The sequence below is a fragment of the Piliocolobus tephrosceles genome, chromosome 10 (genome assembly GCF_002776525.5).
Source record: "Piliocolobus tephrosceles isolate RC106 chromosome 10, ASM277652v3, whole genome shotgun sequence".
Taxonomy (NCBI): Eukaryota; Metazoa; Chordata; class Mammalia; order Primates; family Cercopithecidae; genus Piliocolobus; species Piliocolobus tephrosceles.
Window position 1 is genome coordinate 31,193,785 of NC_045443.1, and position 68,615 is coordinate 31,262,399.

At 50.6% G+C, this 68,615-nt stretch overlaps 1 protein-coding gene and 1 pseudogene across 2 annotated transcripts in view; both read left to right on the forward strand.

Annotated features, from left to right (window-relative positions):
- The window catches only part of TSPAN11 (tetraspanin 11), a 70,171-nt gene extending 55,725 nt beyond the window's left edge, over window positions 1–14,446 (forward strand). Inside the window, exons 4-8 of one of the 2 annotated variants that reach the window (XM_023208923.1) lie at window positions 803–877; window positions 1,812–1,916; window positions 4,779–4,937; window positions 5,310–5,396; window positions 14,015–14,312. In XM_023208923.1, the coding sequence (XP_023064691.1) occupies window positions 803–877; window positions 1,812–1,916; window positions 4,779–4,937; window positions 5,310–5,396; window positions 14,015–14,074 (486 nt within the window). In that variant the 3' untranslated portion in view covers window positions 14,075–14,312. Of the gene's footprint in view, window positions 1–802; window positions 878–1,811; window positions 1,917–4,778; window positions 4,938–5,309; window positions 5,397–14,014 lie in introns of both variants that reach the window. The other variant, XM_023208922.1, reaches the window with a different exon arrangement.
- Window positions 14,447–55,969: 41,523 nt separating this feature from the next.
- On the forward strand, window positions 55,970–56,209 carry LOC111540570 (annotated as a pseudogene).
- Window positions 56,210–68,615: the final 12,406 nt, after the last annotated feature.

Sequence of the window (68,615 nt, forward strand, 5' to 3'; positions counted from 1 at the left end):
GAGAAGGAAGCAGCACCCATGTCCTTCTACGGGTCACACTGAGCGCAGGGCCGGGAAGCCAGCAGCAGCAGCAGGCCTGCGAGGTGGGAAGAGCAGTGGTGAGGGGAATGAGAACCCCTGCAGGGCCATGAAGAACAGGAAATGGGCATCAGGGCTGAAAGACAGCGCAGGAATCGCCTTCCCCTGGATCTCTGATTTGGTTTTTCCTGAGCCTTGGTTGTCGCAGTCCACCCTGGTCCCTGCACTCCGACTACAAGGGTACTGTCCACTCCCTGAACACAAATGCCCCATGGCTTTTCACTTGTTCTCCCCTCTTTCTGGAATGTGCTTCCCTCCTTCACTTAGCAAATGCCTATTCAGTCCTTAAAGATGTTACTTAGGTGTCACCACCTCCAGGAAGCCTTCTCTGACTGCCCACCCTACCAGGAGCCTCCCACCATTTCTAGAGCTTACCCCATAGTTACATTTATAACACGGCATTGCAGTCATTCATCTGTCTTCCCACCATCAATAACTTTGAGAGCAATAGTTGTCTTACGCTACCTGGCATCTGGCATATAGCAGGTATTTAATACATATTGGATGGGTAGATGCATTACTGAATTGTCAGCAGACCAAGGAGGCAAGGAGTAAGTGGGGAACTTGGTACTGGCAGCCAGTGAGACTGGTATATCCAGGAGGAAGATGGTCTGGATGATAGGGGTCCCAGCAGGTATCTCTACCACCCCCACCACTGTGGGGAAATGTTTGTCATACCAGCATCCTGATCCCAGTGGTGACCGTCCTCTCTCCTTGCTCCTAGTATTTCTGCCTATTGCTCGTCATCTTCCTGGTTGAGCTGGTGGCGGGAGTCCTGGCCCATGTGTACTACCAGAGGGTGAGTGACGTTTCCTCCTCCTGCATCCTCTGTCAGTGCCCTGAAGAAGCAATGTGGGTAGGGAGGTTTGCATTGTGATGAGGGAAGCTGAGGCGGGTGCAGGGGTGGTCCTGTTTCCCAGGCCCTGGCAATCCCCCTACACATCTGTATCCCAGCTGCTGGTCCTGGCTCCAGCAATTCTGTGCTGCATGTGTGGATGCTGATGTCTTCCGTGTGGGAGCTGGGGACGGGGGTTTCCCGTGGGACATTGGGTCATCCCTCTTCCCCTCCAAGGATGGTCTAGAGGATGAATCCATCTGTCAGAGACATCCAAGAAAAAAGGTCTGGGCCAGGGTCACATGCCAGACCCTGAAACAGAATCAGGCCTTGCCTGCCTGCATTGAAAAAGGATGGAGTGAGTCCCAGAGTCAGTCCTATCCACTCCCGCCCTTGAGCTCGCTGAATCGGGAATTTGAGGTCATGACCAGGGTAATGTTTGGTTGGTAGAGACAGTATGACCCTGCTGGTTGTTTCAAGCCAGTGCTGATATGATGCCCAGAGGGTAACAAATTACAAATACTTTCAATATCACCTCATCATCACAGTTAAGATCAACAGAGATTTCAAAGCACCCTGTGTCTGGCCTCACCACCGCCTCCCACCAGCTTCTGGATGTGACTCTTTACCTGAGCTGTCTCCCCAGCCTCTCTCAGGTCTACCCATCACACCTCTGCCCTAAGTGGGGGCCCAGTTTTTGTATCTTCCTCTCCATAGCTGTCTTCTGCACGTCTCTGGCTGATGGTCCCTTACACTGCTGAGAAACCTCTGCATCACACCATCCACAGTCCAGTGTTCTAGAATTAGCTGGGGGGTGGGAGGGTTGTGAGTAGGCCTGGTGCCAGGGCGGGGATGGGGCTGGTCCTGCTGATGGCACCTTCCCTCTTACCCTCCTCAGCTGAGTGATGAACTGAAGCAGCACTTGAACCAGACTCTGGCTGAGAACTACGGGCAGCCTGGAGCCACGCAGATCACCACCTCAGTAGACCGGCTCCAGCAGGATGTAAGCCATGCCCCATACGGCCTTGAAGGCCAAGCCCACATGGGTTCAAACCCTAACTGTTCTTTCCTGTCTGGGTGAGCCTAGGCAAGTTACTTACCCTCTCTGAGCTTCAGATGTCACATCGTTAAAATGAAGCCTCTTTAGGGCATATGAGCATTAAACATGGTCACATCTGTAGATGTCCCCACTGCCATGAAAAGTACCTGCTGAAGCCTGATTCCTCTCCTATTCCGACCACCTCCTCCAGGCCCCACCCCTGCTGCCTTCCCATTCTGGGGCCTCTGTGGCCAGGAAGCCGGCTGTGCCAGGAGAACTCCATCTTCTGCCAGGATCCAGCCCAGGAAGCTCCTCTCCAGGCTGCTTCTATCCACGGGGCTGCCTTCCTCCTTCCCCGGGGGGCTGGCTACTGCGGCTCCGTAAGACTGAGCTGTAACGAGCAGAGCTATTTCAGTTAAGCTGCCACAAGAACCCTCCAGTGTGAGCCATCAGACAGAATGCTGGGGGACAGAAAGGTTTTCTCCTTTCCAAGAAGAGACGCAGCAAATCCCACACCCACCGGCCTGACCAGACATAAAGGATGGGCAAATGGACCTCAGAGCTGTCCTGTCCAGTAGGGCAGCCACCACCCACATGTGGCTGTTTCCAGCTCAATTAAATACAACATTCAATTCCTTAGTCACACCAACTGCATTTCTAGTGCTCATTAGCCCATGTGTCTAGTGACCTCCGATCAGACAGCACAGATGTAGGACGCTGCCTTCATTGCAGAAAGTTCTCCTGGACAGCGCTGCTCTAGAATCCGAATGTGTCCATGTCAGAAAATTCAAAGCAGTCCCGCCTGCCCACTCTGGTCCTTTTCTCTCTGCCACCCCACTCCCCACCCCCACCCCCTGGACCTGAGGCCTTGGTCTGGGCCCCAGGGAACATCAGGCAAGTAGAGGAAGTAGATGTGGGGAGCTCTGAGCCCCAGGGACGTCATGGATCAACTGGAAGGCCCCTCCCCATCTCTCCAAGACTCAGGACCAGCTCCCACTGGGTGCTGCAGAGAGGAGTCTCTTCTCTGAAATAGTGGCCTGGGACATGCATGTACACACAAGTACACACCCACAGGCACACTCGCACCCCATGGGCTTAGCTCAGGACCAGGAGGAGGCAGCACACACTGCTGGCCAACCCTGTGCAAAACTAAGTGTGCACTCCACTCACTGGGCCTCACCTGTGAGGAACTGTGCTAGACAAAGAGGAATAGGACAGGATCCCTGCCCTCAGGGAAGCTGGACACACAGCAGGCAATGTGCAGGCAGTGCAAGGCTGGGCCACCTTCAGAAGAGGCAGGAGCCTCAGAAGAGAGAGCAGCCGAGGTAGGGAGGGCTTCATGGGGCAGAGGCAGGGTTTGCTTAAGTGAAGAGGGTGGAAGCGGCAGGTCAGGGCCAGGGGCAGATAAGGAAAGGCACAGCTGAGAGCAAAGGCCGTGTTGCTGACAAAGACTTGCCGGGTGTCTGTGCGTGCGGACATGGCCCTCACACAAGCCGGGAACCCTTAGAACCCCAGGCCACGTCCCAGGCAGGAGACTGAGCCCAAGAAAGCAGTGGCTGCAGAGCCAGGGCCAGCACCCAGGCCAGCATCCACCACCACGTGGATGTAAATGACAGAGACACACGAAGCTGTATTCACACAAGCGTGATGGTGGAAGCAGGTGTGTCTCCTTCACCACTGACTCAGGGCCGGGCTCTCTTCTAGGTGCTTTATGTGGATCACCTCTTTCAGTCCTCACAACAGCATGGCATGGAGGTATTTTCGTTGTCCGCATTTTACAAATGACAGCCATCAGGCAGCACCAGCACAGACAGGCAGAGTCACGCGGAATGTGCAGTTCCCACGGGACTACTGCACGCTGTGCCAGTCCCTGCTCTGTCTATGTGCTGTCATGCTCTCCTCCACTCCTGGGGCCCCTGTTCATCCCTGTGGATTGTCCCTGGCCCTGGACAGAGCCTCTGTGCCTCACACAAGCTTCTATCATCTCCTACTACGCGACAGTAGATGCTAAGCTACCCAAGGGTAGGCCCCATGCCTTACTCAGGTTGCTTCACTCCAGGCACATAGTAGCTGCCTAGCAAACTCTTGTTAGCTGGACTAAACGTACCTCCACCCCCCAACTCCAGACACACACCAGCAACAGCCTCACAGCAGCCCTGTTCTCTGTCCTGTGTGGGAACTTTGAATCTCAGTGCCGTAACTGGGAAAGGCGAGAAGCAACCAACGTCCGCTGTCTTGGAATCATTTTATATCTGGGTGGGTGCTTTCCTGCCCTGGGGTGGTGCAGATGACCCCAGGTCTTAGCACTCATGACTGCCCGTCTGGTTGACACTGGTCTCCCAGTGCCATGGGCAGATCTGGGGCTCTGAGACTTCAAAGCCTGAATGGGGGCCTCGGAGCCTCTGGCCAGGCTAGATCCCTGTCCCCACATCCTGACCCCTGGATGACCAGGAAACTCCCCTGCCTTGTGGTTTTGTCCCCACCCTGGGCTCTGCCACCCAGTGGTCCACAGCCTCACTCTCTGGGGACCCACCTCGCAGACCCAGCCTGCCCCCAAGACACCTCGCATAGTCTCCTTCAAGGACTTGGGTGGCTAAAAAGCTGGGAAGCAGGTGTCCTGCAGGCAGTTCAGCACTGAGTCTGAGAAGGGCCCTGGAGCGACCAGCTCTCTTCTCAAAGCATGGGAAGGGAAAACACATTATACACATACTAACTAACCATGGTTCAGATAGACAAATAGGGGTTGGGTTAGTATTTGAATAATGTGTCCTGCAGCCTGGAACCCTACGCAGGCCTCTCACCTCCAGCCTCTGCCTCTGTCTCCAGTTCAAGTGCTGTGGAAGCAACAGCTCAGCCGACTGGCAGCACAGCACGTACATCCTGTCGCGGGAGGCCGAGGGCCGCCGGGTGCCCGACAGCTGCTGCAAGACAGTGGTGACGCACTGCGGCCAGCGGGCCCACCCCTCCAACATCTATAAGGTGGAGGTGAGCACCCAAGCTCAAGCTGGGGGTGAGGAGAGGGCCCCGGCCTGGCCGTTCAGGAGCCCCAGAAAGGCTGGATCAGGCAAGTGGGTGTGGGAAAGCAGGACACATGTGCTCCTTGGCCACGAGCCCACAGTGCCTGGGGCTTTCCAGGGTCTCTACAAAGCCCTGGGACAAGCAGCTCATACCGGAGAGTCTAGGGCACCACGGCATGCCCCTGGGTCCACTCAAGTAGCCTGTGGGCAGTTCAAGGCTGGATCCAGCCTGTGAGTCCTCTGGCCTGTCCTCAGCCTCTGCGGCAGTGACAGCCCGCCCTCCCTCCCTACCCGCGCCTGCTCCTGGGCCATGGCCGCGTCACCTGCCCTTCTCTTACAGGGAGGCTGCCTCACCAAGCTGGAGCAGTTCCTGGCCGACCACCTGCTGCTCATGGGGGCTGTGGGCACCGGGGTGGCCTGCCTGCAGGTGAGTTGCAGTGCAGGGACGGGCAGGGGTGGAAGGGCTCTGAACCCCTCTCGCATTGACACAGGTCTTCAGTAACCACCTGGGCTGAAATAACTGACCCTTTGCACACCCGCACCCTACCCTGCTCTCTTCTTCTCTCCCCTTCCCTCTGCAACCAAGGCTGAATCCCACGGTCAGTATCTCCCCCAGAGAACACGAAGGAAAATAGCTGGGGGACAACATGAACTTGTCGGGAACAGGGACCTGGGAGGAGTGTGAGTGTGGGCTCAGGTATGTGCATGCACCCCATGTGTGTGCACGGAGGGGCGAGTGTGCAAGCCATCCGTGGTACGTGTGTCTGCATGCTTCGGCGTCCATGTGGTTGGGGTTGTGTGCACGTATGTGTTTAGGGGTGCTTGTGCATGTGTGTGTGAGTGTGCATGTATCTGCATTCATTCTTTGTGCATGTGTGTGTGTGTGTGTATAGTCAGTCCTCCATGTCCATGGGTTCTGCATCCATGAATTCAACCAACTATAGATCAAAAATATTCCAAAAAATGGATGATTGCATCTGTACTGAACAAACCTTGGCACCATTCCCTGAATAATACAATATACCGACTATTTACATAGCATTTACACTGTATAAGGTGGTATAAGTAGTCTAGAGATGAGGTTCAGGTATTATATAGGGGAGAGTGTGCATAGGTTATATGCAAATATTGCACCATTTTATATCAGGAATTGAGCATCCATGGATTTTGGTGTCCAGGGTGGTGACTGTGTGTGTGTGTGTGTGTGTGTGTGTGCGCCCTCATCCAGCTGTCTCTCTTAGGATGAGCAATGTTCTTGGCTCCCATTTCTCCCTGTACCCTCTCCCCTAGCTGCTACCCAGGAAGTCAGGGTGACTCTCTCAGGTTGCTCTAGTCAAGGGTCCGAAGGAGGGGAGCCAGGAAGGCCTCCTCAGCAGCAAGGGCCCCTGCAGTCCCCACCTCATGTATGTGGCTGTTTCAGCTCAGCTGGAGCTGAGTGGGGGCTGTCCTTCTAGGAGTCCTGCTGTCCTGCGCAGCCCTTCCTACTCCAGGGTTAAGCACCGTCTAGAAAAGGGGAGGAGCAGAGGCTTTGGTCTCAGAAGGCCCGGGTCCAGTCCTGGTTTTGCTCCTAGATAACCTTGAGCTATTTAACTTCCCTGTCCATTGACTTCTTCATCTGCAAAATGTGGACCATTTCCCCAGCTCTTGAATGAGGTGATGCCTGTGACCCACTTACGAAGTACCTGGCACATAGGAAGGCCTCCAGAAGTGGAAACTGTCTTTCTCCAGTTTTCTGTAGACTTCAGAGGATTTCTGATACTTCCTCTCATTGGGCCCACACAACAGCCTGAGACTCAGGCCAGAAAAGGAGTAGTGTTCTTCACTTTTTTTTTTTTCTTTTTTTTTTTGCGACAGAGTCTCACTCTGTCACCCAGGCTGGAGTGCAGTGGTGCAATCTCAGCTCATTGCAACCTCCACCTCCCAGGTTCAAGCGATTCTCCTGCCTCAGCCTCCCAAGTAGCTGGGATTACAGGCGCACACCACCATGCCGGCTAGTTTTGTATTTTTAGTAGAGGCTGAGGTTTCATCATGTTGGCCAGGCTGGTCTCCAGCTCTTGACCTCAGGTGATCTGCCCGCCTCGGTCTCCCAAAGTGCTGGGATTACAGGCATGAGCCATGGCACCCAGCTGTTCTCCACATTTTACAGATCAGAAAGTTGAGGCCCAGAGAGGTGAGTTACCCAGGGCCTCACACCCTGAACCAGCACCCAGGTCTCCTGGCTTTGGTTCTTTGCTTTCCCGAACTCCCTACCATGACACAGAGGTCTGTGGGAAAGAGAGCAGGGGACAGTGGCCTTGACTGGCTTGGAGAGACTTCCAGTGCAGGGGTCCTTGGAGACCATGGCGCCACCTACCCACGTCATCTGTGGGCCTGGAGGGCCTAGCTGCAGCCTGACACACTGGGAGGAGGGTCCGTCGCCTCTGGAGGGACACCCATCTTGGTTCTGCCACCTACAACTATGTGACCTAGGGCCAGTTCTTTCATCTCTGAGCCTCAGTTACTCATTTGTAAAATGGGGCTAGTTAATACCTTATCTGCTGCCTGGTGGTGGGAATTAGCAATATCCATGTAAGTCACTCAGCTCGTGGCTGAGCAGATAGCAGGCGTTCAATAAATGATACCCATCATTTCTGTGATTTCTGCATAAGCACATCATCTCTCAAAAAAAGGCTCTTGTTGTTCCTTGGCCAGACCAGCCTGCTCCTCGTCATCCTCACTCAGCTGCAGGGCCAGGGAGCCCAGGTAGCGTGAGCATTGCCCCTCTACTGCACTTCCCCAGGGCAGGCCTTCTGTCCCCTGTGCTGAACCCCAGGGAAGTCGTCAGTGGGAACAGGGGAAGGGATGCTCAGCAGCACAGAGCAGCTGAACTTTCCAGAAACCTCTTAACTCCAGGTGTTGAGGGGTCCTGCTCTATATGGACACTGACCAGGCCTGGGCCACTCTGTCTATTTCTTCCTCACCTCTCTGGCCTCAAGAACCTGTAGAAGCTGCAGACGAGGTCAGTGAGGCCGAGGGCAGGGAGTGGGGCTACAGATGCCCAGAGCCGGCGGTCAAGGTAGACCATACTGGTGTAAGTCTGATGTTGAAGAGGTCAGCTTGTTGAGCAGTGGACCTGCAGGCCTGCCACGCCTCCTGCCCACTCACAACCCCCACTACGCAGCCCGTGTTCCTTCGCCGTCGCTGTGGAATGGCTTTGGGTGGCTCTCAACCTCTTGCCCAGTTTTCTCCACTGTGGCCCACTGAGCCAGCCCTGCAGCAGCCAAGCCTCGGGTTAGAGCTCCCTCTGCCAGCCGACGCTGGGCACTACACTGCTAAAGTCCCAGGTAGGTCATAAGCCTTGAGAAAGGGCTCATACCAGTCTCTTCCCCAGGGTCACAGTTTCCCTCCCAGTGAGCAGACACCAGGCATTTATCTCTCCTACATGCCCAGCCTGGCACTTCCAAGACCCCCAAGGCTCGGGAAATACCAGCCCAACATGGTGTCATAATGTTCCCCAGCCCCCAGCTACTGCAAGAAATCCTGCTTGGGAGTTACAAGGCCTGATTTCTAAACATAGCCCCACCTCTTGCTGTGTGACCTCAGGGAAATCTCATTCCCTCTCTGAACCCTTAGTGTCCTTACCTGTAAAATGGACAGATTGGATATTTGTGAGCCTTTTTAAAGCAGCAGCATCCTCTTTTCAATGGAAATCTCACATAGGAGCCCAGTACATAAACCATAGGAGGTGGAGCTGTTCCAGGCAGACACGAGCCTAGCATCATGACCTCCCCTCACAGCCCTTGGTGGCCCTGAGCTACGCAAGGGTTTCCAATACAGCTTGCAAGCTGGGGGTCTAGCCTATTTTGTGGGACCTTCTGGATCTAGCGTTTCTATGATTTTTCAGTGAGGTTCTCATCTTAGGAACCAGTGACCTTGAGACTGATGTCCTGCAATACCTGGAGTGTTAAAGCAGATGGTTTGTGAACACTGAAAACTAAACAGAATATTTAACGCAGGGAGCACACCTTGATTTCAGCCAGGTATTTGGCAGCGCATCACTTGTTGCCTTGTGGACATGTGGACCAGGCACTTGTCTGCTCAGGAGAAATCAGGGCAGGCTGACTGACCACGCTGAGAGAGGGAGATAAGAGAGTTCACGTCAGCTTGGCAAAAAGTCTCCAGGAGTGGGCTGTGGCCCTTCAGCCTCAGACCTGTCTCTTCATTTTTCTTGGTGACCTCAACAAAGACCCAGGAAGCATGCTAAACTATTTACCTAGCGTTTCTGGTCTGCTGTATGATCAAGCTAGTATTGAAAAAAGAGCTTGCTGGATGTAAAGATGTGCTGAAATGAAGGCTGAAACACTTAACAGAGTTAAAGTCCTTGCAGTTGAGCTTTGTTTTGTTTTGCATTTAAGCCTGTAACAGAGAGAGGGCATCTGCCTGAGTTACATGATAGGGTACTGCCCCCAAAGATGTGGCCTGGAACGGCACTGGTAGAAATCGTGGAGAGACCCAGGGTGTGGGCAGTGCCAGGTCAGGCCACCCTCCAGGTAGGAGCAGACCTCCACAGAGCCCCCAAGGCAGGGACCTCAACCTCGGCTGCACATTGGGATCACCTGACAAGCTTTAAAACTACCCCAGGCCTGTCATCCCAGCACTTTGGGGGCCGAGGCGGGCGGATCACAAAGTCAAGAGATCAAGACCATCCTGGCCAACATGGTGAAACCCCGTCTCTAGTAAAAATGCAAAAATTAGCCGGGCGTGGAGGCATGCACCTGTAATGCCAGCTTATTGGGAGACTGAGGCAGGAGAAATGCTTGAACCCAGGAGGCGGAGGTTGCAGTGAGCCAAGATCACGCCACTGCACTCTAGGGTGACAGACTCTGTCTCAAACAAAACAAAACAAAAACAAAACAAAACTACCCCAGGCCTGGGCTACCCGCAGCAAAATGAAACAAAATGGTCTGGGGCTGGCACCTGGGCATCAGTGTATTCGTGAAGCTCTCTAGTGATGCCACTGTGTGGCCAGATGCAGAGGGAGTGGCAAGGGGTGTGTGGGGCCCGGAAGTCAGGTGTGTGAGAGGTCAGGAGATGGGGAGCAGACGCAGCACCCTCGTGGTCTTGAAATGCCCAAGGCAGTCATGTGGGGAAGGCAGGGACTGTTCCTGGGAGATTCCAGAGGGCAGAAGGTGAACAGTAGGTGGAATTAGTTTCAAGGGGACACATTCAAGAACTTTTTAACAATTTGAATTGCTAAACAGTGGCCCTTGCAGAGTACTAAACTCCCTGTGGCTGCAGGTTGGGGCAGAGGCTGGGGGCAGGGATGCTGAAGGGAGGATCCCCTCCACACTGAGGTTCTGCATTCTGGGAGTGCACCTATCCCCTCAGCAGGGACCTCCCAGGCTTCTCACCCACGTCAGTCATGGAGCGGCACACCAGAGGCAGTCTCAGACCTGGACAGGATCATCACAGCGCTGAGGTACTCCCTGATCAGACTCTTCCGCCTGGAAAGGCCTCACGGACTACCTGGACCAGTGCCACCAGTCCTGGTTGCACGCTAGAATCGGGTGTTTAAATACCATTGCGGCCGGGCGCGGTGGCTCACGCCTGTAATCCCAGCACTTTGGGAGGCCGAGGCGGGCGGATCACAAGGTCAGGAGATCGAGACCATCCGGCTAACACGGTGAAACCCCGTCTCTACTAAAAATACAAAAAAATAGCTGGGCACGGTGGTATGCACCTGTAATCACAGCTACTCAGGAGCCTGAGGCAGGAGAATCCCTTGAACCAGGGAGACGGAGGTTGCAGTGAGCCAAGATTGTGCCACTACACTCCAGCCTGGGTGACAGAGCAAGACTCGGTCTAAAACAAAACAAAACAAAACACATTGCTCTGGCCGCCTTTCCACAGATTGGCTTGGATTGTCTGGGCTGGGGTCTGTGCACAGGTATTTTTAAGCCTCCCAGCTGCGTCAAACATGCATTTAGGGTTTAGAGTCCCTGGGCTCATCTCATTCATGCACGTGTGAAGACATCAAGCCTCACCAGAAAGTCACCTGCTGAAGGTGACAGCTGCTGTGGCAGAGCTGGCCAGGCCTCCAGCTCACAGGCCTGCTTCCTCTGCACCAGCTTCCCCTCTTGTGAGTAGACTCTGGAGGCACTCCACTTTGAGGTAATTTTAGAAGCTAATTTCTAGAATATTTTGGCTGGGGAACATTTCACTGAAAATGTCAGAGTAGCCCAGGCCTTTTCCTGCAGCCCTCCTCACATCAGCGTCCTAGGAGCCTCCGCCCAGGCAGCCGGCAGAGGAGGCTGTGTTTACTTTGGAACAGAGCTGCTGTGTGCCAGGAGCTGTGCCCAGTGCCCGGGCTCCACTGCAGGCAGGGTACCGTCCCTTCTTCCCGGGAGATTTTACTTGAAGCAAGGGGACAGATAAGTGTGTGGCAGTCACAGTGCAGTGCTAAGTGCTGTGTTAGCAGGAGCCCTGGGGTTTAGGAAGCAAACATCAGTGGCCCTAACCAGTCACGGGAGGTCAGGGAAGGCTTCCTGGAGGAAGTGATATCTCATTAAATCCTGAAGAAGCCCGATAGAGGGGAAAGAGCCAGGGTGAGGGAATAGCATGTGCAAAGCCCTGGCTTGCAGGTGGGGAGCAGGGGTCTTTACCCTGCCTGGCCTCTCAAAGGACTGGGGTGTTGGAAGGACTGGGTGTTGTGCTGTTGGTTTCTGTTATTCTAGTTTTTAAAGAATCTCGCCAGGGAAGACCCTAAACCAGTGTACAGACTGGATATTTTCCTATTGGCAGAGGGGGATTTGAGGCTCAGAGAAGGAGGTAACTGTACCCAAGATGACACAGGCCACTGGTGTAGCCTCGAGTAGAACCTAGCCCACCTCCAACATGCTCACCTTGCAAATGGAAACGTGTCTCAGAGCATAGAAAACTCACAAGACAGTCAAGACTGGGATCTGCAGGTCATTAAAAGGGAAACCGAACGATCATTTCGGAATGACTTCCTGGACGCTCCCTGGCCCTTCCTTCATGCTCTCTGCTGACAGCCAGGTGCTGACTCAGAAGCCTCAGAGGAAGCTGAAGGCAGGACGGCCTCCCTGTTAAAAATGTCCCATGTGTGGCCAAGTGTCACACACAGGCAGCTGCCAGAAGACAGCACCAGGCACCATGCGGCTGGGCCTCCAAGCTGGGCCCGACCCCATCTGCCACCTCCAGCACCTGCGGTTAGCTGGTCTTGTGTTGTCTCTGCGTGCCCCCTGCTGGCTGCTGGAGCCATCCGTGATGGTTTCTCAGTGTCCTCTGTCAGGAGGGAGATGGCAGTGCTTATTCAGGAACCAGACTGAGTGGCATCCTGTACCCCTCCACCTGCTTCAGCGTGGTGTGCACGTGTGTGTGTGTGCATGTGAACGCAGTGATGAGAGTCTGGCCCACACACCGCTGCCCCTTACTGTGCCTGTCCTGGGAGGCTCCCTGGGAACACCCAGCTCATGCATTCCCTGTCTGCCGGGGAGCACAGCCCTTCTAGCCCTCCCCCAGCAGGAGACATACACTGCAGGCAATGCAGACATGGTTTCCAGCACAAATCCGTGCCAGCCAAACAGCTCCCTTCTGGCCTCCCTCTTAGCACAGATAAGAAAGATCCAGAAAACCCCACAGGAAAATCATCAAACCATGAGGTAGGGACACCTGCATGGGTGGAACAGCATGACAGCTGCCTGCGTAAAGCTAGCGGGAGATGAGATAACCTCCTAAGCCACCTTTCGGCCTGAGGCCTCAGGTGGATTAACACCAAGCCTGCAGGCTGAAAGCAGTGTCCTCCAGGTTGGGAGGGATGGAGAGGAGGAAGGAAGGAAAGGAGATGGACCCCTTCCATACTATCTCCCCCAGCTAGCCTGTCAGAGACTGCGTACGGGACGCGCACATCTCCACCAGACTCCCGCTGGATAGAGCTCCACCTGCGTCCAGGTTTGCACCAGCAAGGTCAGGGCAGCAGCAGCTGCTAGCAAAGTCAGGACACTGTTTCAATACTTAGGGAAGCCACCTTCACCCCAGGTACCATGGGACAGTCATGGGGCTGCTGTAGTCCAGTGCCGCCTCCTGTGTGCGGACAGCCGAGATCCAGCAACATGCCATCGTCACTATCAGGATCATAATCACATTACCCTCAATGCGTCCTTGGGTGGGAGGGAGGAGAGGAAGAGGAGGAAGAAGGCAGAGGGGGGCCATGAAGAGCAAGGAGGGAGAATAAAGCTCCTCTGCATTCTGGAAGTGGGAGAAGTGAGAAGGGATGTGCAGGGTGATCCTCGCAGGCCTGTGTCTTCTTTGGACCAGATGATCCAGCCCCTTCTTGTCTAGCCTGTGGATACCGACAGAAGGGCTGGCAGACAGGACTCCCGGGGCCTGGGCTTGGTGCTGCATTCTACACTGATTGACAGGGTGAGCTCACCAGATCTTGTCATTTTATGCTGACTGACAGGGTGACAGCTCAGCGGGCTCCTCCCAGAGTCTCAGTTTCCCCCATGGTTCCTGTACACCAGCCAGAGCATCGAAGATGGACCTGAGTTTTGCTCTGGAGTCCAAAGACAGCAAAACATAGGCAGACTCTTTCCTAGAGAGACAGTCCACTTCAGACAGTTCTGATGAAGGAGTGGAAACGTTACTCTCAGGGCCCAATTAAATCAGGCCGTCTCTGGAGATCTAGGACCACAGACCAGCAGCATCAACTGGGAGCTTGCTAGGAATGCAGACCCTCAGGCTGCCACCAGGCCTGCAGAATTGTAATAAGGAGGTCCTCAGATGATTCATGCCCATTGAAGTGTGCAAAGCCCTGCTCTTGGATAGTAGATGGCAGAATGTGATTCCCCCATGCACACCGCCATCACCTGGGAGCTTGTCGGAAATGCAGACTCTCAGGCCCCACCCTGACCTTTTGAGCAGGAATCTGCCCTTTGTCCAGGCCCCAGGAGATTCCAGTGAGCAGCACTGCTCCAGGGCCCTGGGGGCCAGCAGCTTCCATGAGTTCTGATTTCTCTTTGCCCCTCTGCTCTCTCCACCTGGCAGATCTGCGGGATGGTTCTCACCTGCTGCTTGCACCGGAGGCTCCAGCGGCATTTTTACTAATGGCCAACCACCTCCTCTTCCAACTGCCCCTCAGGACGACAGGTGGCCACATGCCATCTGCAAGGCCTGCAGAGTTAGCACCAGCTCCACTAGGGCCATAGATGCCCCCTCTTTTGTGCCCAGCTCCTGCAAATCCACCAAGTGCCTGAGACCATAGCTTCCACTGTGCCCACCCAGGCAGGGACCCTCGGCCCCCTCTCCTCCATTTTCAGCCCCCATGGCCAGATCCTGGGCAGGGAAATGACCCTTTCAGGAGACAACCAGAGCCCCTCACCAGGCACAGGGGAGCCCGTGGACTACGGCATGGTGGCAGTTGGGTTCTCTGCTCCCTCCCAGCCCCTGAACCTGGAACAATTGGCAGAAAACCCAGGAACCCCGGCACTCCTGCATTCAGCAGGGGCTTCCCCCACCCATGCTCAGAAGCCCTGACCTTGTTGTTTCTGAAAAATGCATGGGTGGGGCAGGGAGGGCTGACTTTCCCCGCTGCCCCCCGCCCCCGAAGACCTTGCCCTTTGACCTGCCCGCTCTCCACACTGCCTCACCTGGCAAGCCATGTCCTGCTGGCCTCACTCCTTCCTGCAGGGCCTGGGAGTGGGGAGGCCTGGGTGGGGCAGCCACAGGCTGGGTAGAGCCGCCCTGGCAGGAAGCAGGGGGTAAGGTGGTCACACCAGCACGTGCTGCACTAGGAGCAGAGCCCTGCACCTGCCTAGCAGCCTTCCCAGGAGAAACCCCCTGGGAGACCATGGCCCCAAGCTCTGGCCTCTAGTGATATGCCCCCCAGGGATCTCCTGTTCCGGGGCCTGATTCTCAGGAGCACCAGGTTTGCAGACCATCTTCAGTTCCTAATGTTGGTGGGTGTGTCAAACATCTGGAGTGGACCAACTCGCAACCCTGCAAAGTCGGAGCCGCTGAGAAGCGGCAGCTCTGAATAGAGGGGCATCTGCCTGAACCTCACTATTCCTGGGGCCCTCTCCCTGACCCTGTGGCCACCGCACTGCTTCCAGGGGGTCCTGCTCTGCTTCCCTTCCCACCCATCCTAGGGTGGACAGAGTTTTTCCCCAGGTTCTCTCTTGCATCACTAAATTCAGCAGGGAATTTTCAGGAAGAACTTTCCCCAGTAATAAGGGAGAACGGAAAGAAAATCCTAGAAAATACAGAGTATCCATGCTGGCAGCTTTTTGTACAACACCCATAGGGACCCCCCAAATGGCTATTACAAGGGGGCAGCCCATTCACTACACAAGAACACCATACCTGGCTTCCACCCTCCCCAGGTCCTGCACTTCTCCCCAGAGCGGGACCCTCTTCCCCTCTACGAAGCGGGGGCACCTTGTGCTAAGGCCAAGGCTGAGAGAGGTCCCAGCTCGCCTCCCTGCTTGATCCAAATTGCACCGTGATGAGCACATTGCTGACCTAGGCCAGTCCTGGGGCAGGGGTGCTCTCTGTCCCATACATAGGAGTGGCCTCAAGGCCACGCAGTGCTGACCCCAACAGAGCCCTGAACTGTCCAGAAGCTGCATCCTCAGCACAGGAAGTACCCACATGGACAGAGGGAAACCCAGCCTTGGGGCCGGTTGCCTCCTCTTCTCTGGGTGTTCTCCAGTGGCTTCTTGGAGCCTAGGCTGGTTTATCTCCCCTGCCTAAAAGGCCCTGGAGTTGCCAATGCAAATTCATTAAAAGGAAGACCAGATATCCCAGACTGCACAGAGGCAGAGAGAAATGGTGTAGTGCATGATTCGCGCTGCTCTCCAACCTCCTGGAATTCGTGCAGATAATCGAAAACTGACTGTGACTCCCAGGCTCCCTGAAGGATGAGATCACAACTGACAAATCTTAGTACAGAGGGAGAGTGGAGAGAGAGGGGGGGTACTGGGCTAGAGCCATGTTCCTCCTGCCGGGGTGCCCAGGGGAGGCGGCAGTGGGCACGGGGTGCTGGGGCCTTACCTGTCTGCCCTAGTGGGGATGAAAGACAGGTGGCAGGCAGGTGCCCTGTGCGCAGCCTTGTCACTGAAGGCAGGCCCAGGAGAGCCTGCCCCATCTGCCCCAGCCCCATGGGATAGTTGGTCCAGCCTTCCTGGGGCAGGATTAGCTGTGATTCCTGCCCTGTGTGTCGTCCAGCCAGACTGCCTCTTAGAGAATGGCTTGTCCAAGCTGCAGACAGTGGTAGAACAACCCAGGGCCTGGAAATCTGACCTCCTTGTCCATGCCAGCAGCCTGGGAGATCAGACAGGGTTAGAGGAAACGGAGGCCCAGGATAGGCAGAACCTGCCCGGGAGTGTACAGTGGCTGGAATCCAGAGCCAGCCATGTGGTCCCCAGTGGGTGTGCCCTTCCTGCTGACCAGGGTACAGCTCTGGGTCCAGTTCAGTTCCTCCCGGGCCCCTGTTTGGAAGCTGGTACAGCCTTGAGTTCCTTGGAGAGAGAGGACATGCCTGTGGAATGTCACCATCAGTCCTGTGTGGGCAAAAGGCCCCTGCACGCCAGGGCCCCAGGAAAGCAGTATCAGGAGCTGGGATCCCACCCAGCTGGCCCGGGCACATCCTTGCCCTGCACACACCATGCTGCCCTTCCCTAAGCTTGCAGGGGCAGACAGCAAGGGAGAAGGGCGCGTCCCCGAGTCCCCCGGGTGACCTGTGTCAGGACAGCCGGCAAGAATGAAACGTGGCCTTGGCTGAGGGGGTGGACTGCTTGTGCCCATTCTTCTCTTTCTCCCTCCCGCTTCCGTAGCCCTAGCCCCATGTCCAGGACCCCTCAGGCAGAGTACGTGAGGCGTGTGTCCAGGCATGTTTTTGTGTTTACCAAGGTCCTGCCGTGCACTTAGAATCTGTCACCATAAATACTTATCCTGCAGCTACCCCAGTAAGAGGGTGTTATTTCCCCCATTTTATAAATGAGGAAATTAAGGCTGGGCAAAGTTAAGACTTGTTTGTCAGTGGTCATGGCTGTTGTCTTGCCAGCCCCAGCCAGGGAGAAGGAAGGAAAGCTGGGCCGGGAACCCCTCTCCTCAGTGTCCCCCAGTTCTCCATCTCCATAATGAGCCATGAGGCTGTCAGTAAGGAACGGAGTGTCACTCAGGGGACACTGTCACAAAGCAGCACCCACGGCACATGTGCCGGAGATGCGGAAACCTGGCTCATTTCAGGCTGACAGCTGGGCCCTCCGGGTACAGGGGCTCAGGCAGCAGCCAGGAGCCCAAAGGGCCAAGGCTCATGACGACTACCCAGCCTGTCACCCCAAGTACCAACACTAACCCCAAAGCAAGAGCAGGGACTGTCCCTCAGCCCTCAGGGCCTTCATGCAGTGTGCGGAATCTCATGTCCACATGGAGGTCACCCCTCAGGTCACACCCACTCCCAGAGCCACCCTGGGCAGGCAGGGAGGGGCACTCTGGGGGTGCGTTGACCACCTCCCCTTCAGGTGAGGCCCTTTTCTGCCTTCTTTCTAGCCCCCTGCATGGAGCATCTGCTGTTGCTGGGGCTCTGGGGTGGACCCTGTGTGGTTTCTCGCAGGGAGCCTGTGCTGTGCACGGCCCGAGGTGTTCACATCCAGAAGGGCCCAGCACGGCCCTGGGGTATGGGGGGACGTGGTAGATCACCGTGATGTGCCTCGGGGCCCTCCTGCCCTGGAGCCAGCTTTGGTTTCAGAATCTGCTACTCGGGCCCTCTTCAGGGTTTTGAGGCTGGAGAAGTGAGTTGGAACAGTCACTGTCATCACCGCCCACCCTGTCACCCACCTGGAAAACATTCTGAGGTACTGGCCACTCTGGGGCTGAGGAGGGAATGCCAGTCTTTTGCATGGCTGCTGGGCCAGGCTCACATCCACTGAGGGTATGGTGACCAAGCGTCTAACTCAGTCGTTCTCAAACTTCAGTGAGTATCAGCATCACCCGGAAGGCCTTTTCCAAACAGATTGCTGGCCCCACCCCCAGAATTTCTCATGGAGGGGGCAAGACCAATCCTTTGCATTTCTGACAAGTTCCCAGGAGCTGCAGCTGCTGGCCCTGGAACCACACTTTGAGAACGACTGCTTTAGACCAAACCCTAAAGGAAGATGCAGCCACCCTCCTTTATATGTCACAATGCTCAGGGTTCACGAGTACCTCAGGCTGTCCAGCGGAGCTCCACCTGCAGCAGCCGAGATTCCCGACTCGCTCCACCACTGGGGGCTGGGAGTGAAGCATGTCACCATGGTCAGCTCGTGGCCAGCCGGGAAAGCCTCTCTGCCGCGCGTCTGTGCAGTGCTTGCTCTTCCCTGGAGGACTCTTGGATGGCCTGTAATCTTGGCCAGGAGACCAGGTGCCTGGGTCCCTTCCTGGAAGGGGACAAGTTACACACCCCAGCCCCATTTTCCCACCAACTTCTACGTGCCTTGGGAGAACCTGCTACATTCTGGCTGCTCCCTTCCCCTATTTCAGCAGGGCCCAGCCCTGCTTATAAACCTGAGGCTTGCTCCCCACGCCCTGCCCTGTGCAAGTGCCAGCCATTATTCCAGACAGCCCAATGTTGGTGAGGCCCGATGGACTCCTGGAACCAGCTGGCCCAAGGATGTGGGTCATCACAGTATTCTAGAAACAGATGTTTTAACTTAGTGTGTATAGAGAAATTGTTCTCGTTGTAAACATACCCCTGTTCTTACCTGAACTCGGTGGAAGCCCAGCTTCGTGTGCTAGGGGGCATGATAATGATAATAAAGGAATTGTATCTAGGACTACCTTCTGTTGGTTGTTTTTCTCCTCTGCAAGGAAGCCCCAGGCCATCAGTTCGTCAAATGTACTGTGACCCACTGCTACATCGTGAAGCTGCTATGTTAGCCACGGCTCCCCTATGAGTAAACCATTGGCCACGTTGGATCGGGTCCTGCTTACCCTTCTTCTGTCAGCCCTCATCACTGCTGTGTTTGAACTGACTTCTCCTGCTCACAAGTATCATTAGCTCCTGGCTGCAACAGAGAGCCAGGCTCAAACACATGTACTTAAATTGTATTCCTCCTCAGGCTTCCTCGCTTCCGTCAGTCACGTTATCATACCATTTACCATGACGCACAACCAGCGTCTGTTCATGAACCTGCAGTGAGCTCCTTTCACTGCAGGCGGCACCCTCTGCTTGGCTGCAGCAGATGCAGAGTGTGGCAAAAAGTCAGGAGCAAGGGGGCTTGGTCTGGTGAGACACACACTCCTACTGCAAGCCGCACCCCCAGACCAACTCACTCCACTGTGACAGGGTTTCTCCACCATTGACCAACTGATTTGTCCTCATCCCCACACCGAGAGTTGGACACGTTTTCATTGCAAATGCAGAAAGATGAATTTTTTCTGAGGGGACTAATAGCTGCCTAGTCCAGCGCTAAAAGAAAGTACATGTTTTTGTCTTCTATGACATAAAATGGTCATATTATTTCATTCACTATTCTATCTAGAAAACTTGCTTGAGAGGTGGTGTATTCATCTGTATTCACACTGCTAAAAAGAACTACCTAAGAGTGGGTAATTTATAAAGGGAAGAGGTTTAATTGAGTCACAGTTTCACAGGCTTGCCAGGAAGCATGGCTGGGAGGCCTCAGGAAACTTACAATCATGACAGAAGGCAAAGACGAAGGGGACGCGGGCACCTTCTTCACGTGGTGGCAGGAGAGGGAGAGTGAGGGGATAGGTACCACACGCTTTTAAATAACCAGATCTCATGGGAACTCACCATCACGAGAACAACAAGGGGGAATCCGCCCCCATGATCCAATCACCTCCCACCAGGCCCCTCCCCCAACATTGAGAATTACAATTTGACATGAGATTTGGGGGACACAGAGCCAAACCATATCAGGCGGTGAGGAACCTGAAGAGTACCCAGGTAGTCTGGGCTCAGGGGGATCCCCAGACAAAGGGATGGGGGTGGTCAGGGAGGCAGCTGAGAACCCAACAGGGCCCTGCCACTTGCGGTGTAAACACATTGATCCACCCGGGGAGGTCCCCAGGCAGGGACCCACTTTGCAGGGGAACTCCAGTCGCTCTCCTGTGTCTGCAGGGCCTCTTTGGTCAAGGTCCAGTTGTTCACTGAGCGGTCATAGCAGTGGCCTCCTGACTGTTCAGATGTTGAGCAGGGGAGTGGAGCCAGCCTAGGGCATGCTCACGGTCATCTGTCCCACTGGAGTGAGTTGCCTGCTCCCCTCCACCATCACTATGAGTGTGTGCATGTGTGTGTGCAAATCATCCAGCGCGAATGTACTAAGGAGGGACAGGTGCCCTCCAGGCTCCTTCCTGCTGCAAGTAGGCAGCGCTGTTACTGGCTTTCAACTGCTGCCTACACAGCCCCAACAGCCAACCAGAGCCATGTCAGCCAGGCAAGCAGCATGATGCCATTGCTGAAGCTGTGCTTTTGGTGGCTGCTGGCTGGCCTGCCACCTTCTGGCTTCTGTCGCTAGCTGAAACCCTGTCTGGCAGTGACTTGAGCAGAAAGGGGAGGATCCTTCCAGGAACCTGGTGGGAGCCTTTGCATCAGGCCAGAGGACAAGAGGGAAAGAGTGAAACAGGAATCCAGCCCTTTCCATCAGCAAGGTATAAACAATGTCACTGCACTAAGGGCATAACAAAGCCAGCCAGAGGCAAGAACATTAATCTTCCCATGATGGGGACAAGGAGCAACTTCCACTGGGCTTTTAAAACACACCGTAGTTCACGAAGCCTAAATTCTACTTTAGAGAACCCTGAGTTAGGGCCCAGAGGTCAAATTCAACATCCTCTCCCCAAGTTACCCATTGGTAAATAAGAAGGTTGGGTCATTTTAGGAACTGGGGTCTCTCGCCAGAGAAAAGAAATAGATTGAGAATATACAGATGCTCCTCAACATATGATGGGGCTACATCTTGATAAATACATTGTAAGTTAAAAATATTGTAACTAAGTTAGGTGTGGTGGCTCACATCTGTAATCCCAACACTTTGGGAAGCTGAGGTGGGAGGATTGCTTGAGTCCAGGAGTTCTAGCCTGAGCAACATATGGAGACCCTGCCTCTACAAAAAAATAAACAAAATTGGCTGGGCATGGTGGCACACACCTGTGGTCCCAGCTGCTATGGAGGCTGAGGTAGGATTGCTCGAGCCCAGGAGTTCAAGGCTGCAGTGAGCCATGGTTGCACCACTGTACTTCAGTCTGGATGACAGAGCAAGACCCTGTCAACCAAGAAAAAGGAAAAAGAAAAAGAAAGAAAGAAAAAGAGGAAAGAAAGGAAAGAAAAGAAAAGAAAAGAAAGAAAGGAGAAAAGAAAACATCAAGAAAGAAAAGTAAAAAATGCATGTTAAATACACCCAACCTACCAAACATCTTAGCTTAGCCTGGCCTACCTTAAACGTGCCCAGAACACTTAAATTAGCCTACGTTTCAGCAAAGTCATCTAACACAAAGCCTGTTTTATAACAAAGTGTTGAATGTCTCATGTAATTTATTAAATATTAGTTTGAAAGTGAAAAACAGAAATGGTTTTCGTATGGGTACTGAAAGTACGGTTTCTACTGAATGTATGTGGCTTTCACACCATCATAAAGTCGAAAAAATCACAATTTGAACCATCATTAATAGGGGACCATCTGTCTTGGGATTCCAGAAATTTGCCCACTGGTGGATTGGCTCTGCTCTGGATGTTGGACATGGGTAAGTTCCAGAATTTGGTAACCAGAAGAAACATTTCTAGGCAACAGGTACTAACCTGCACTAACTGTGCAGCCTTCCTCTACCAGTTCACCTCTCTCCTCTCACAGGGCCAAGAGAAACTAGTGTCCAGGTCCGTCCCCGCTGGTTCTCAGCTATCTGATGGTCTCTGGGGCCACAAAACGGAGGTCCCAAATAGCAGCATCAGTCAGGAGAACTTGGCTCAAGTATGCCCTGTGGAGTGTTGTTACTCTTTCTGTTAGCTTGAGGAGACAATAGGCTGTCTCATGGCTGTCATTAAACTCAGCAAAAGCAAGATGGCTAAATCAATAGCCTCCCAATTGATGAATGCTTTAAGAAGGGGCCATCCCAATGCCAATATCTTTGAGTCCAAAATGACACTTATTTAATCTGGCTTCCCTCTTGCTTCTGTGGAATATTGAGTGCTGCTGCTGAGCTAACCCAGAGCAAACTGAGGCATGGAGAAGCTTGTTCCCTGAGCTCCTGCAGGCAGCAGCTCACCCACCTTGATACACCAACTCCCCTTCCCCGACCACCCCCTTCCCACACCGTTCTCCTGTATCCCCGGCTTTTGGCCTGGAGGATGCTCTTCCTTGAAGACCTGACTTTAATTTTTTAGGGACTCATGTCCAACCAATTTCTTGCCAAGCTCCTATCCTGGTCTAGGAACAAGCTGGATGCCTCTAGACACATGCTTTCATTTAATCCCCACAGCAGCTCTGTAAAACAGGCATTATTCGCATTTTGCGGATGACAAAACCAAGACAAGTTCAATGACTGCCCAAGGTTCACATGGACACCAAATGCAGCGTGAGAATTTAACCCAGGGTCTCCAACTCCCAAACCATCTGCGCCACAGTACATGTCTAATGGTGAAAGTTCAAGTGTGGTGATGGCTGATAAGATAGTTTTGGTCTGGAGGAACCTTGATAATGTTTTGCAGGCTATGAAGCTCAATACACACAAAAGAAGAGGTTTAATTACACCATGCTGGTCTCTGCCCTCTCCTGCACAGGAGCACCGAGCCCAGAAAATCCGTTCATCCGTCCATTTGTATGAACAATAAGTCATCTTCCCATTTATGCTGGGTGAATGGCAAAAATGCTCCCTCTCCCACCAATAAATCTAGTTAACCACAAAGGCTGTGCATCTCTCAGATCTGCTGGCTTTGTCTCCACCCCACTGCCCTTCCCTGCAGCTCTATCATCTCTCACCTAAATCACTGCAGTGCCTGTGCCTGATCTCCCTGCAGCCTCCCCTGTCCCTCTGACCACTCTTCACACTGTAGCTTCAGCCAACTTTCTAAAGGCCAGATCTGAGCCCATCACATTTGGGCTGAAAGCCTTTCCATGGCTCGCATTGCTCTCAGCCTAAACATCAAGCTCCTTGACCAGGTTTTCAAGATTGTGATCTGGCAGTGTCTCCAGACTGTCCACCTTCACCCTCTGTGCTTCAACTCTGTGGACCACATCCATCAACAGGACACATCTCCTTCCACTCCTTGCCAGGTTAACTAACACATCCTATCTTCAGCTCTTAGCATCAACATCACCTCCTCTGGAGGGCCTCCTTCTCCTCAGGTTGGGTCACTGCCTCTCCCACATGGCCAGCCAGTATCCTGTGAATATAACCATCAGCGCTGACCTGCAATCACGTTCACTCTTCTGGGTCCCCACTGGCCGGTTGGCCCTGCAAGCACAGGGACTGTGTCTGTATCTTCCTTGACTGTTGTCTAGGTGCTTGGCATGAGTTACTTGAGTATTCAGTAAGTCTGAGCCAATAGACATTTGTGTGTGCAGGCACCAGTGTTAGCCACATGAAGGGCTGGCAGGGTTCTGCTGCAGCTCGTAAGCCGCCCTTTCTCAACTGTGCTTTGCTGAGCACCAATGGGGAGGCAGTTCCCCCACCACATCGCACAACAGTGAGAGGGCTCCCAGTCATCCCAGTCACTCCCATGGACCCATCCCAGACGTCCCCAGGGAAGGAAGATGACCCTCATATACAGCCAGGGCAGCCTGCCTTCCGCGGCTCTGCTTGTGTGACTGGGGCCCAGTGCTAAGAGAGAGGCCAGTCCGTTCCACTGCCCTGTGAGCCACAAGCACACAAGTGGGTCCACAGACCTGGGGGCAGGAGCCAGAGCAAGAACAAGCAGAGACAAGGTGGCTTCCACCAAAATTGCCATGACTTGGTTGGTCCTCCACAGATGATGGGGGTCACCTGCCCCTCTGCCATGACCAATCCACATCCAGCAGCCACTGAGTCTCTCTCAGTAAATCCCCTGGGGAGGCTCTCAGGGACCCTGCTCCAGCTAGGCCTGTGTCAGAGGGTCCCCTCAGACACAGAGTGGTCTCTGCAGGCTTTGGGACACGGCAGCTGCCGGATGAGGCCCTGGAGGCTGATGCCTTGGGACAATTCCATGTGGACCTGGCCACCTCCTTGAGGAGAGAAGGCGGTAGAGCTCCATCTGCAGGGGGGTTTCAAGATGCCCACCTCCAACTGCTGTCAGACCCATGGGCACACTCGTTCTCTGTGCCTGCCTCCTCTCCGGGGACATGTGGTTCAGCAATGACCCAGGGCAAGGGGAATTCTCAGCTGCTGTCATCTACCATGTGTCACTGTGACTGTGACAGCCAAGGAAACCCTATACACCAGGACCCAACCAAGACCACTGCGAGACTTCTACTGCAGTAGGACAGTGGGATGCCTCTCAGGTCCCGCCTCTTCAGAGTGCCCATTTGGAGCAGGAACCCATCCTGGACTACTGCCTCACTGCAGCAGAGGGGCACACCGGACTCTGAGGGTCTGCAGGACAAAGAATGGACCCCACGCAACTGGCACCCAGCTCCCATCCTGTGCCATGTCGCTGCTGGTTAGCATCTCCACCTATATAGGGGCCGGAGAGGAAGGGACAGTCACTTCCATCCACTTGAACTGCTCTTTGGCCACCAGAACCTGGAGGGATGGCCATCTAGTTTCAAGTCAAACCAGAACATCTACAAGAGGTTCTAGGGCAGGGCAGCAACGTCTCCAGAGAGCCCAAGATGCAGGCCCATGTTAGAAGGACAGAGGGTGACACCACTCCAGCTGGGGGCTGCAGGGAAGAGACTTGCACCCTGACACCCACTGCCAGCCGCCCGGAGGCAGTTCTCACCCCCTGCATGCTCACCCCCTCTGTGAGATGACTGCAAAGAAAAGCTGAGTCCACATCAGACATGCCCCTGTAATCATCTACAAACTCACAGGGACTTTCTGAGACAAGTCTGTAAATTGGTTGCATCAGACCTGATTGAACTAACTCTGATGTTGGCAAGGGGAGCAGAGAGTGAGGGAATTCACTCAGGGGAATTCTGCCCCCGTGAGATCATAGTCAGGAGACACTGAGGAGGGACACTGAGCCACCTTCACTGGCTTCACAGGATGTGGCCCTCTGGGAGGTGTGGGGACCGCTCCACAGGACCGGCAGGGGGCTTGGAGGAACATCTACTGTATGCATGGAGACTTCCACCAAATGTAGACTCGGCCAAATGATGAAACGGCCAAGCACCGGGTGAGCCAAGAAGGCAGTTTGAGGACCTGTGAACGAGGCTCTGCAAACAGACAGATGAGGTGGGGGGTGGCCGGGGGAGCAGACACTGCAGCAAAGGCTCCAGGGCCAGAGGATGCCCCTAAAGCACTCCAGAGACAAGATTTTCAGGGAGGGCACACGTCTCCCAATGCACTGGACTGTTGCTGTTGATTAACAACAGCTAAAAATGGCATAAACAAACCTACCCCCCCAACACCCACATCAGAAACACATGATGCTCCAGGTCCCACTGGGTGACTTGAGCACTTGTTTGGTGAGCATCTGCCTACAAGAGCATGTTTGCTCTGGAATCTGCACTTTGGGGTTCCCAGGGAGGAATCCTGACCAGGAAGACCGGCCAGAGGACTAGGGAAGGGTAGTTTTGCCCAAATGTGTGCCTCTCTCGTATTGCATCGGCACCATGGCTCCTGTCTCAGAGAAGCTGTCTTTACCCCATCCAGCACCCTAAGACCAGCCTACTCTCCACTCCCACCTGCCAAAAATATGAATCCTGAACACATCAAAAGTTATATCCTCCTGGTCCCAATTTATGTATTACTTAAAGATGAACAGAGGAGTGACAAGAAGCTGGGTGGCCGTGACTCAGCGCTGAGAGCAGACAGGCAGGTGGAGGATGGAGAAGAGACCTCGTCTGCCTGGGAAACCAGGGTAAGGAGCCAAACTGTAGGACGAAGGGCAGCCACCCACCAAGTTCCCACCCAGTGACATGCAGTGGATCCTGGCTAGTGGATGACCTTTGCACCCTGAGTCCCATAGATTCTTGACTTTTTCTTAACTGCAACACATTACACTAGACCAGCCTCAGTTCTGAGGGGTGCATCCTGCCATTGAATACCCAACCCTGTCTGTTCATCTCACACATCCGGGTGTGTGCATGCCATGACTCCAGCTCTTTCTTTCTGGGGCTATGGTACCCTAGGGCCAGTCTGATCTCTCTTGGGCTTTCTGTATTTCTTCTCTTTGAGGTCACAGAGGATGTGATTGTCACCCACCCACTGCTGATGTCAATGAGTCCTGGGAAGGAGATAGGGATCCTAGGACCAAACTGGACATCTTTCCCCCCCTCCCAGCAAGGCAACCTGTGGCTGGGTGAAGCTCGCAGGATCAGGGGCGCCACTCCCACTTGCCCCCATGATGGGTCCTCTGTCGCTGTCTGAGTAGTAAAACTTAAGGACAGTTTCCCCACCCAGAAGCAAGGGGAGAAAGTGAGTAGCATCCACACTAGAGAGAAATTTGAAAGGTGTGCGGAGCCTGTCTCGAGAAGGCCCGCATGTGGTGGAAGGGGTGGCCTCCCACGCCAGTGGAGGGCAGGAGGAAGGAAGAAGGAAAAACCCAACAACTGCTCCTCAGTGAAAAGCATAGGGACCCTGTCAGCGTTGCTGCGTTTCTGGCAAAGTGCTTCACCAGCCCCCAGGGGACCCCCACTGCTATGGCATCTGAGCTGTGTTAGCAAACACCATCACCCTGTGATTAGTTGCCTCCAGCCTCCTTCCCACTCCTCTCTCCACCTGCCTCTCCCAGGCTCCTGTCTGCAGATGCCAGGCCTGGCAGGACCCCGGGTCCTCTCCGTGCATTCTGAGCAAAGGCTAGTGAGTCTCATCAGAGAGCCTTGTGGGGGTTGCACAGTGACTTGGCCTGACTGAGACTGAACGGGGGCCCTGTCTTCCCACCCATCCCCCACACTTAGGGAAAAAAGAAATTAAGCCATTAAAGAAATCAACACAGTAAAAAGTTATCAATCAGAAAGCTAACCCGTAACTTACCTCAGAGGTAGTATTCCTGAACAATTAATCACAATAAAGTAAAGTTAACAAATTACACTGTAAGGTAGAAAAAGCCCGGTGAGGTGCTCCAAGGATCTTGTCCGGTGGCAGGCAGACGCCGCCCCGCCAACTCCCCCATGGCGGCCACGGATGGCAGCAGCCTCCGCAGGGGTAGTCTCTCCGCAGGTGGAAGCACTGTGCTCCCTGCCCCATGGGGGGACAAAGTGTCAGTGTGAGGAAAAGCAGGGGACAGACACCCATCAGTGGGGGTGGTTCCTCCAGAGCACACCCCCCACCCACCTCATCATCTCTGGCAAATATGCAGACACAGATGCAGGCATCCAGGTGCCCCATGCCCCAGGTCTCCACGTGCTCACACCTCCTCCCCGCCCCTCCACCACTGAGAAGGCTGAGGCGGAGGCAGGGGTGGGTGGGCGCAGGGGTCATATCTGGAGAGTGTAGGCCAGTGACACAAAACTCAAATCCTCTCCCTGCACAGAGCATCCAGTAGAGGAGTGGGGAGTGGGGACACTCCAGCCAGCCCACACACACATCCTACTTCTTACCAGTCCAGTGGATGTGCTGGGCAGTGGTTATGGAGAAGGCCGTGCCCAGGATCTGAAAGACACACGGAAGGGCCTTCGACAGGAGCTTCAGCGCTCTGGGTCTGACCTCCGCCCCACGAGTCGGGGGTCACAGGGCTCCTAGTGCATGTGGGGATAGACACTGGTGTGGTGGAAAAACGTCCCTGGAATGGAGATGATGGCGAGCAGAGTCACCCTGGGTGTGGCAGGAAGGGAGAGGGAGGAACAGGGCATGAGGACGCCCAGTACAGGAAGGAGGCAAGGCCTGTGGTAGCACAGCCAAAGCTCACAGCCAGAGAGCTGAGCTGGTGGCATTCGGGAAAATTCCCTTTCAAAACCACAGAGTTGTCTCAGTGGACATGGCCAAAGCTATCATCTCGTCCACAGCAGGAGAATCTAGGGCGAGGCAGGGTGACTCAGAGGATCAGGCCCCAGCCAATGTCAGCACCAACCAGCCAGAAGTCACCAACCGTCCCAGTGTGGTCCAGGCCTGATCAGTGCCCGTCTACAAGCAGGGGCAGGCCTAGGGGCCAGCCTGAGTATCAAGCCTCCCCTGCCGCCTTCACCAGCTGAGAGCATTTCAAACTAACTTTAATTCCGGGCTCCAAATAAACCCACGTTGAAATTTGAGAAGATGAACTCTCACCCTTGCATTTGCCAATGGCCGCCTCAAGGGCCAGGATTTGGGTCTGTTGTGCTTGTGGTTAAATCCCCAGACTGGGGCCTCACCCTTGGCAATTCCTTTGGGTCCTCCTCCTAGGGTGATCCTGTCTGGGCCCTGCCCTGACTCCGCAGGAGGGAGAAAGTGCAGACCCCTGGCATAGAGTGGAGTCCTGAGCCAATGGGCATCCCAGGTCTCCCTCATCACCACAGGCCCATTCAACACATGCACAGCAGGTAAACTGAGGCCAGTCAGGCTATGACTGTATAGTGAGCCCGTGCTTCAGACTCCTCATTTATTAATTCTTTTAATTAGCCCAATATCCCTATGGCATTTTTTTCTTCTTTTGTTTGAACCATATGGACTTGTAGTTTTAACATATGTTTCTGCCATATGTATACATCATGCAGACATCCCATTTCTCTGGGGGTGGGGCCCACAACTTCCCCTCAAGCTGCCCTCCCTCCTGAGCTTCTACCCTCACTTGCACGCTGCTTAGGACCCATGGACAACCACTGCCCATAGCCGTTCACAGCTGCCACCAGTCTCCCATTGGTGTAGGGGTGGCCCCTCCCCAGGGGTGACCTCTTGTGCTGGGGCTGGGCCCAGAGCAGCACATTAGGGACCCTCCTAGGCTTCTGTGTAGACTCGTTGCCCACCTTCTCTAAAAACAAGAGCATTTCCAAGAGCTGGGTTCATATCTTACCCATTTTTTTTCCCCACTGTAAGGTCTAGAACATGCCTGGAATACCAGATAAATATTTGCTTGAGGAATGAATAAATGAATGATGGGGACAAGTGGGGGTTCCTGAGCAGACCACAGCCCAGGAACAGGGCCACACCCAGACCCACAAACCCAGAGAAAGCCCTCTGTGCACCCTACCTTCCCCACTCCCAGAAACCCCAGGGCCCCCAAATTACTCCCCTTTCAGTCACCCTTAGCTCCTCACTGACCTGGGGTAGGTCGCCTGCCCTACCTGCCCCAGCCCCCATCACAGCCCATCGCATCCCCTGGCTACTTTAATCCCCACTGCCTCATGCCTCTCTGCAGAGACACCCAGTCTGGTGTCTCTGGTGGCCCCCACCCCGACCCCTCGGCCCCTCTGCCACCCTCATCCCCTCTTTGCTTCCAGGAGATTTTCAAATGCTGGGGCTCAGCACTCCCCGATGCTTTCTGTGAGCTAGGGCCAGGCTCAACATTTAATAACATTTAGTAAATTCGTGGATGGGAAGACTTTTGTTTTAAAGGCTTTAATTTCACAGCCTGACATGCCTGCTAGTAATGAACCTGCCTGCCCCTGGGAGAAGAAAACCTGCCAAGAACTTCGTCTCAGGCAGCAGGGACAACATGTCAGTTTCAGGAGTGCCCCTGCTTTGTATTTCAGCACCCCTTGCCTCCAGGGACTCCGCGGCTCCGTCATTCTCACAGCCGTAGAGGCAGGGGCCAGGGAGGAGGGAGACCTGGAAGGTGCTTCCACTTCTGCATGGAGGGACATGGAGAGACATGGAGGGACATGGAGGGACATGGAGGGACATGGAGGGGCCGAGACATCTTGGTCGAAGTTACCCAGTAGGCAGAAGGGCCACAGCTCCCTAGAACCACAGAGCGGGAGGCGGCCACACAGAGTCTCCCAGGATCTGAGTGTTCACCCTCCAACGACTTATTCCGTTTCTTTTTTTTGCTTAACTTTAGTCAAGAATTCTTTCTTATTAACTTAAGAATCTACTTCCCTGTGGCTAACACACATCAGTCCTAGTTTTGCTCAAGAAATCTACCAAGAACAAGTAAAACAGGCCTTTAAATATTTGAAGCTATGCATGGAACAATTCAGGTTTCTCTGCTGAAAGCTGCCTGTCCACAGTTTCCCCAGAGAAACATGTCCAAGGTCACGGAGCTCCTCGTAGGACAGTCCTGCCTGCTCCCAGCACGCAGAGCCCCTTCCCTGTCCTTCCTCCTTGGTGCTGTGCTGCTGTGGATGGTGCCTGCAGCCCCAGGCTAAGGAGACCAGGCTGAAGCAGGGCAGCCATGAGTCAGGAGCTGGTAGTGGAGAGAAGTGAGGAGGTCCTGCCACTGCCTCAGCTGCTCCGGCCCCAGCCCGCCCATGAGGGGGCCGCTCTGCTGGCCTCCCGGAGCCCCATCCGCCCAGGACCAGCAGCAGCGTCTGGCTAGACAGGCTCTCCTCCCTCCACCATCCTCCTGGGAGGCAGCCTGCTTTTCCAATTTGCAGGCATGTTTTCTTTTGGCAGAGAGCTGCTGCCATCTGTGCTCTGGACTGTGAAACAAGTTCTCATCAATAAATTAAGACAGTGACTGAGATGGGAAGTCACTCTGCAACACAGAAGGGGCCAATGCGAATCTAAAGCAAGATTGGGTTCCCACTCACTTCCCTGAGTTTCCTGTGCGCCATTCGACCCAGGCTTCTAAGAGAAGGAGAGACTCGGAAGGTCACCTGCCTCCTTCTGGCCCCAGGACATCCTTGAGGTGGGTAAGCCAAGGGTCACAGTGACAGGTAAGCCAGGCTTTCAGCAATGCTCTGAGCCAAAATAATGACCCCAATCACTGTGTCAGACGAGCTAAGTCACTCAGACACTGCCCGCCCAATGACTAACACTGTAAAACCTCCGCGCAAATCAAAATGCTTTCCCCCGGAGCCTCCTCGCTCTTCAGCATGAACCCTGGTTCTCGCAAATGTGCCTTCCACACCTCTGCCTCCAGACCCTGCTCACAGCACGTCTTCTCACCCAGAAAGCCTTCCTTGTCTTCTCTGCCCTGTTCTCAATCCAATCCAGGGCCTTCAAGGCCAGCTGAAGCTCCACCTCCTCCTCTAGACCTGCCGACCCCCCATTGCTCCGCAGTGGCTGTACCCTTCATCAGCCTTAGAGCCTTCTCCCGCCCTGTGAGCACTGACCTTTTGCCGGGTGCCTATTCCGGCTACAAATGGCTGCACGAGGACAGGAGCCTCTGTTAGCAGACTTCTCTGTGCAGTGTCCTAGCATCAAGCACAATGCTGGGCACAGAGGGAATCTCGTTCATAAACAGTCAGATATGGGCTGTGTGAGCCACGCAGGAGGGAAGCAGCAAACAAGACATGTTTTCAGCCCAGCAACAGAAGTGCCTCCCCACCTTGGTGCGATGATACATGACCTCCTTCAGCCCGGCTTGTACAGGCCAGAGCAGATGGCAGGAGAGGGGCCATCTGTCCATCCACCACCACACACAGAGAGGTGAGCCTCTCTGCATATGCTTATGAGTTAACAGACAAGTAGGCCTTTAGATGAAGCAGTGTCATGAGGCCAAACAGCACAGCACCCTGACCTCATGCTGCTAACGGGATGTGTCATCCTGGGCATCATTCACTCCTCTCAGCCTCGGTTTTTCCATCTATAAAACAAAAACTTGAAACTAATACTATCCAAAGCCCTTTCCAGCCCTAAGAGCCTATGACTGCTCTTCTGTTTAGTCCTCCCTCTAGCTGTATGAGATACGTAAGACAACTGCTATTAGTTTATTTACAGATGAGCAGGCTGAGGCCTCTGAGGCTAAGTGACTTGCCCACAGAGCTAGGAGCTGGAACCAGGCACCTCTGCCTCCGTGAGAGTGGCCCCACTTCTCTCAGGGAAGAGTGCAGGAAAGAAATGATGTCCACCAAGTGCTATGTGAGCTGGGCCTGAGAAGTGCTGTTACTTGCCCCTCATCCCCTTGTGAAACGACATCATGATCCAAATCCCCTGGTGCAGGAAACCAAGGCTCAGAGATGTGACTTGCTCAGGGACCCCGGGGTCAAGGTCTGGTGCCAATTCCCCACCCTACCTTGGGAGCTGGTGGTCATAAACCAGAGAGAGAAATGTCCACATGAAACTGTGTGCTGCATGCTGGCCGTCACTCATGGATCACTAATGAAAACCGACTTGGAATCACTATTTTAAGGACAGGATGGCGAGGAGGCATGCTTGTAAACAGACTTGCTTTAAATACACACAAACAGAGAGGGAGAAGATGGCAAAGTTTCAGGCCACATGACGTTAAATCACAACTGCTAATTATACCCCAACCTGGCTATAAATCAGAATCAATTACTTCTGAGTTCAGGCACTTCCCATATGTAGAGCGCACAGAGTCATGTGAGGCCTTTGGTCAAGTGTAGGCTGGGGTAGGCTCAGGATGGGCAGCTTTAAAGCAGATCTCTGGCTGGGCACGGTGGCTCACACCTATAATCTCAGCACTTTAGGAGGCTGAGGCAGGAGGATCACTTGAGTTCAGGTGTTTGAAACCAGGCTGGGCAACATAGTGAGACCCCATCTCTAAAAAGAAATTTTTTAAAAAATTTACTGGGTGTGGTGACACGTGCCTGTAGTCTCAGCTACATGAGAGGCTGAGGTGAAAGGCATTTAAGCCTGAGAGGTCGAGGTTGCAATGAGCCATGATTGTGCCAATGCACTCCAGCCTGGGTGGCAGAGTGAGACCCTGTCTCAAAAAAATAAATAAAATCGAAGTAGATCCCAACAGGCCCTCCCTCCACTCCTCCAACTCTTCATGATAAAGATAAGCACTCCCACCACCAAGACCTGGCGGTGGGAAACAAGGTCGTGTTAGCAAGATGAACAGAGGGGTCAGGAGGGCACCTATGTCAAGGTGTGAGCTGGCAAGAGGAGCTAAGAACAAAGTTCAACAAACACAACAGAAACAGATTGAGAACAGCAAAAAGAAACACTGTGCATTTTCGTATGAGATCGGAGCAAAAAATTTGTTATTGCTCTTGTTTATTCAACAGGCCAGGTGTGGTGTGGCTCACAACCAGGCCAGGTGTGCTGTGGCTCACCGCTGTAATGCCAGCACTTTGGGAGGATGAGGAGGGCAGATCACGTGAGGTCAGGAGTTTGAGACCAGCCTGGCCAACATGGTGAAACCCCGTCTCTACTGAAAATACAAAAATTAGCCAGGTGTGGTGATGCATGCCTGTCATCCCAGCCACTCAGGAGGCTGTCTTTTTAGCAACGCGGAATAGTCATAACTTAGGGGTTTTTCTGTAGTCCCTCTGAAAGACTTAACCTGGCCTCCAAAGTCAAGATCAGGGGTGCCACTGGGGAGCTTCTCTGACCTCCTGAAGGAATTAGAATCCAACTCAAGAAATGCCAATCAGCCAATGAGGCCACATTTAACCCAGCCCTAGCCAAGACACTCCCAAAATCAGCAATTACACTGGAGACAACTCTCACTGCAGCCCTGCATTAACTACTTACAACCCACTCGCCTCCCGCGGGAACCCGACACCTCCCATCACAGCACGTGCCAGGCACCAGGCCTATGGCCTTGGCCTCAGGGACTCTGTCACGCTGCCCACACCTGCACAGGACCCCTGTGCCACCAAAAAAAAAAAAAAAAAGGAAACCCCATTGGTGATTCCATGAAACTAACACAGGCCCCTGTGCTGCCCTCCCTATACCAGCTTACAAAGGCCACATGCCTTTGGGGTGGCACAGGGACAATCTCAGGTATGCGGTGGCAAAGGCTTGAGAGGGAAGAAAGTACTAGAGAAAAGTTTAACAGAGCTGAGTTGGGCTGCTTTTTCAGTTGCCCTGAGCAGTTTCTCCCATTACTTGATGTGGGCCGTGGGCAGGGCCAGTCAGCTGCTGGGGAGATTCAAACCCAGGTCGGCCCAGGGTCCCCGTCTCCTTAGACCACCTCTGCGAAGGGTCAGCACGCCATAGTCAGATGAGGTCCATGCACAGCTCACTCCAGGCTCACCTAACGCAGCCTCTTTATAAAAAGCCTGGAGCTGGCAGGACAGACAGAGCCAGGCTGGAGGGCCCAAGACTGACTGTTCCTGCACCATCAGCCCTCCAGCCCAGCCACATGCCTTGCTCCTCATTGTCTCTCCTGACTGTGCACCACTATTTTGGCCTCTGGAGGACAAAGGGGAGCTGAAGACTGTAGCAGGAAACCCCTAGGAGGGGGAGGCTGGCGCCAGAACAGCTCTCCTGGTGGCGGGACAGCTGCTGCCCTCCATCCAGCCTCTCCTCTGTCCCCTGGAAAGCAACAAATACATTTCACTCAACAGTCAACACACATGGTGCATGATGCATCCACCCCGTGCAGTGGTCATAAACCAGAGAGAGAAATGTCCACATGAAACTATGTGCTGCATGCTGGCCATCACTCATGGATCACTAATGACAACTGACTTGGAATCACTATTTTAAGGACAGGATGGTGGGGAGGCATGCTTGTAAACAGAGCCCTTGGTGACTCAAAGTTCACCTGCAACTCATTTTTCTTATATTGTTAAATATATCCCTTCAAGATCATTGCAAAGAAAAATTAAGTTAACATAAGAAACAGTGCCTGGTGGCTAGTGAACATTCTACAGGTGTTGGATGCTGTTGTCATCATTGTCATCATTATCAAAATGGACAAGACAGAACCCCACAGTCACTCATTTCAGCTCACTTTTTGGTGAAGAAATGTGTAGAGCATTTAGCCGGAAACCGGGCACTCAGGCACAAGGTTGGTGTAGAAGGCACCAGCAGGCCTGACCCAGGGGGCAAGGCTAGGCACTCTTGTCCAGTTCTCTGCTGACGTATAGGCAGTTCTCCCTGACTGCTCCTCACCTCCAGAATAAGCAGACTCCCTCAGCTTTGAGGATGTGGGAAGAGCAGGGGTGAGGGTAAGGAAGAGAGCTTCTGAGCATTGAAAGGGCTGGGAAAGGAGGCTGGAGCCCTGGAGGCAGTCAGCACCTGCTCCCAAGAATGCAAGGCTGGGCCTAGCAGAGAAGCAGGCCCCTGCCCAGCCTGCACTTCAAAGGGAATGACATGACTCCCACTACTGCCCTTTCCAGAACCAGGCCTGGGCTCTAGGCTCTGCGCTGGGTGCTCCCAGTGCTCTATTCCATTTAACCTCACACCAGTGGCTCACACAGGTGGTCGCTGCTGTCCAAGACCCATGCTCAAACAGGAGGGTTCTGTTTCTGGTTGCACACCATGAGATGCTGGACGAGGGATGCGTCCCAAATCAGCAGCTGCCTCCAGCCATGGTGACAAGAAGATCCTGCACGAGTCGGTCACGACCCAGTTGGTGGCAGGCTCTCCACAGGTGTACAGCATGAGGGCTCTGTCCCCACCCCCAGAGCTCTGGGAGGGCAGGAATGGCTAGATAAGGGCATAGGGCTGGGGGAGCCCAGGGGCTGGGATTTCTCCCTGGCCCCAGGGTAAGCCCCTGCTCACACAGGCCTGTGCATACACCTGCCACAGATGAACGGCCATTCCTGCGCCATTCTCTGGCCTGGAATGAGCTTCCCTATCTCACTGCCTTCACCATGCCCTCCGAACGCCATTTCAGTCTCACCTACTCCACAAAGCCTGGCTACCGGCTTCACCTCTCTCTGGCTGCACCAGCATCCAGGCGTGTGGAAATCATATTCCCCACAGGAACTGGGTGGGAACTAGAGGTGCCTGGCCTGAGAGGGATTTGGCAAGGAACGCAGAAGAATGCAGAGTTTTAAGTGTGAGAGGATGGCCAGGTTTACAGTGTCTGGGCTTACTCCATGAGGCTCTGGGGGGGCAGAACAGGGACCAAGTGCTAGAAACTACAAGGTAAAAACCTATCCCTCAACCTCGCTCACCCAGGGACCCAGAGGGGGCTAACATGATGGCTGAGCAGTGAGGTCCCTGCCATGAGAAGTCTGGGTGGAAACCGCCTGGCCCCCTGCCAGACCTCTGCTCTGGGAAGGGTTGTCCTGTGAGCTTCGGTCCCAGCCTTGTCTCACTGCTTGCTCCCACATTGCACTAGGAGCTCCCGGAGCAGGGTCCCCTTTCCAGGTTGGCCTCCCCTCCCAGCTCTGAGTTCAAGCGTGGCGCTGATGGGCTGCCCAGTCTCCAGGGGTGGACAGCTGGTACTGACTGTCAGAGGGAGGAAGGCTAAGAACCCAGCATTCTCTGTGTAAAGTAAAGGTGTCCTTTATGCTAAAGGTGCAATGAAAGAACTTCCTCCCCCACAAGCCTAGGAAACTCAACAAAAGATAAACACTGGTTACCCCGGATGATGGCATTGTAAGTGGTTTTAATTCATGTAATTTTCATGCCTCGCTGTTCTTTCATGTACTCTCTGATGACTATATGCTAGTTTTATAATCAAATAAGCTTTTTTTTTTTGAGATGGAGTCTCACTGTTGTTGCCCAGGCTGGAGTGCAAAGGCATGATCTCAGCTCACCGCAACCTCCACCTCCTGGGTTAAAGTGATTCTCCTACTGCAGCCTCCCAAGTAGCTGGGATTACAGGTGCTCGCCACCATGCCAGGCTAATTTTTGTATTTTTAGTAGAGATGGGGTTTCACCATGTTGGCCAGGCTGGTCTTGAACTCCTGATCTCAAGTGATCCACATGCCTTGGCCTCCCAAAGTGCTGGGGTTGTAGGCATGAGCCCCCATGCCCTGTACAAATAAACTTTATTTTTAAAAACCAACTCCCTTCTCTCCTCTCAGACACATCCATCATCTGTCAAGATCAGCCACTCAGAGCCCTCGACCTTGCCCCCTCCTCCTTCAGACCCCGTGGTACAGTCACACCAGGGAGGGTGTCACAGCGCAGGGGTTTCATCTCCAGGGCAGCTCATTGCTGGGAAGGCCACAGCACCCAGCTCCCTGTGCTGCCAGATTCCAGGCCCTGTAGACAGCGTGTGTCACACAGCAGGTGCACACTGACTGTCATCTCCCTTCCTTAGTCCTGGAGGTGGTCTCTGCTGTGGCTCTGCATGCCACCAGTGCTCTCTGACCATCTCTAAAGACAGCTTTTGATCTCAAAAATGCCCCAGCCTCTAAGTAACCCGTGGCAGTATGAAGCCAACAATGAGGAATTTCTTCCGAGCTCCCCCCTGGAGATGGTGTGGCAGGAGGGCATGCCTGCCACTGAGATAACTCCCAAAGCACAGCGGGAAAGGAAGAGGAGAACGATGAGGAAGAAAGGGAGCTGAGAAGGGAAGGGAGGCAGACAGGAGATGAGGCGGTACATGGAAGAGAGCCCGGTGCCACCCCCATAGGCCGCCCTATCACCTCAGTCCCTCCCAGCATCCTAGGCCCTTCTTCAGGGCTGCTATGCCTATCACGGCTACTAACCTGGCTGCTCCCTGAGCCTGGCAGCCAACCATCACACAGAAGTCCAAGAGCCCAGCCCTGCACACCTCCATCGCTCCTGCCACAGCAGCGGGAAAGGGTTCTGGTGTCACGGACGTGGCGCTTTGAGTCAACCTGGGATGGTCAATGTCTGTGGCCACTGAGAAGCTGACCTCAGCGTGGTCCGGCTGGGACTAGCATGGGAGCAGAGACGGGGCTGCTCGAGTCTATCTGTGCGGTTGAGAAGGTCTTCCTGTATGTGTGGCTATGGGCGGATCTAGAAAGGGGGGATAATGGCCCTGCCTTCAGGGCACCCCAACTCTACTGAGGAGATTCGCTCTGACACATGAAACACACCAGACACCCAAGAGGCATATGAAATGGTGAGGCATGACAGGTGAATACTAAAAAGCCAGGAACTCCATTCTGGAAAAAAGGACTGATGGCATTGAATCAAGTCTGCAAAATCACAGAGGACAATAAAGAGAACTGACACAGACCTGTCTAAGATCCTGAAACAGGACCCCAGGCATCCCTTGAAGTTCAAAAGAATGATCTGAAGACAAATAAAGGGCAGTTGAGTTTTACACAATGGGCAAAGGCAAGGAGCTCCTTACCATGCAGGTGACACAGGATAAAACATGACTGAGACCAGGAGAGCTCAGACAAACTCATGGGAGAACCACAATGTGCTGTGGAGGGGAGCAGACACACGGGGGCGCTCCTGACCTCCACAGACGGCCCATACCACCAGGGCCCGATGGAGCTGCCTACCTAGCGTGGGTAGGCCTCATTCCTTCAGAGAAATGAAAGAAATTTTAATTTCTTTAAAATAAAATGCTTTAATTTTAAGAGACTTAAAATGAAAACCTTTAAGCCAGCCCTGCCCTTGTGTGTGCTGAGTTCCAGAACCAGGGGCTGCCAGCGAGCCGCAGAGGCAACGGCCTAGGCTGGAGGGGAGCAGGGCCGGGGACGCGGGTGCTGGAGGGGAGCAGGGCCGGGGGCGCGGGTGGTGTTTCCTATTCTTCCCAGGATCGCTGAGCACCTAGGTGAGCTGAGCTACCAGAATCCTTGGAAAGACCCAGTGCCCATCTTCTTAGGGTCAAGAAGTAAGGCACAGAGAGGGAGAGCGGCTGGGCAAAAGAGGCCCCTAAGCTCCCACGGCAGACTGCTGGATGCTGAGAGATGAGGCCAGGTCAACTGCCCTAGGAGGGGAAGGGTTGGGAGAGCCCTGGCAAGGAAGCCCCCGAGGCTCCTGACTCCGCAGGAATGAGCCTGGCTGGGGTGGTGCGAACCTAGTGAACCACACGCCCTCCTTTCTCTGCTACTCCAGCAGGAACTGGCCCCTGTGAACCCTCTTCCCGCATTACTCGGCTCTCACACTGTAACTAAAGAGACCAGCCACCACACAGTCCCGGTTACAGGGGCGGCTGGGGCCTCGCCCTCTGGAAGGACCTGCTGCCACTGGCGCTCGCTATCTGTGAGCACAAGGTCTGGTGGGCAGCAGGTGACTGGAAGGCATGTTTTCCCAAGGCAGAGCTCGCCAGGCCACTTCCCAGAGTTCCCAGCCCACACCACCAGCTGCCTCCCCTCCTCCCATCTGTGCACCTCGTGCCGTCGAGGGAGGACTGGGACCCAGCTGCAGGGCTGTGGCTGGCAGAGAATGACCTGGCCTCCTGCCCACTGGGACAGAGAGGTAGTGGGTGGGGCTTCTACCTTCCTCACCTCCCGAGATGTCCACAGGCTTTGAGGAAATGGTTGAGGGGCTTTGAAAGTTCAGGGAAAGAAAAGGAGGCCCAGGAGGAGGATAAGGCCAGCCTGGACTTGTTCACCCGCAGGGACCAGGGTCCATGTAGCCGATAGTCTCCTGGGGAGGGGACAGGAGTCTGGGGCAGAAGGCTAAGTCCCACACATAGTCATCTCCCTGCCTCTGCACAGACCGTTGGGGTCAAAAACAGCATCGTGTAAGCACCCTCCCCTTGGAGTGCACTGTTTGGGGCAAGGTGCCCCCAGACAGGCCCTGTAACACTTACACCCAGCTGTCCCAATGGGCAAGCTGAAAGGACAGCCTCACCCCAGTGCCCGCACCAGAGAGCTATAACTGACAGCCAAGGCTGACTGGTGAGCCCTTGGTTCCCAGCGAGAGGGCCTGTGAGCACAGTGGAGCCTCAGGACAGCACTATTAGAGCTGGCTTCTCAAAGGCGGTGCCCTTGAGCTCAGTCACCTCTCGCCCCTCTGCCGCCCATCACTGGCACCCAGCTCAGGCTCTCCGTCTGCCCAACAAGCTCGTTTCAGAGGAAACAGGAAACCAATGGGGACTTCACTGCCCTCCTCAGCCAAAGCCGGGCAAGACCAGCCCATGGAAAGGGAGCCAGGAAGGGTGACAATGGAGGGGCAGAGGCCTGGCTGCTTCTGCTGTGATCTGGGTGCACACTAAGCTGCTTAGCCAACAGCTCTCTCTCCTGGGCTCAGGGCTCAGCCATGTGAGGACGAAGGGATCAATGCAGCCCTGAGGGAAGAGTGAGGGCCTCAGCCAGAGCTGGTGCCCCGCAAACTGCTGTGAAACCTGAGCAAGTTACTCCACTTCTCTGAGCCCTCTTATGTGCAAAATAGGAACAGCAAACAGGAGCCCCCCCCTCCTGGGGTTTTACCGGAAATTTAGTGAGGTAGTAAAGCACCCCGCTCCACGCCTGGCCTATGAGGGATGCTCCACAAACGGGAACTGCCATGGCAGTGGGGTCATCAGCACATGATGGCTGAGCCCAGCAGACAAGACGTGGAAATCAACCCCAGTGCAGTCACTCACAACAAGGAAGAAGGTGGAAAAGCTCATGAGAAACAAGCATCCTTATGACAGGCTTGCAGGGATGCCTCTGTATTCAGTTATTTTTTTCTGCTTTGATTTTTTTGTTTGTTTGTTTGTTTGCTTTTCTGAGACGGAGTTTCCCTCTTGTTGCCCAGGCTGGAGTGCAGTGGCGCAATCTCAGCTCACCACAACCTCCGCCTCCCAGGTTCAAGCCATTCTCCTGCCTCAGCCTCCCGAGTAGCTGGGGTTACAGGCACATGCCACCACACCCGACTAATTTTGTATTTTTAGTAGAGATGGGGTTTCTCCATGTTGGTCAGGCTGGTCTCGAACTCCTGACCTCAGGTGATCCGCCTGCCTCAGCCTCCCAAAATGCTAGGGTTATAGGTGTGAGCCAACGTGCCCGCCCTCTGCTTTGGTTTTTAAGGCTCATCAATGATAGCCTCCTTCATACACCACCCACACCCCAGCTTTCTCAGGCTGATTCAGAGGCTGTGCAAGGAGGCCTCTGGGGACCCAGTTCTCCCCCAGAACTCCTGGCTGAATGCCCTGCCTCATGGTCCCTCTAGGACAGGCCCACACTTCACTTCTGCGCAATTGGGAATGTGTGTGAGGTAAGGGTGTAGCCACCATAGAAGGAAGGGCCCTAGGCCTGGGTCAAGCCCGGTGACTGCTGGAGCTCGTTGTTCGTCTGTTACATCCTCTGCTGGTAGGCAAAAGGGAAAGAAAACTCCTGGCCATCAGGACACCCAGATTCTACTCAGGGCTCTTTCCAGAACTGGCCATGGGAGCTTGGGCAGGCTGTGTTGCATGTCTAGGCTGTGGCTCCTTATCTGCAGAATGGGAGCCATGCTCACTGGTGGATGGAGGAGGGGACAGCGGGCAGGCCGGGTGGCATCCCAGGGCTCCAGGCATTGGACAGAAGGCATGTCCAGGGCCTGGGTCATGCCCACAACAACCTAGAGCAGGCATTGGACAGAAGGCATGTCCAGGGCCTGGGTCATGCCCACAATAACCTAGAGCCGGGCAAGCAGCCTTCCCGGGCTGCTGGCAGGGGCATCCTCGCCCTAAAGCAGCCCATCCCCATCCCACCCCAGCTAGCGACTTTGAAAGAGCAGCTTCTAGATGCTTAGCCAACTACACACGAAGGCTTCTCCCTGCTGGGAACAAAGTAAGAATAACGCCACCCTTATGGGGCCAACGAAGCTCTGAGAGGCGATCCATGAAGCCGGCCTCGGGAACCAGAGGAGGCAGGGGGGCAGCAAGAGGACTGGGCAACAGACTGTTCGCTCCCCTGATTAGCCGACCCCACCTAGAAGAAGAGGGAGGATTCTAGTTCTCTAGGGGAACTGGTAGACTTCTGTAGGAGCCCCCTGCCTCCCGGAGCCCCAGCTCTGAAGCAGCTGCCTGGCAGAGATGGTGAGGAGGGTACAGGGAGAGGACTTCGCCCTCCACTGCTCTCCAGCCAGGACACAGCCCCGGCTGGCAGCCTGTCATTCTATACTGAGCCAAGGGACACACACCAGAGCCCCAGGCTGGCCATGCCCCACCGCCTCTCCAGCCCCACTGGGCACACTGGCAAGTCTGGGGCCTCTGCCCATAGTCAGGACCTGTCGTGGCCTGGAGCCCACACCCACCACACTGATTACAGCAGGACTGAGGGCACTCATGCTATCTCAGGGAAAAAAACAGGCCCAGAAGGAAAATGTTTGTTTAAAAATTTGCACGCCATTTCTCCAGGGCCACTAAGCCAGGCCCACTTACTTTGATCACTCTTTAGTGCTCTCCTTCCAGCCATATGAAGAAAACATGTATGTTTTCAAAACTTAGGAACATACTGTATTCTATTTTTCCTCACTTGAAATTACATTGACACACCTGCAACCGTATGTATTTTTTAAAACTCCAAGAACTGAACACCAAAAAGAGCAAACTTAAAGCTGGGAGTTGTGGCTCACGCCTATAATCCCAGCACTTTGGGAGGCTGAGGTGGGTGAGTCGCTTAAGCCCAGGAGTCTGAGATAAGCCTGGACAACATGAAGAAACCTGTCTCTACAAAAAACACAAAAATTAGCTAGGTGTGGTGGTGCGCACCTGTAATCCCAGCTACTGGGGAGGCTGAAGCTTGAGCCCAGGAGATTGAGGCTGCAGTGAGCCAAGATGGAGCCACTGCACTACAGCCCAGGCAACAGAGCCAGACCCTGTCTCAATCAATCAATCAATCAATAAAAAGAGCAAACTGTAAGGCATGTATGTTGGTAATACATAACCTAATTATGCATATATATACACAGTATGTAAACTTCACAGTGCATCAAGAACATTTTCCCTGTATCATTGAATAGTTTCCCAAACCCACTCATCCATGCACATACTATATTTAAAATGTTCCCCTAATGGGCCAGGTGCGGTGGCTCATGCCTGTAATCCCAGCACTTTGGGAGGCCAAGGTTGATGGATCACGTGGTCAGGAGTTCAAGACCAGCCTGGCCAACATGGTGAAACCCCATCCCTACTAAAAATACAAAAATTAGCTGGGCATGCTTTCATGCACATATAATCCCAGCTACTCAAGAGGCTGAGACAGGAGAATTGCTTGAACCTGGGAGGCAGAGGTTGCAGTGAGCTGAGATCACACCATTGCACTTTAGCCTGGGCAACATAGTGAGACTCTGTCCCAAAAAATAAAAAGTAAATGAATAAATAAAATGTTCCCCTAATGTAAGATATTTAAATTGTTTTAAATTTTCCTTTATTATAAATTACTCCTTAATGAGCACTCTAACACATAAGATATTTGATAGCTTTTCTTATTATTTTCTTCATATGGAGTTTTAGAAATGCAGTTACTGGTCCGAGGATAGGCCTTTAGTACCCTTAGCCTTAGTTCTTTAGGCTTTACGCTTTTAGTACCCTCTGCATTGTGCCCTTGGTTAATCGAGAATGGAGAATGGCAAAATGTAAACATTTTGCTAACAAGGCACATCCTGCACAGCCCCAGATCCCTTAAATCTTGATTTTCCTGAAAGCTTTTGACAAGCTATACTCCACCAGTGCTGGAGTAGAGGGCTGCATCATATTAGCAGTTATCAGCTTAAAAATCCGTGCGCATTTGGAAGGCGAGATGGTGTGCACCTATAGTCCCAGCTACTAGGGAGGCTGAGGCAGAAGAATCACTTGAGGCCAGGAATTTGAGCCTGCGGTAGCTGTGATTGCACCACTGCACTCCAGCCTGAGCAACAAGGTTGAAGGGGGCCAGCCCCTCCACACCTGTGGGTATTTCTCGTCTGGTGGGACGAGAGACTGAGAAAAGAAATAAGACACAGAGACAAAGTATAGAAAAAGAACAGTAGGCCCAGGGGACTGGCGCTCAGCATACAGAGGACCCGCACCAACACCAGTCTCTGAATTCCCTCAGTATTTATTGATTACCATTTTCACTATCTCAGCAAGGGGAATGTGGCAGGAGAACAGGGTGATAGTGGGGAGAAGGTCAGCAAGAAAACATGTGAGCAAAGGAATCTGTGTCACAAATAAGTTCAAGGGAAGGTACTATGCCTGAATGTGCACGTAGGCCAGATTTATGCTTCTCTCCACCCAAACATTTCAGTGCAGTAAAGAGTAATATAGCAGCATTGCTGCCAGCATGTCTCGCCTCCGGCCACAGGGCAGTTTTCTCTTACCTCTGAATAGAACGAATGTACAATCGGGTTTTATACTGAGACATTCCGTTCCCAGGGGCACGCAGGAGACAGAGGCCTTCCTCTTTTCTCAACCGCAAGGGGCCTTCCTCTTTTACTAGTTCTCCTCAGCACAGACCCTTCATGGGTGTCGGGCTGGGGGACAGTCAGGTCTTTCCCATCCCACAAGGCCATATCTCAGGCTGTCTCAGTGGGGAGAAACTTTGGACAATACTCGGCTTTCCTGGGCAGAGGTCCCTGCAGCTTTCCACAGCGCACTGTGCCCCTGGTTAATCGAGAATGGAGAATGGCAATGACTTTTACGAAGCATACCGCCTGTAAACATTTTGTTAACAAGGCACATCCTGCACAGCCCTAGATCCCTTAAATCTTGATTCCATACAACACATGTTTCTGTGAGCACAAGGTTGGGGCTAAAGTTACAGATTAACAGCATCTCAAGGCAAAACATTTGTTCAGGGTACAGATCAAAATGGAGTTTCTTATGTCTTCCTTTTCCACACAGACACAGTAACAGTCTGATCTCTCTTTCTTTTCCCTACACAAGGTGAGATCCTATCTCTATAAAAAATAATAATAATAAAGAAAAAAGAAAGGCAAAAACAGCATGCTATGATTGCCGTCGAGTATACTTTACAGGGGGCCTCATCCTCTGAGGGCTGACCATGGGAAGGCAGGGAACTGGACCCAAAGACCCTGGCTCTTCCTCCCCAGGAGACCAGGGATACGCTCAGCATCCCCCTTTGCCGAAGGCTGTCTAACGCCCCTCCTGCTTTGTAAAAGGTTCCATCCTAATGCAGAGCTGGGGAAAGGAGAGATGCTGGGAGGGATTAGCATGCCCCACCAGGGAAAAGGCTGGTGCTCTCAGTGGTGGCTGGCTCTGGCTGCAGCTAGGGGACTGAGAGAAGAAAGTCATTCAGAGTAATTCCAAAACACAGAGAGCAGCTTCGTGGCTTAGATCCTTCTTGCTTCCCTTCTCCGAGGGCTGGCAGTGGGGAGTGTATATTCCTCTGAAAACGAGAGCTGGCTAATACCAGCTGTGGTGTCGTGCCCGTAATCCCAGCTACTTGGGAGACTGAGACACAAGAATCACTTGAACCCAGGAGGTGGAAGTGGCAGTGAGCTGAGATCGCACTACTGCACTCCAAACTGGGAAACAGAATGAGCTCATCTCCATGAGCTCAGCTCAAATAAATAAAATGCCCCCGGAGGGAAAAAGGAGTGAGAGTAGATGGAATAAAGTCACAGTAGAATGTGGCAGCCAGGTGAGGGCGACAAAAGGGTTCACTACGTTATTCACCGTATTTTTGTGCGTGTTTAAAAATTCCCACAAAAAAACAAAAGGTAAGAGGAAAAAGGGAAGTAATAGAAACAGGGGGACTACATAAGATCACGATGCCTGTCCCTCTTTGTCAAACTTCTCTGTACCTCTCATCTTGGCGATGCCCTCCCTGTTCCTGCCCTATAGTCACATTCTTTTGCCTTTATTCCATTTGAAAATTTCCACACCCTTGGCTGTTTTCCTCACCCCCACTCAGCTCCTTGCTTATCTCCTTCTTCCTCACCCTCCCTGTCAAAACCCTGTCAGAAGCTCTGATAACCCTCCAAGAAGACCAAGTCCAGAAGAGCAGACCAGGAACCAGGACTCCTGGGTTTCAGCCCCAGCGACGCCACTGTCTGCACCTATGCAACTAACCCCTACCCAGTACTCATCACATGAAAGCCAAGCAGAGCCAGGAAAGAGATGTTCAGAAGCCACTGCTGCTACTACTTCTACAAGGCAAAAAGGGAGAGCCCCCGTCCCTCAGAACCTGTTTGCTGGGATCCACCTCAGGTAGCAGAGCGGGGACATGGTGGCCTGGCAGGGCACCACGGAGGGCTGGGGACATGGGAATATAGATGCCGTCATGATTATATTAATGAGGGTAAAAATTAGGACCAACAGGGGATGTCCCCTCTGCACATGTGTACAAGTGTGTGCCTTTCACAGACAATAGAGGCTGAAGTCAGGAAGGCAGCATGCACAGGCAGGCCTGGCTCAGACAGGGGCCACGTCCCAGCCAGACGGTCTCCCGCCCCGCGTTCCCAGCAAGGATGTGAAAACAGCCCTGCCACTCTCTTTCCACCCGCACCCCTCCATGCCTTGCCTTTCTCCCTCTTTTTCATGAGGGAGGAGAGTGTGCTCGCCCTCTTCTCTCCCAGGATGACAGAGTCAGGCCTGGAAAACAGAAGGCAGGATCAAGGGACAAATCAATGTGCCCTCAGGTCTAATGCCAGCCATATCCTGCCATACTGGGTGCCTGCGGAATCCGCTACCCCTCTCCAGGCTGAGAAGACGGCCACCTGACCTCCTTTGGGAGGTCATTCCTTTGGGGCAGTCATGTTTTGGGGGAAACCAGAGAGAACCTGAAGTGAGGAAACAGCTTGGGGATGAAGGTGCTGTACAGACACCGGGCCAGTTCCGCCAGTCACTCATGTTTACTATGCACAGCCAGCATGCCCGTGGGTGAAAGGCGTTCGGCGGCCCCTGCTCCCTAACAGCTAAGCACTAAACAGTGCATCCGCTGCTGCTCTCAGATGACCCAATGGACCTCCCAATGGACCTCACGCTGCCCCACTAGGGACTGGGATTTGAAGAGGTAACCTTTACCTCCATTCTTGAGTGAGGAAATGAGGCAAGGGATTTTACCCTAAAACAGGGAATATAGACTAGTTGGCCTTGGGATCTAAACCTAGGAGTCCCGACTCCCAGCCAGGGCTCTCCCCATGAGACGGGGGAGAATTGGCCAAGTTTTCCGGGGAAGAGCATCATCTGGGGTTCGGTTTTCCTAGCTTGCCAAGGAGAAGGAGCCGGCCCTGACAAACTCAATGACATTCACAAAGGGCATCGTGGGAACAAATAAAAGCCACAAACCACAATTCAGCACAAAGCAGGCTGGCTCCTGGCAGCTGCAGACTGATCAGCCCAGTATGTCCCAGGGGTGGGGCAGGAGCGGACTCTGAGATGCCCAGGAAGGACGTTTGTCATGCCAGCCAGACCAAGGCTACTCCGCAGAACAAGGGCAGCAAAGGATGCAGACCCAGGACCAGGGTTCCAGGCTCAGCTCAGCTGCTTCTAACCAGGAGCCTTGGACAGATCACTTGGCCTCTCTGACCCTCAGTTTTTCTACCTATAGAGTGGACATAATGCATCTTCTCTACAGGAACGATAGAAGTGCTTTGTAAACCATAAACAGCATGGGAAAAAGAGGGAATATCCTAGTCCTCTTGAGGATGAGATGGGGAGGGAAGAGGAGGGAAGGAAGAGAAGAAGGTAGAGAAGGATCCATAATGAGGCTGAGATTTTGAAACCCAACCTACTGGCTTTATAGCCAAGCTTTTCATCATCACTGGAAACTCAACCTGCAGTAAATGTATGCTGAGGTCATAAACATGATTAAAAAGGTTGTTTGCAAAGTTGATTCCAGGGAAATGAACTGCAGATGGTGGCGGCATCAATGTCCTTTTGCAGCAGGCAGCAGCTGGCTGTGTGGACTCAGGGACAGCTGGAGGGGGTTGTACTAATGCCCTCTCCCAGCTTTGGAAGGCGGGGGCAAGCTGACTCTGCCCTCTCTGTGCCTGGGGATGGGGGAGAGTTGCAGAGAGGTGAAACCTTAAACCATAAAACTGCCATTTGTTCCAGAGAGAAAAGCCAGTTTTTCAATTCCAACCCAACCGGGAGGGCGGGCCAAGCTCAGAGAAAGAAGAGTGGGCTAAGTGTACGAGTCCTTCTACGGCATTCTGCCTCAGGTGGGACAGGCTGCAGCGGCTCTGGCTGTCCACTGGAAGTGTCCTTGGTGAGGGAGGAAGGAAGGGATTTGGCAAAGCCCCTTCTGAGGTCTCGGCCAGAGAGACCCTCTGTTCCGAGGCCAACAGGTAGCCCTGGTACAAGGAGAAGGTGGAAAATACAGACACCAGAAACTTCTCTGCTGCTTATGGCTTCGTAAAATTCTTTGCAGGTGACATTTCACATATGTGTCAGTGGCTTCCTATCGGAGCAGCCAACATAGGATACTTAAAAATGTGAAGAAGGAGACGTTGATCAGGATAATACTATGAGCCCTTGGCCCAAATTTGGGAAGGGCCCTCCCTTTCGATGTATTTCACTACCTCAGCTGCCATCCCTCTCCTGGTCACTTCTACCCGTGCTTCAGCTGCAGCCCCACCTGCTCCAGGAAGCCCTCCCTGATGAGTCACCTGCAGCAACCGCTTGTCCTGCAGATCCTCACACCGCACTGCTCACTGCCTTGGATGCTGCTCCCAATCACATGTGTGCCCATGTCTGTCTGCCAACTGGGCACTCCCTAATGGTAGGAGCACGTCCGTATGACATGTCTCAAATGTTCCCTACAGTACAAGGAACCAGAGCACATCCAATGACGTTGGGATCTGAGCCTGCAGAGCTTTTCACAAACTTGCAGAACAAGCTGTGTCCTTTGGCGTCATTACCTGCCCTCCCTCTCTGACTGAACCTGGAAAAGAGTCAACAGCCTGCTACCAAAAATCCCCCATGGCCCGGACTCTCAGACGATTCCCCTACAAAAGCTGGGGAGCGCAGTCCCAGGCTTACTAATCTCCTCTCTACCCCACCCCCATTTTTTCTAGTGCCCAGAAAGCCCCAACCAATCTCTCAGCAAATTCCACAGGATCTGTCAGATTCAGATCCAGTCAACTGCAGGCCGAGTGCTCTTCACATGTTGTCTCATCTACTGCAGGAAGCAAAGAGGAAGACAGCTGGTATGAATGGGCTCTGCAACCTACCAGCTGTGCGGCCCAGAGCAAGCTACCTAACCTCTCTGAACTTCAGCTGTTTCAGCTATAAAATGGCATGTATACCGCCTCTCTCAGGTTTACTGTTGAAATCATGTTTGTAAAGTATTTATAAAGTGTTTGGCACTCTTAGAAAGTACTCGATAAATGGTAATTAACATTAAATTATCATACCAATCTCTCCAGGTAGGTATTATTGTCTTCTCTCTACCAATGAGGAGGGCGACGCTCAGACATTAAGCAACTGGTTCAGATTCACACAGTATCTGCGCGGGAGGCAGAGCTGGGGGTTCAGACAGCGGCAGAGTGTGCCCTCAGCTCTGGGGAAGTTTGCGGCCTCAAGTCACAGGGACAGAGTAGCTGTGGGAGCTTGGGTCAGGTACCTCCACCCCTCCTCAGCTTCAGCAGCTTCCCCAGAAACATGAGGCATGGCCTCAGCAAGTCTCCATTTGAGAGGATCGGCTGGGCTCTCCCAAATTAAGTGCTTGTTGCAGGCAGCTGGGCCAACCCGCCCTCCCCTGCAACTCCAGAGCGCATCAGATTGGCACCTGCTCTTCCCACACAGGCAAACTGGGATGGCGCCACTGGCCGGAGCCTGCCATCAGTCTTAACACAGTTGAACTCACCAGGAAAGTAGAATCTCTAAAACTCCAGCGCGGCGCAAGCCCAGTCCACAGGGACACTGCCGTCCCCATCTGAAATAGCTGGTAATCATCACAGGGTGGGAGACGGGATGCAGCGGGCACCTTCCACATTAAAACCCACTCAATTAAAACCCCACGTGTGGGGGACAGACACACACGTACCCATCACACCCAGTCTTACAGATCCACCGAGATCCTGGTTACGTTAGACATGGCCTCAAAGGAAGTAGGTGCTTTCACAAACATTATCTCCTTTGATCTTCTCAGCCACCCTGGGGAGTATGTACTTTTGCCCCACTTTACAGATGAGGAAACTGAGAAGACATCAGGCAATTTTTCCGTCATTCCAAGAGTAAGGAAAATGTTAGGATGCCAACCCCATGTCTCCAGGATTCTTTCCACTGCAGCATGCTGTCCATTTGTGATCTCATTCATTCATCCATCCTTCCTTCCACTCATTCCTTCATTCACTCACCTATATTTTTTCTTAAACAGCTACAGGTCATAACTGTCTGGGTTGTTTGCTACTACCTTCTCCTGCTGCCTGAGAAAACTTGGGAGACTGCGATCATATTTTTTTTCCTATAGAGCTGCCAGAATACAGCTCTTCTCCAAGCCCTACAGCAGAGATGACACAGTCATCAGCAGCTGATCCTGAAGTGAGTGTTGAGAGCAGCAGACCACTCTACGCTTCTGCTCTGACCACAGGTCTGGCCTTGAATTTGCCCCTCCACTACACAATGCAGCTAAAAACCTTTAAAAAAAAAAATAAAATAAATGGTCTCTGAGCCTCCCAGAAATACAGCATTTAGAATGTTGTTTTTGGAAGGGGCATGTGATAAAGAATGGGAAAGATAATAAAGTAGCCTGTCACCCAGCTCACAGGCAGGTGCGTGTGGCTGGAGGGGATCATTTAGTCAATTTAATGAACATATTTATTGAGTATCTATTACTGTGCCTGGCACGGGGTGGAGTGGGGCAGGGAATGGGGAAGGGCACAAAGGGAGTCACAAAAGAGTAGAAACAAAGCCCTACCCTCAAAGGGCTGATGGTCTGGTTGAGGGAAAAAGACAGGAACCAATTGCTTAAACAACACAGATAAAAAGTGTACTTGAGAAATTCAGAGGATAGTAAGGTGCCTGCAAGGGGGACAAAAAAAATTCATTCAGACTGTGGAATTTCAGCTAGACAGGGAAGGATGGCCAGAATTTAAACCTGGTTTAGATGGTATAGAAGAAAATTACCCAGGCCAGGCACAGTGGCTCACGCCTGTAATCCCAGCACTTTGGGAGGTCAAGGAGGGCGGATCACCTGAGGTCAGGAGTTCAAGACCAGCCTGACCAACACGGTGAAACCCCATCTCTACTAAAAATACAAAAACTTAGCTGGGCGTGGTGGTGCACACCTATAGTCCCAACTACCCGGGAGGCTGAGGCAGGAGAATCGTTTGAACCCAGGAGGCAGAGGTTGCAGTGAGCCAAGCTCGCGTCACTGCACTGCAGCCTAGGTAACAAGAGTGAAACTCCATCTCAAAAAAAGAAAAGAAAATTACCCAAACTGCCTTCTCAACACCATGACTAATGAAAAAGCCTGCCTTGGTCTCTCCTTCCCTGATCTTAGCTTTTCTTTCTATCTCTGCAAAGCCTCAGTACAGAGATCTGGTTTTATTGTGCCTGGTAAGGGCTCTAGTTCAGTTCTAAAACAACTGACAACCGTGAAGGGACGAAAGTCCCACGTGGGCATCTCTTCCATGGCGCATCAGCCTCTAGTCATAGTAACCCTCAGATCCTATCTAGCAACTGCCCGAATGATTTCATTCAGGGATCTGTGTGTTTGGCTGCCAACCAGGCACCACTGGCCCGTGGGGTGCTATGACTATTGCAGTGTTAAAAACAAGGCACTTGGCTGGGAAGACGTCCGCAGTTAAGTGGCAGGCTCATGGACAATAGCCTCAAAGTAGTTTTCCTTCAGACATTTGGTACCGCTTTGGCAAGGCATCTTGGCGTGGCATGGGCAAGATATTGCGCTCTGCTTCTTCAGAGCCTTGGATGAGAGACACCTCATAGACAGCTGAAGGGATTGGGACCTTGAGAAATCACATGGAAAATTGTTTGACTTGTTTAAAATTGTTTGACTTGGTTTAAACACAGTTTAAAGCCCAGCTGAGGCAGTAAGGGCTTGTCACCTAAGGTTGTCATCTAAAATGGGAAATGTGTGCTGTATTCCTCCTTGTGGCCCAGTAGGGTGTAATCTGTAGAATTGGGCTACTTTTAGCTTTATGCTTGTGAAAAAGATGATTTTTTTTTTATTGCAATGCTTCCTGACTATAATATTCCCTCGGACCTGGGGGAATGGTAGCCAGGATTTGGATCTTTAATGTAAAGCCAAGAGCTAAAGAAAATTTCAGTTGTTAGTCATGGTGGACACATTTATTGGACAGGTACAAGCCTTTCCCTGCCACACTGAGAGGGTTTCAAAAGAAATAAAAGTTTTACTGAAATTAATTGTCCTCAGATTTGGGGTTCCATTCTGCATACACAATGATAACGAAAGTGCCTTTATTGCCACTTTTTCTTGAGACAGTGTCCCACTTGTTACCCAGGCTGGAGTACAGTGGTGTCATCACAGCTCACAGCAGCCTCGACCTCCTGGGCTCAAGGGATCCACCCACCTCAACCTCCCAAGTAGCTGGGGCTATAGGCACACACCATGCCTGGCTAATTTTTTTTTTTTTTTTTTAATAGAAATGAGGTCTCACTATGCTGCCTAGGCTGGTCTCAAACTACTGGGGTCAAGCAATCCTCCAGCCTCAGTCACTACAAGTCTGTTGATTTCACCATAATTAACCCACTGTCTACTTTCTCATTTTCTGACTCAACTACAAAATACCGCATAAGAGAAAAATACCATTACATGTCCTTGCTTCTAGGAGCTACCTTGATCAAGTTTGCTGAAGAAGGAATCATATGCCTCCCCTTTGCTTAGTTTACTATCAGACTGACGGGAATTCTAGAAGCCCTTACTCTTATTACTGTCATTCCCTAACAGCCCGTTCGGGAATGCCTCCAAGCTTTATCTTGGATTGAGTTAAATTCAGCAACTCCTTACTACAAAGCGACACTCAGAAATAGACCTACCAGATCCTTGGTTTAATCCAATCCATGAAGCCCTGCTACAAGATTCTAAACTTAATCTATACAATCTTTCTGGGTCCCTCTGTGCATCCTCAGAATATCTATTTGTTTGTAGGTGATAACAAGAAACCCTCTGGACATATGAATGTATTGGCAGCTAGCATATAGGAGGAACTCGCCTGTAAGGATACTCATTTATCCCAGTTTTCTATGAACAAAACTGCTGAAACCAAGCACTGGAAAAGCTCCCTAAAATTACTTGGTAAAACAACACGGTCCACAACTCACTTTGGAGATACATAGATTCATACTTGCCCAGTATCAAGAAGACGGAGCTGGGTATTTCTTCAGATAAATTGTTACCTTGGAGGAGAACGGTGCCGTATGAGCACAGAATTCAAAATCTCTTGCTTCATGAATTCTTGCCAAGGAAATTGCAATCACAGCCCAGCAGAGAGGAATTAATGTATTCGGTCAGGTTGTCTTAGATAATAGGATAGCCCTAGATTACATCTTAGCGGAGCAGGGAGGAGTATGTATGGTTGCAAATACCACGTGCTATATTTACATAAACGAATCTGTGGAGGTAGAAACTCATCTAGAAAAAGTTAGAGAGCAAGCCACGTGGGTACAGCAGCCCTCCCGGACTGTCTCTGAAGACTGGTTTTCTTTTTTGTTTTCTTGGATTCCTCGTGGAAAACAGTCTATGTTTTCTGGGTTGCTAAAATTAGGCATGCCAGTCTTGTTAATTGTGCTTATGCCTTCTATTATGACCAAATGTGCATTAAAATGTTGTAGTGAAGCTGTGACTAAAGCAACTAATACAATGACAGTTCATCACCACGGTGCCATGCCTGGGACTCGTGAATATTCTGAACTCCATGCTATTATAGAAACTTTCTCTCCCACACTGAACAGATCCAGTGGCATTTAGACCTCAGATAAGAGGGAAACTGAACATTAAACTTCTTCCTGATGGGGCTTAGAGAAAGTCACACCCCATTCCAGCCAGTTCACATTTTTCTACAGACCCCAAATTTTTAAACAAAGCTTCTCTTCTTTAAACAGTTGCAAATCAGAAAATCTTCAAATCTACCTATGACAAGCCCCCCTCAAAATATCGTACCCTTTTAGGCCTAAACCAATGTGTAATCTCCATGCATTGATTTATGATCTTGCCTGTAGCTTCTGCTTTCCTGAAATTCACTCCTGCCTTTAAAAACCCTTGCCTGCAAGCCACTGGGGAGGTCAGGATTTGGGCATTTAACTGCTTGGTCCTCTTTGCTTGGTGCCCTGAAAATGAACACTCTTCTGTCGCTGCAAAACCTCAGTGTAGATATCTGGTTTTACTGCACCAGGCAAGCAGACCCCGGTTCACTGTAACAGAAGGCTGTGAGGAAGAGCTTAGGTTTGTATTCTGAGTTTAGCGGGAAGTAGAGGCTACCAAGCTGAGTTACGACATAGTCTCACCATTTCAGTCCCACTCTTAGTCCTAGCAAAACCCTTTGGCTGCTATATGGAATAATGATTATAAGAAAACGAGCAAGAAGCTGAAAGAAAAGTAAGGGGCTGGGCGCGGTGGTTCATGCCTATAATGCCAGCACTTTGAGAAGCCATGGTGGGAGGATTGCTTAAGCCCAGGAGTTCGAGACCAGCCTAGACAACATGGCGGAACCACATCTCTACAAAAAACTTAAAAGTTAGCTACATGTGGTGGTGTGTGCCTGTGGTCCCAGGTACTCAGGAGGCTAAGGTGGGACAATTGCTTGAGCCTAGAAGGTTGAAGTTGCATTGAGCCATATTCATGCCACTGCACTCCAGCCTGGGCCACAGAGCAAAACCTTGTCTCAAAAAAAATTTTTAAAAAGACAAGGAAAATCCTCCAGTATTCTAGGTGAGGGGTGATACTCTACACTGGGTTGAAAGCACTGGTAATAAAGAATAGTGGATGGACTGGGGATGTATTTTGGGAGTAGGGCCAAAAGAATTTGCCGAATGCCTGAATGGGGAAAACAGGCACCAGGGAGAGCTCATGAGTGTCCAGCTGGAGCTATGGAAGAAGATGGGAGAGGGGCAAGGCAAAGGGTAGAAATCAAGAGTTCTCTTTTGTTCAGGTAAATCCAAGATGAAATTAGATGTCTGGACAACACGCCGAAAAGAAGAAAGAAAAGAAAAGAGAAATTAGATGTTGAGGTGGAAATGCCATGTGGTCAGATAGATACACCCATCCTGAGTTCTGGGGAGAAGTCTGCCCTAGAGGCTGGGGGCAAATCTATGCAAAGATGACACTTAGCATCCAAGAACTGCAGAAGATTAGCCAGGGAGGGAGTGCAGGTGGGAAAGAGGACCCGGGCCTGAGCCCAAATGGAGGGGCCTGGCAGAAGCGGAGGAGCAGTTGCCACTGGGGCAGCTCTACAGAACTGTCTTAACTTGATGAAACCCCAGAGGCAGCAGTAGAGAACCATAGATATGACTGGGATTAAGCTTCATGCCTGGGCTGAATGAAGGCTTAGAGTCAGAAATGTTCCCTGTTACACAAAAATGTTAAATTTGTACTTCTTGGCTGGGTGTGGTGGCTCAGGCCTATGATTCCAGACTTTGAGAGGCCAAAGTAGGAGAAATGCCTGAGCCCAGAAGTTCAAGAACAGCCTAGACAACATAGGGAGACCCTGACTCTACAAAAAATTTAAAAATTAGCTGACTGTGGTGGTGCACACCTGTGGTCCCAGCTGCTCAGGAAGCTGAGGTCGGAGGATCACTTGTGCCCAGAAGGTCAAGACTTCATTAAGATGTGATCATGCCACTGCACTCCAGCCTGGGCAACAGAGCAAGGCCCTGTTTCGAAAAACTAATAAATTTTTTTTAAAAATATTTGTTTTGAGATGGAGTCTCACTCTGTCGCCCAGGCTGGAATGCAGTGGTGCAATCTCGGCTCACTGCAAGCTCCACCTCCCAGGTTCACGCCATTCTCCTGACTCAGCCTCCTGAGTAGCTGGGACCACAGGCGCCCGCCACCATGCCCAGCTAATTTTTGTATTTTTAGTAAAGATGGGGTTTCACCATGTTGGCCAGGCTGGTCTCAAACTCCTGACCTCAGGTGATCCACCTGCCTTAGCCTCCCAAAGTGCTGGGATTACAGGTGTGAGCCACCATGCCTGGCCTTAAAAAATCTTTAAGTTGTACTTCTTGCATACTTGAGTCTGAGGAATGAGATTTATATCCACTACTCATAAAAACAATTACATAAAATTTTATATATGCATAATTAACCAGGTTATGTATGTGCCATTATATGAGTGTTACAAAATAATCAATGCCCTGAAGGCAAAAAAAGAACTAGGAAAGAGAATGGGAAGGGGCTCAGTCGAGATACAGCCTTCAAGGGAAGCATCTCTTAAGAAGCCTTCATAGCATTTCTCCTTTCCAGTCAGACCTCTGCTGCAAACATGCTCCACCAGATCCTCGGCCAGGCCAAGAAGCTTCCAAGCGTGATCCTCATTTATTGGAGCTGGAGGTCCTGGAGCAGCACTGTATGTCTTGCATCTGGCACTGTTCAATCAGATGTTAGTAGGGGCAGAAAGAATAACCCAAAACCCTGAGACAAACTGGGTGCCAGTGATCAGCACAAGTTCAACTCAGTGAATGTGGATTACAGCAAACTGAAGCAAGAAGGCCCAGATTTCTAAATGAAAAGTTTCACTCTAAAGCTGCTTAGAATGAAGGTCTTCCAGGAGCCATCCGCACAATTTCCCACTTAACCAGGAAACATTTCTCCTCTAAATACATGAAATCATCTCGATGTATTATTTTGGAGATTATACTAATTAATACATATCCGAGACTTGAAAAAAATAAAAAAGAAGGTTTTGTAAACAGAAGACAGTTCAAGAGAGTTATTGTGATCCTAAAAGGAGGAAGGATTTTTGCCAAAGGTTGAGAGAATAGACAGATGAAAGCTATGGAAGGGACAACAGCGCAATTTAAAGCTTGAGAAACCAAAGGTAAATGAGAATAGCAACAACAACAAAAACTAAACCTGAGATTTGAAGGAAAACTGAGTCTTCAGAGGAAAGAAGGCAAAGTGATCACTGTTTGAAAGGTTAAGGATATAGGTAGCTTGCAACTCTTCTCAACTGGGCTTCCTCATCTGAACGGGGTTCCTTATTCCTCATCTGACCCAGAACACACGACTTAATTTGAGTGACTATTTCTTAATTCCCATAAGAATGGCAAATCGGCTGGTCGCAGTGGCTCACACTTGTAATCCCAGCACTTTGGGAGGCTGAGGTGGGCAGATCACTTGAGGCCAGGAGTTCCAGACCAGCCTGGCCAACATGGCAAAACCCTGTCTCTACTAAAACTACAAACATTAGCCAGGTGTGGTGGTGGGCGCCTGTAATCCCAGCTACCTCGGAGGCTGAAGCAAGAGAATCCCTTGAACCCAGGTGGTGGAGGCTGCAGTGAGATGAGATCTTGCCATTGCACTCCAGCCTGGGTGACAGAGCAAGACCTGTCTCAAAATAAATAAATAAATAAATAAATAAATAAATAAATAAATAAATAAATAAATAAATAAATAAATTAAATAATGGTAAATCTAGAATCCAGAAGGATGGCACTGATCTAGATGCATGGAGGGTGAAGTTGATCAGTTCCATGCAATAGATGACACAGGGCACTGGGGCTTAGAATCCAGATTTTAAAAGGCCTGCTGTAAAGATGTCTGTTTGATAAAAAATCATACCAGAAAACCAGAATCAACAACTAAAATTTAAAATAAAAATAGAGATCTCACCCAGGGACTCTCAAGCTTCACTGAGACAATGTGGTGTGATTCTGGGGTGGGGTGAAAGCCCTTCCTGATCCAGATATCCTGTCATGAGTGTTCACAGCCAATGCACTCTCAGCTGTACCTACCTGGCTTGCAGCATTGGGCTTTGCCCCCAGCCTCTGTTATTTCGGGACCCTATCATTCCCATTGCTGGCAGCGAGCCCAGTGCTATAACAGCATCTCCTGCCATCAGCCTGCCCTTCGGAATGCTGGACGCCAACTCCAGGGCTTCTCAGTGATGCTGGTGCCCTCCTCACCAGACCACCCCTTAGCACGCCGGTAAATGGAGTACCCTCTGGGGCCGCCCAGGGAACGCTGTGGAGGGTGGATTTTCTGGCCTCTATAGTCTAACCAGTTTGGCATGCCCACTGCTCTGGACATTCTGATTCCTTCCTTCACCATTTGCTGTGGCAGTTCTTCCAATTCTACCTCACTAACGTGAGTCAATACTTTTTCAAGCCTCTCAGAGGCAACCTCTTAGAGGTTGTAGTGTAGTCGTGCATTGGCGCCCACTCCCGGGTCCGTGTCAGGGTGTAAATTCCGTACCGTAAAAGAAAGTTCTCCCTTTTCCAATTAGTATTTTGTTTCCTTTGGTTCAGCACCCTCAGGATCCAGTCCTGTACATAATCCCCCAGTTCCTGATGGTTCACGTTGACCAGGCCTACAACTACTTTAGGACAAGGTTTCCTTTTTTTCTTAGCAGGCCCAGCACTTTTGTGGCTGGGTTATGTTGTAACTTGACCTTAGTTTCGGGTCTGATGGCCAAGGCGGGAGGTAGAGCCGAATGCTGAGCAGAGCACGGGTTTTCTTGCAAGACAGGATCCTCCGCATGATCTTCAAATAAGCCGGAGGCTCTAGCCTTTAACAGAGAGAAGTGGGTCACTTCTGCAGGCCCTCTTCCTCACTTATTACCGGCAGCCTTGCACTCACAGGAATGCCTTTCTTAACAGGCTTCCACTCCAAAGATCTTATTATCGAAACCGCAAATATGCCGCATACCAACGTCTGAGCCCTTTTAATTACCGTCATTGCCGCCTCCCTAACAGCTGCCTACAGCACCCAAATTATTTTCTTTGCACTGTTAGGACAACCCCGCTTCATGGCTGTAATTTTCATCAACAAAAACAACCCCCTCCTAATCAATTCAATCAAACGCCTAACAATTGGTACTATTTTTGCCGGGTTTTTCCATCTCCAACAATATTATTCCAATATCAGTTCCCCACATGACTATGACCCTTCACCTCAAACTCACAACCCTCAGCGTAACTATTTTAGGCTTCTCACTAGCAATAGAACTTAACCTTATAACTAACAACCTCAAACTCAAGCACCCATCACAAATGTTTAATTTCTCCAACATAGTAGGATTTTACCCAATCGCAATACACTGCACAACACCGCACTCAAATTTACATGCAAGTCAAAACCTAACCTCAGGCCGGGCGCGGTGGCTCAAGCCTGTAATCCCAGCACTTTGGGAGGCCGAGACGGGCGGATCACGAGGTCAGGAGATCGAGACCATCCTGGCTAACACTGTGAAACCCCGTCTCTACTAAAAAATACAAAAAACTAGCCGGGCGAGGTGGTGGGCGCCTGTAGTCCCAGCTACTCGGGAGGCTGAGGCAGGAGAATGGCATAAACCCGGGAGGCGGAGCTTGCAGTGAGCTGAGATCCGGCCACTGCACTCCAGCCTGGGCTACAGAGCGAGACTCCATCTCAAAAAAAAAAACAAAAACAAAAACAAAAAACAAAAAAACCTAACCTCTCTTCTACTAGACCTGATTTGATTAGAAGAATCGATACCAAAAAATACTGCCCAGGTTCAAATGATAGCCTCCACCATTGTATCTATCCAGAAAGATCTAATTGTGCTCTACTTTTTCTCCTTCCTTATTCCATCTCTAACTCTATTCTTAATTATTTAACCCTATTCCCTCACATAATCGCAATTGCAGTAAAGATACTAACAGAAATCAGCCAGCAACCACCACCCACCAACACCCATAACTGCACAAGGCAGCTACATCCATAGAAACCTCACGAAGTCATCCTATTTCCTCAACCTCAAAAGTCACCCAGTTTTCCACATTCTTAAAATCAGTTACAATTTCCACCTCATCATAATCAATTAATCACATAATTATCACCAACTCTAACAGCAACCAGAATAATAAGGCACCCCAAATAACAACACTTGACCTTCAGGTCTCAGGATACTCCTCAGTAGCCATTGCCATTATGTAACCAAAAACAACCACTATTCCCCCTAAATAAAAATTTAAAACTACTAAACCAGGCCGGGCACGGTGGCTCACGCCTGTAATCCCAGCACTTTGGGAGGCCGAGACCGGCGGATCATGAGGTCAGGAGTTTGAGACCAGCCTGACCAACATGGTGAAACCCCATCTCTACTAAAAATACAAAAATTAGCCAGGCATGATGGCGCATGCCTGTAATCCCAGCTACTCAGGAGGCTGAGGCAGGAGAATTGCTTGAACCTGGAAGGCGGAGGTTGCAGTGAGCTGAGATCGTGCCACTGCACTCCAGCCTGGGCAACAGAGCGAGACTACGTCTCAAAAAAAAAAAAAACAAAAAAACTATTAAACCTACAAAAGTTCCACCAAAATTTAACACAGTACTGCAACCCACACCTCCGCTAATAATTAATCCCAAGCCTCCATATGTAGGAGAAGGCTTTTAAGAAAACCCCATAAAGCCTGTAATAAGAATAATACTTAATAAGAATACAGTGTATGTCATAATTCTTGCATGGGATATAACCGTAACTAATGACATCAGAAATCATCTTCGTGCTTCAACTCTAAGAACTCTAATGACTAACATCTGAAAAACACATTCTCTATTATTAATCACTCGGTTATTGAGCCACCTGCACAATCAAACATCTCAGCATGGTAAGGTCTCAGCTTGCTTCTAGGTATTTGACTGGCCCTTCAAATCATCACAGGGTTTTCTTAGCTATACACTACACGTCAGATACTCTAACCGCCTTCTCGGTCACTCACTTCTGCTGAGATGTAAATTATTGCTGAATTATAATTATGCTACATGCTAATGGGGTCTCGATAGTCTTCATCTGCCTAATTTTACATGTAGGTCAAGGCTTATACTAGGGGTCACTTACTTTCCTAGAAACTTGGAGTATTGGCAGTATTCTTCTATTAGCAGTTATAGCAACAACATTAATAGGTTACATACTTTCCTGAGGCCAAACATCATTCTGAGGTGCAACAGTAATTACAAATCTATTGGCCATCCCATATATTGGAACCGACCTTGTACAGTGAATCTGAGGTGGAGTCTCAATGGATAAAGCGACTTTTACATAATTCTTCACTTTTCATTTCATCTTACCTTTCATTATTACAGCCCTAGTAGCCATTCACCTCTTATTACGGGAAACGGGGTCTATTAACCCCTCAGGAATTTCATCAGATTCTGACAAAATCCCTTTTCACCCTTATTACACAATTAAAGATATTCTAGGCTTAATTCTACTTCTCTTGCTCTTATCAATTCTGCTGACCTCCTAGGAGACCCACACAACTACACCCCAGCAAACCCCCTCAGCACTCCGCCCCATATCAAACCGGAGTGCTACTTTTTACTCGCCTACGCAATTCTACAGTCCATCCTAAACAAACTAGGGTTTTCTTGCAAGATAGGATCCTCCATGTGATCTTTAAATAAGTCAGAGGCTCTAGCCTTTAACAGAGAGGAGTGGGTCACTTCTGCAGGCCCACAGGTCCAGTGGAACCTGATAATTCAAGATTTTTTAGTGCTTGGACCCAAGCTCCATCCAAAGTCTCAGAATCTTACTGCTTCCAAATCAGTACCCTGACCTCCCTATAGCAGAACTGGCTGGAGTTGAGAATTAAGAATTCAACAATTTCTGGAACTTTGCTATTCATATAATTTCTTAGCTTTACTGCCCCTAGGCTACCGGAGATGAGATTCTATTTATATGCAGCCAAGTTCTGGCTTCATACTTCCCCTCACATGATTGAGTAACCAACCCAGGCAGTCATTGTCTTTCTCCAATGCATGGATAGCCTCCAACAACAGCCATCTAATTCCGAAAGTCTTGTATTTACTTAATTTCCCCTGAAACTCTCAACCTCCTAGATGTGACACTTGCCAGCGTATCCCCTTCCACCAGTATCGTGTCCCAGTTTGCCAACTGTAAACATGTGAACACTGGCACTGGCATGGATGCCTGGGGCAACTAGTGCTCCACCTACTACCAGTGATGGGGTCCTTATTACAACCAGCCAGGTGCAGCAACAACATCCTATTTTAGAGTCGGTTCCTAGGACCACATCCAGTACCAGCTGTCACAGGTGGAGTTCACTGGGAAACACACTCTGAGACACCGAGATTTCTATATGGAAGTTATCGGAGAGTAATCACAGAAATAGCACCTGTAAGCGGTGAAAGACGAAGAATTCGGCAGATAGAAAAGTTGAACTGAGCCTCAGTAGGTCCATGAGGAGCTGTGGATCTGGGATGGCCCTTCTGAGATATTGCGGACTGAGGCGTGGTGGACAAGTGTTGGTACCTCACAGGAGCCAGTCATTGGACGTGTAAGGTCCCTAGGGAGGGAGCTTAATCTTGGGCAGTGTCTTTCTTTGGCTAAAAGCAACACTGGGAAAATAGCACAGGTGAGAGGTACCAGGCAGCGGCTCCCCCAGCAGCTGGAGAATGAGCAGTGTCTCAGTCCTGGAGGGGAATCCGGGCAGCACCCACAGCATCCACAATGTCCTGCAGCACTGAGAGCAGCCCTCACCTTTCTGAGACTGTTTCCTGACCTGCAAAATAAGAGAAAACAGTTGGTTCTTGAGCAGTGTGGTGGCTAGAGGGCACTCCCAACAAACCTAAGAACCTATTGTTGACCAGAAGCCTTCCCACAGAAACAGTCGATTAACACATATTTTGTATGTGATGTGTATCCTGTATCCTTATAATAAAGTAAGCTAGAGAAAAGGAAATTATAAGGAAGAAAATATATGTTTACACTGGGCACAGTGGCTCACGTCTGTAATCCCAGTACTTTGGGAGGCCAAGGAGGGCGGATCGCCTGAGGTCTGGAGTTTGAGACCAGCCTGGCCAACATGGTGACACCCCATCTCTATTAAACATGCAAAAATTAGCCAGGTGTGGTGGTGGGCTCCTGTAATCCCAGCTAATTCTCGGGAGGCTGAGGCAGGAGAATCACTTGAACCCAGGAGGCAGAGATTGCAATGAGTTCAGATCATGGCACCGCACTCCAGCCTGGGCAACAGAGACTCTGTTTCAAAAAAAAAAGGAAAAAAGAAAAGAAACAGAAAATATATATTTGTTATTCATTACATGGAAGTAGATAATCATAAAGGTCTTCATCGTAATCATCTTCACACTGAGTAGGCTGAGGAGGAGGAAGAGGAGGAGTTGGTCTTGCTGTCTCGGGTGGTAGAGGTGGAAGAGGTGGAGGAGGTGGAAGGGGAGGCAGGAGAGGCAGGCACACTCGGGGTAACATTTGTTGAAAAAAATCCGCACAGCCTAGGCAACAATGCAAAACCTCTCCATAAAAGATACAAAATTTAGCTGGATGTGGTGGTGTGCACCTATAGTCCCAGCTACTGGAGAGGTTGAGACAGGAGGATCGCTTGAGCCCAGAAGGTCAAGGCTGCAGTAAACCGTGATTACGCCACTGCACTCCAGCCAGGGTGACAAAGGAAGATCCTGTCTCAAAAAAAGAAAAGAGAAAAAAATCCCTGTAAAAGTGGACTCACAGTTCAAACTCATGTTGTTCAAGAGTCGACTGAAATAGCTACCTTAAAGATGTCCAAAAAAGCAAATTAAAAAGCAAATGCAAGCAATTTGTGAACTGTTAACAAGGTTATTCTTTTCATCCTAAAGTCTGGAGCAATCTCATCACCATCTTTCTATTACGCCCCATGCCCACTTCTCGTCTCAAGAAGAGTCAGTATTTTACCAGGATTTAGCTTTACTGTCCACTTTACTGCTTCTCCAAAAAGTTGCAGTGATGATGTTGAGAAGTGACTAATTCATTAGGTATATCTTTGATTTGTTTTTCACCATAAATTAATTTCTAAAACAGGCTCTATAATAACTAGAAATCTTCTAGTCTGTAATCAGGGACTCTATAAAACATAAAATTACAGGATTTATAGTTCTTTAAAATGGAAAACTGCTCTCAAAAAAATATTACTAGTTCAAAGGAGATTCGTAAATGAATCATGTAATTTTAAACAATTCTCACCAGATGGAGCTAGTTACAAATAAATACTTTTTTAATAGTTTTCTTTTTTCTTTTCTTTTTTTTTTTAATACAGGGGTCTTTTAATTCCTTGTAAGGAAAATTTCCTGGATAATTCCATGTTTTTTAATAATCACAGAGATATTCTTATCCTTACTCATTCATTACCAAAAATAAAGACTTCAGTAACAATTTATACTCCATAGAGTATACAATCTCATCTATTTTACGTCAAAAAAAAAAAAAAAAAAGACAGAAAGACAAAACACAAATTCTGAGGCAGAAGTTAAGACAATACAACATGCTTATTTTTTATTTAATTTATTGTTTGTTTCGCTGTTTGAATGTTTATCTTCCAAGAGCCTACAGAAGTGAGGGAAAGTATCTGCAGACTAATTTTAAATAAAATAAAATAAAGCTTTTAACTTACTTACTAAACTAGAAAGAATTTTCCTCAAACACATCACTCCAATTGGTCTGCAATGCATCAATAAATGGAGAACATGGATCTCATCTAGGAAATATTTTAAATATTGTGGACACTACCAAAAAGCTCATCAGAATATAAAAATTTTCAAGTCGCAATCTCCTAAGCAGACTAAAAACAAGTTAGCCTTTAACCTAAAATCAGAAGTGCAAAATCTGTAAAAATAAAAATATTGCCATTGTTCTCAGCAATCTATGAATAAATCCTACAACTCCTTAAGGTCTTTTCAATAAAATGAACCATGATCATTTGACAAACTCCTTGCTTAAATGACAGGTAACTTTTGAATCTGGGCTTCTCAATCTGTCAAGAGAAGCAAGCTGCATTGGCAGCATTGCTCCCTTTTGAAAATCACCTTCTGAACAGAAGGTCCAGCAGAGACCTTCAATGCAACACTCCCTACATATGTGCAAGTCTGCATGAGACATCCTCCCATAGGTGCAAGTCCCAACCAATGAACCAGAAACAGATGCCTTGACACCCTCTGAGGTTTTACAGGTTCTTCCGAATCAAAGAGAGGTCACATCATGCATAGTATTATTTGGGGGTTAGCATATATTTTGTAATAATTATGTTAAAATTGGTAATCCATTTTTGGGCTCATTGATAGCTCTATTAATTATATTGTCTTATTAACTGAAATATTCCACTCTGTCAATAGGATTAATGATTGGAGATTATGATACAACCAAAACCAAAGCTGGTCAATGGGCTCTTGGAATGGAATCACCCACCACGAACTATCCATCTGATCAACTCTTTAACTTTCTTCCTAAACATCAGATCACCAGAGTGTTTTAGTGCAGCCTGCACAATTCGTAGAGCAGGGTCCAGATTGAAGACCTTACATTTGTGTAGAATTCAGAATCATTTCTCACTCAGTAAGCTCTCTATTTGCTCACTCTCTTCTACATGTAATTGTTCAACTTGGGTTGAACTTCATGGAAGAATTCTCATTCTGCCCCTGAGCCTCTCCTTTAGGGACTTGGAAATGGAAGGTGGTGCGGTTCTCTCTGGCCATCTGCCAGGCAAGGAGCCCTGGGCTTCTTGGGGTAAGTTCGTCTCTTTTCCCAAGTCTTTCACTTTGTACTCTTCATTCAGAGTTAAATGGCATAAAACTCAGATTTTCAAAGCCAGTTGATTTAATCTGGGACACATAAGACTAGGATCAAATAAGTGAAGTAAATAATTCAAATGCAATGACTTCTGTTGTTTTTCCTAAAATTATTCTATGGCCTAATTTTCAGAAACTATTTTAGGACAAAAAAGAACCCAAAAAAGTTCTACTAAAACAAATAAAGAGAGAGACTAGTCATTTGCTTGGTCAGAGCTTCTTTTTTAAAAAATAAAATAATATTAAGTCAAAGAGGAAAATAAATATAACATCAAACTATTTGCAAAATAATGAAAATTGGCTGGGCACAGTGGCTCACTTTGGGAGGCTGCGGCAGGTGAATCACCTGAGCCCAAGAGTTCAGGACCGGCCTAGGCAACATGATGGGACCTCATCTCTACAAAAAATTTGTGGGACATGGTGGTACACACCTGTAGTCCCAGCTACTAAAGAGGCTGAGGTGGAAAGACCTCTTGAGCCTGGGAAGTTGAGGCTGCAGTGAGCCATGAGCATGCCACTGCAGTCCAGCCCTGTCTCAAGAAAATCATAATAATAATGAAAATGAGAACAATGCATAGAAAACTTAGTTAGGGGTTATAGCCAAGCTACAGTGTAACTCATAACCTTAAATGTTTTTCTTCTTTAAAAAAAAAATCTAAGTCTTCAACTCAAAAAATTAGAATAGCTAAAACAAATCTAAGAAAAGAGAAAATGAAAATAAATTTAAAGAAAATAAAAGCAGTAAAAATGATAAACCCAATAGTAGATGTTTTGGGAGGGGGGAAATACAAATGAAATAAGCATCTTTCTGTCAAATTGACTCTACACTCTCACACGCATACACACACACACACACACACACACACGAAAAAAAATAGGTAAAATAAGAAATCAGCAATAGTCTGGAAATTTTTAATGATAAAATAACAATTATTCATATATGCAGATAAAACAGAAATCTCAGTAAACTAGATGATTAACAGAAAGATATAATGGCCAAAATTGACTCAAGAATTGGAAAATCTAAAATTTATGGCCAAAGAAAAAAATGTTTAAGTTATCAAAGAAATGTTTATTAGACATTTCCCAGGCTCAGATAGTTTTACTGTTCAATTATTTTAAACTTGCCATATCTGGACAAAAATACACAACAATATGAAGACTAATTTATGGACCAAACATTGTTTATGCAGCAGAACTCATTTACGTCATATAATTCCCTCTTTCTTCCATTTATTGTCAGAAGTCAGCCTCTAACCTGCCTCTGATAGAACACTTGATTGGATTTTTCATTTCTTTGCCTCTTAGAATATTAAAATGTTTTTCTCTGGCCGGCTCCACAAACTGATTTTGATGAAATTTTGCCTTCTCTCATATTTTTTAGTGACGGGCCACTCAACTCTTAAACATCTGATTGCATTCTGGAAAGCTCTGTGGCTCTGAGAGACCATGAGATCTTCCTTCCTTCCTTCCTTCCTTCCTTCCTTCCTTCCTTCCTTCCTTGCTTCCTCCCTCCCTCCCTTCCTTCTTCCCTCCCCCCTTCTTTCTTCCCTCCCTTTTCTTTCTTTCTTTCTTGCTTTCTTGCTTTCCTTTCTTTCCTTCCTTCCTTCTTTCCTTGCTTCCTCCCTCCTTCCTTCTTCCCTCCCTCCGTCCCATCCTTCTTTCCTCCCTCCCTCCTTTCTTTCTCTTCTCTTCCCTTCTCTTCTTTCTTTCTTTCTCTATTTATTTATCTTCCTTCCTTCCTTCCTTCTTTCCTTCCTTCCTTCTTTCCTTCCTTCCTTCTTTCTTTCTTTTTTGACAGAGCCTCACCCTATTGCCCAGGCTGGAGTGCAGTGGCCCAATCACAGCTCACTGCAGTCTCAACCTCCTGGGCTGAAGCAATCCTCCCACTTCAGCCTCCTGAGAAGCAGGGACTACAGGCACCAACACACCCTGCTAATTTTTTTGTGTTTTTTGCAGAGACGGGGTTTTGCAATGTTGCTCAGGCTGAAAGATTATATTTCTTAAAGTCATTCTACTAACTAGTCCTTCCAGTCATTACAAATTATGAATCTGCAATAATTAAAATGGAGTCATATTGACACAAGAATAGCTTTCAGTGAAATAGAATAGAGAGCACAGAAAGTCACAAGATTTTTTTAAAAATTTAATATATAATAATTACCAATCAACAGGAAAGAAGGAAATTGTTCCATTTATTTCATAAATAGCATTGCAGAAACTGGCTTGCTATTTGGTGATAAAATAAATAATAAGTCGAGTACCGTGGTGCATGCTTGTAGTCCCAGCTACTCGGTAGCTGAGGCAGGAGGATCGCTTGAGCCCAGGAATCCAAGGCTGTAGTGTGCCATGATCACACCTGTGAATAGTCGCTGCATTCCCGCCTAGAAAATACAGTAAGACTCTGTCTCCAAAGATAAATAAATCCCAGATGAATTAAAGATCCGAATGTAAAATAAAACCAAAAACTATGAGCATTTATCTTCTCTTCAAGCGAAAGCACGTTCAAGCTTAAACACAAAAGAAGATACCGCCGGGCGCGGTGGCTCAAGCCTGTAATCCCAGCACTTCGGGAGGCCGAGGCGGGCGGATCACAAGGTCAGGAGATGGAGACCATCCTGACTAACACAGTGAAACCCCGTCTCTACTAAAAATACAAAAAATTAGCCGGGCGAGGTGCCAGGCGCCTGTAGTCCCAGCTACTCGGGAGGCTGAGGCAGGAGAATGGCCTGAACCCGGGAGGCGGAGCTTGCAGTGAGCCGAGATCGTGCCACTGCCCTCCAGCCTGGGAGACAGAGCCAGACTCCGTCTCAAAGAAAAAAAAAAAAAAAAAAATCATAATCCACTGAACTGCATAAAAACTCAAAACACCTGTATATAAACATGACACCAAAAAACAACCAATTGGAAAACAATATTTATAACAAACATGACGAATGATTAATGCCTTTTATATATAAACAGCTTATGCAAATCACTAAGAAAAACACTAAGACCCCAATAGAAAGTTGAGAAAATTATATATAAAGAGGTTTCCCAGAAGAGGAAATATAAATAAAAAGAAACATGAAAAAAATATTAACCTCACTAGAAAACAAATACAAGCAAAACTTTTAAATGGCAAAATGCCCTACTTTTTCTATGAAATTATAAAGATTACAAATATAAATACTCAATGGTAATGAAGGTGTAATACTATAAACATTCTCACATACCACTTTTCTTTCTCTCTCTCTCTTTCTTTCTTTCTCTTTCTCTCTCTTTCTTTCTCTCTTTCTCTTCCTTCCTCTCTCCCTGCCTCCCTCCCTCCCTGCCTCCCTCCCTCCCTTCCTTCCTTCCTTCCTTCCTTCCTTCCTTCCTTCCTTCCTTCCTTCCTT